Source organism: Primulina eburnea, chromosome 8 (genome assembly GCF_022965805.1).
Source record: "Primulina eburnea isolate SZY01 chromosome 8, ASM2296580v1, whole genome shotgun sequence".
In the NCBI taxonomy this organism is placed as follows: Eukaryota; Viridiplantae; Streptophyta; class Magnoliopsida; order Lamiales; family Gesneriaceae; genus Primulina; species Primulina eburnea.
The window spans coordinates 7,797,243-7,869,331 of record NC_133108.1 but is presented as its reverse complement, the minus strand read 5'-3'; the positions used below and the strand labels follow the sequence as shown (position 1 = coordinate 7,869,331).

At 38.4% G+C, this 72,089-nt stretch overlaps 4 protein-coding genes across 6 annotated transcripts; 3 read left to right on the top strand and 1 right to left on the bottom strand.

Moving 5' to 3' along the window:
• Nucleotides 1-78: 78 nt before the first annotated feature.
• LOC140838962 (uncharacterized) lies at nucleotides 79-5,004 on the top strand. Its single transcript, XM_073205592.1, has 5 exons — nucleotides 79-88; nucleotides 150-794; nucleotides 3,468-3,643; nucleotides 3,768-3,986; nucleotides 4,045-5,004. Exons 1-5 carry the CDS (start codon nucleotides 79-81, stop codon nucleotides 5,002-5,004), a joined length of 2,010 nt encoding a protein of 669 aa, XP_073061693.1.
• A 13,744-nt stretch (nucleotides 5,005-18,748) lies between these two features.
• Nucleotides 18,749-19,231, top strand: LOC140838961 (uncharacterized). Its single transcript, XM_073205591.1, has 2 exons — nucleotides 18,749-19,034; nucleotides 19,098-19,231. Exons 1-2 carry the CDS (start codon nucleotides 18,749-18,751, stop codon nucleotides 19,229-19,231), a joined length of 420 nt encoding a protein of 139 aa, XP_073061692.1.
• A 7,797-nt stretch (nucleotides 19,232-27,028) lies between these two features.
• On the top strand, nucleotides 27,029-27,959 carry LOC140838959 (secreted RxLR effector protein 161-like). Its single transcript, XM_073205590.1, has 2 exons — nucleotides 27,029-27,112; nucleotides 27,261-27,959. The coding sequence occupies exons 1-2, from the start codon at nucleotides 27,029-27,031 to the stop codon at nucleotides 27,957-27,959; spliced, it is 783 nt and encodes a 260-aa protein (XP_073061691.1).
• Nucleotides 27,960-43,827: 15,868 nt separating this feature from the next.
• On the bottom strand, nucleotides 43,828-49,513 carry LOC140838801 (receptor-like serine/threonine-protein kinase SD1-8). Of its 3 annotated transcripts, none has more exons than XM_073205364.1 (7): nucleotides 48,160-49,512; nucleotides 45,768-45,932; nucleotides 45,483-45,676; nucleotides 45,162-45,372; nucleotides 44,831-45,068; nucleotides 44,454-44,604; nucleotides 43,828-44,366 (listed from the first exon to the last, which is right to left on the bottom strand). In XM_073205364.1, exons 1-7 carry the CDS (start codon nucleotides 49,430-49,432, stop codon nucleotides 44,055-44,057), a joined length of 2,544 nt encoding a protein of 847 aa, XP_073061465.1. In that variant the 5' UTR covers nucleotides 49,433-49,512; the 3' UTR covers nucleotides 43,828-44,054. The 3 variants fall into 3 exon arrangements, 2 of the variants coding, with proteins under 2 accessions (XP_073061465.1, XP_073061466.1); XM_073205365.1 differs by having other exon boundaries at nucleotides 45,483-45,667; XR_012119659.1 differs by lacking the exon at nucleotides 44,831-45,068 and having other exon boundaries at nucleotides 44,131-44,366; nucleotides 48,160-49,513.
• Nucleotides 49,514-72,089: the final 22,576 nt, after the last annotated feature.

The following is a 72,089-nucleotide window of genomic DNA, read 5'->3' as shown; positions in this document are numbered from 1 at the left end:
CTCGTTTTTATTTAAAAGAGTAGGAATTAATTTGGTGGTCAACGACAGCACACCAAATTTTGGCGCCGTTGCCGGGGAATGGTGCAAGGTTAATTTCTTTTGAATTTTTTTTATTTTTATTTTTTTTATGCCTCGTTCTTCTCGTACAGGTAAACTCGAATACAATCCGAAAATCGAGAAGACAGCTAAAAGATTGAGAAAAGAAGCAAGATTAAGGCGTGAAAAGCAACCATCATCATCATCATCTCTTGATTCGAACGCATCATTTAACTCCAACGATACAGAAAGCGAATCGGACATTGATCTTGAAGTTGAAAGAATTGAAAGTGACAAAGAAGAAATGGCAGGACAAGCTCAAAGAACACTCAGGGAGTTGGCTAATCCTAATGTTATTCAACAACCATTATGCATTCAATTCCCTACTACTGATGCTACTTTTGAATTAAAATCTGGCTTGATTCATTTATTGCCTACTTTCCGTGGTCTTGCAGGTGAAGACCCCCATAAACATCTGAAAGAGTTTCATATTGGTTGCACAGCCATGAAACCGCAAGGAATCACAGAGGAACAGATTTCACTGCGAGCCTTTCCATTCTCTTTAGCCGACAAAGCTAAAGATTGGCTCTATTACTTGCCCTCTGGAACGATCACGACTTGGGATAATATGAAACAACAATTTTTGGAAAAGTTTTTCCCAGCTTCGCGAGCAGCAAACATCAGGAAAGACATTTGTGGGATTAGACAGTTACAAGGAGAGACATTATACGAATATTGGGAGAGATTTAAGCAATTATGTGCTAGTTGTCCCCGGCAACGGCGCCAAAATTTGGTGTGCTGTCGTTGACCACCAAATTAATTCCTACTCTTTTAAATAAAAACGAGTGTAATGGTGAGTAGGGTCGAATCCACAGGGAACAGTAGATTTATTTCTTTTGATAATAAAATAAAAAAGGGGGGATTTGTTTTGATAATTACTAAATAAAATAATCTAAACTAAAATTATAAAGCAAGAAAAGTAATGAATCTAGAATTGAAAATTAATCGACGAGAATAAATTGAAGAATTTAATACGAGAAAAATACTGATTCAAGGGGATTCTACTATTTAATTATCTCACTGTTCATCGGTTAACCAATCATTTATTCATGTTATTCCAAACAATTAACCTTAGAATAATAGGGATAGCCGCTAAAATTCTTGTGTTTTCCTAAATTAATTGACCGAACCCAGCATCCAGTCAAAACTTACCGATAATCAACTGGGCACGATAGCGTTCCATATTAATTAAAGATAGCATTTAGGTTTCGTGAAAACAGTTAATCCTAAAATCTAACAATCGAGATAGCTGCAATTGAAAAAATCTAGTTCCGTCGATTTATTTAGATTACACCTGTTATGATAGCACAACACATCTAACCTATTGCTACTCACGTACCAATCGTTCATGACAATTACGGATCACTGAATTCATGATTAGCATTAGAAAATCATACATCAAATTAAATTGTCAGATTAATTGATATATAACATTCATATAATTAAATCATAAATCAACGAATATTTGGGCAAACAAGAATAATAAATTAAAGCGCAAAAACCTCAAAGTGGTAAAATTAAACAGTAGAATATCCCTTGAATCAGACTAAGAAAATTAGCCTAGCATAATTTGATCTACAATATCCATGAAAATTAAATAAGAAAACATAAATAAATGCAAACTATTTTTTTGTTGGGAGAATTTGGAAATCCTGCGCCTTTTCTTTCCTTCACGAGGATGGAATATTTGGTGATTGGAGAGAAAAATTCAAAGCTGCCGCCTCCTTTTTCACGTGAGAGTGGGGAAGAGAATTTTTCTTGGGTCCAAAAAATCTTAAGCTAAAAGCCCACTACTTTTAATTAACCCTAATTAGTTCTTAAAATATAAAATAATAGATAATATTTTGTTTAGATTTTCCCTTCTTGCAATTTCTTTTTGGCAGCTGAAGTATCGTCATAAGGCGTGGCCACACCTTATTCCAGGACTTCTTCTGGTTGAGCCATTCTCTTTCAAACTCTATCTTGGAAGCTTCAAATGTGATAAACATCGCATTTTTTACTCAAATTTTGCTCCAAGACCGTAAAAGTTCCTCCTACAATAAAATTACACAAAAATGTGTCAATTAAACATATCGGAGGTTAAAAATAACGGGAAATATGAAAATAAAATATTAACTATTACTAGCCTATCAAAATCTCCCACACCTAAACGATGCTTGTCCTCAAGCATAAAATAGATCAACTCATTATCTCAATTTTCGTTCTCCTTCCGCTTCCTCTACTTATCCAAAACATTTTTCATGCAAGAAGACATTTTAATTCCAGAGCATCTCACAAAATAACATCATGAACAATTACTGCAATCAGAATGTGTAGAAAGTAAAATGCATGGGATTTAACAACTCCGCACAAGGTTCGCTCATTCCGCTCATTAGTGTCTAGGATATATATATCAACAAACTCTCATGTCAAATGCATTGAAAAGTTTTACCATAAGCTTGCAAATATATCACATCCTTCCACTAAATGAATGAATTAAAATACACAAACAAAAAGGGCTATAAATGGGTTGTAACGTGGCTAGGGGTAAGGTAGGGTAAAAGGGAACAATGAGCTATGAAATTAAAGAAATCATATGCACTTTTCACAAAATCAATTGAATCCAAATAATAACATCTTCAACCTCATTATAACATCAAGAGCCCTCTTTTTTTTTTCTATTTGTTACTCTTCTTTTCTTTTTCACTTCGTCTACTTCTCTTCTTTCTCTTTCTTTTTTTCTTTTTGTTTTTGTTTTTGTTTTTTTTTTTTGGAAGAAAAATTAAATCGAAATACTAAAGATCAAATAAAAAAAAAAACAAACATCCCACAAGGAAGTCAAACTTCTCACAGCACATCAAACACTCCCACACCTAAACTTGACATTGTCCTCAATGACAAAAAATAGATGCTCAACTATAACGATAAAATAGTATGAAGTTAGAGAACTCCCCTGAAAAATGTTGAGCATCGTGAAGAAACATCATCTATTGCTGCGGAGGGGGAAACGGTGGTTCGAATCCCATGTGTCTGTAGAATGCCAATTGATTCAGTTCCATTCTGGTCAACCGTTCCCTGTGGATTCGACCCTACTCACCATTACACTCGTTTTTATTTAAAAGAGTAGGAATTAATTTGGTGGTCAACGACCCTATTGGTGTTTTATATGCAGTCCGATAAGCCCAAAGTGCATCATCTAAACGGAGACTCCAATCTTTCCTTCCCGGATTGACTGTTTTTGACAGGATAGACTTGATCTCTCGATTAGAAACTTCGGCTTGGCCATTTGTTTGTGGATGATAGGCTGTGGCAACTCTATGATGCACCCCATATTTTTTCAACAACGCTTCAATTGTTCGATTGCAAAAGTGGGTTCCTTGATCACTGATTAGTCCAATATTTCTACGAGGGCCGCTCACTTTTTGATAGGAACATGATTGATGCTGCAAGTGGAGGTGCATTGGTGAACAAGACGCCTCAAGAGGCACGAGCTCTAATCTCCAACATGGCTGCCAACGCACAACAGTTCAGTACTAGACAAGACAACCCTCCACGACAAGTCAATGAGGTAAGTGTTACTCCTATCGACCAAAAGTTAGATTCTTTGACATCTCTTTTGGAAAAGTTGGTTGCAGGACAGGTGCAACAGGTAAAAGCTTGTGGTGTATGTGCTATGGTGGGACATCCTACAGATATGTGTCCGTCACTACAAGAGGAAGCCACGCAACAAGTCAATGCGATTGGTGGATTTCCTGGACAGCCCCAACGTCGATATGATCCATTTTCTAATAGCTACAATCCAGGATGGAGGGATCACCCAAATTTCAGCTATAAGAATCAAGGAGGCCAACAAGGATATCCACAGCAAAATTGGAACAAACAACACGTACCAGAACAAGCATCCAACTCAGGTATGTCTCTAGACGAAATTGTAAAGGCCTTAGCTGAAACACTCAAAAATTTCAACAGGAAACGAGGGCCAGTATTCAGAATCTAGGAACTCAGATCACTCAGATCGCTACATCAGTCAGCAAGTTGGAAGCTCAGAATTCTGGAAAACTACCGTCGCAAACGGTAGCTAATCCAAAAGAAAATGCAAGTGCCATGGTATTAAGGAGTGGGAAGCAGATCGACCAAAAGAACACTTCACCAACAAAAAATACTGAAGAAAAAAGCACAAATGAAGAGATCGAAGGAGAATCTGAGAAAGAACCAAAGGTAAATTCTAAGTCTTTCTCATCTACTATTTCTAATGCGGTTGTTCCTCCATTCCCTTCCAGGTTGGAAAAATCCAAAAAAATGGACTACGAGAAAGAAGTGTTGGAAACCTTTAGAAAGGTGGAGATCAATATTCCTCTTATAGATGCCATCAAACAAATTCCAAGGTATGCTAAATTTTTAAAAGATTTGTGCACTAACAAGAGGAGGTTTAAAAGTGATGAAAAAGTAAGCGTGGGGGAAAGTGTGTCTGCGGTTATTAAGAAGTCACTGCCAAACAAATGCAAGGATCCAGGTATGTTTACAATGCCTTGTGTTAATGGAAATCTGAAAATTGAGCGTGCCATGCTAGATTTAGGTGCATCCATTAATGTCATGCCCTATTCAATATATTGTGCTCTGAATTTGGGTCCTTTAAAAGAAACTAGAGTGGTGATTCAATTAGCTGACCGATCTAATGCTTACCCTGAAGGAGTTGTGGAGGATGTTCTGGTGCAGGTTAAAGAATTGATATTTCCTGCGGATTTCTACATATTGCGAATGGAAGAAGACTCCGCTGCGATTTCAGCTCCGATTCTATTGGGGAGACCTTTCATGAAAACAGCTAGAACCAAAATTGATGTGGAAGAGGGTACTCTTTCCGTCGAATTCGACGGGGAGATTGTGAAATTTAGTATTTTTGATGCTATGAAATACCCAAATGAAATGTAAAGGCCCTAAAACTTCTTGCTTTAAAATTTGCGGAAAATTAAAAATTTTCTTTTTAAAAGAATTTAAATGGCCTCATTCATAAAATCAACTGGTGAATCAAGTTCAATGTTTCAAAAAGGTTGCAGCGGAAGAAAATAATTGTTTGCCAACAATAACAATTTAAAAAAAATATCCAATGACTGATAAAAAATTTGTTTGCGGAATAAAATAAACACTGCTGCACTGAGGTCCTCGGGTGCCACTACTGCCGACCCAAGCTGGCTCACTGGTCCCCGCCCTCGGCCCTGACCTCATCAGTACCTACAACAATCAAGTCTAGTGAGTCTAAAGACTCAGCATGCTTATATCGCAGGTAACGAGTAAAAATCTGGAGTAAAATATGCATGGGATAAAATATCATGCCATGTGACATGCTGAAAATAATCTGTACTGAGCAATTATAATACGTGCATGCTGAACTGATAATCACAGTGAAAATAATTGCTCCTTGGAGCCTGCACTGAAATAACTGATAAAACTTTTCTGTTGAGATTATGTTTTACGCCTGTGGCCACTGCACTAAGCTGAACTGATCGGTAACTGACTACCGGGGAGCCTGGAACTGAGCTGGCGGTCACTGAAGACCCGATGGTACCAACCTGAACTGAGCGGTCACTGAAGACCCGATGGTACCAACCTGAACTGAGCGGTCACTGGCGACCGTATAAATAATAATAATGCTCCCACATAGTGAATGAACCACAAGCCATATCGCATAAATAAAAAAAATAATCATTTTTCTGTTTTCATGCACGTAAAATAATTAACTGACGATAATGAAAATATCCTGTAATTTTACCAACTGGAATGGATCGTCCCCAGGCTCGCTGCAACCTAAAAATTCCATGAAAATATGCAATGGATTTTTCTTAGGCAAATTTATGCAATTAAATTTCTAAAATGCGACAACTACGTCTAACGACCTCGTATTTAATCATGACTTTAAACCAACCCGAACCAACACTGAACCAACGTGACGTCATGATTAAAATACGTTTAAAATTATGAATTTATGCTCATAAAATTATGAGGGTCGAAATCTAGGTGAAATGGAGGCCAAAACATGAAACGCTCTTTCGAGAGTCAATTTGGCACATCGCACCGTAAATTCTCGAACGACCTCAAAAATGATCCGAATCACAAACGGTCGAAAACATGACCTTCCTAACTCAATGGGGCACTGTCCAGTCCAAGTCCATAGGCTAAAAGCCAACCAAGAACTCAAACAAGCCTCCTAATCGACACAACAAGTTGCTGTAATTTCCAGCAGCTGTGCAAGTGTAGTGTCTTGCTTTGATCGATGTCTTGCGTCGTTCCAGTGGCCATTTGGTTGACCATGGCACGATCTAGACATGTAGGGGCATGGTATGAACCGTGGCTATGGGCCATAGGCCAACCAAGATTCACACCAAGCAACCAAAACCGAAATGCATGTGCTGTACAATGAAGGGCCGAGAAGGGGAGTGTGGGCTGTTCTTGTTTCGTGGGTTATCTTGCGTCGTTCCAGTGGCCATTAATTTACCGTGGCACGACCTAGACATCTTGGGGTGTGGTATGGACCGTGGCTAAGGGCACAAGGCCGAACCAGATCCACACCAAGCCGCAAAAACGAAATGCAAACCTGCTGTCAAAACTCAAGAGCCAAGAAAGGGGAGGGGCTGTTGTGACGTTTTATTTACAAACCGCGGAGCCATGGACCAAGCCACCAAAAGGGCGACTTAGTCACGTCTTAGACGTGCTAGGGAAGTGATCTAACCATGGCTATAAGCCCCTGGGGCAGCCAAGATCAGATCTCTTCCTATGACAGCAAAACTGAAATTTTCGAAACTCATAAGATGCAAGGGGGAGGGTTGCTGTCATTTCTGAATTCTGACATGTATGGGGCTGGTTTTAATGGACCATCACGGTCTTGACACACCCTAGTATGTGTCTAGATGTAGCCTGGTGAGCCTGGAGTCGAGCCAACCACCTGAATGCACAAAAACAAGCCAAACCGTGAAGAGCACAAGGAATAAAACTGTGCAGAATTTTTTTAAGTGATGTTGCTGTCAAAAATCGGTTTCCTGCTGAAAAATCGAGACCATTTGATGCTATAAAATAATATAGGACTTTATTGAGGTTTAGAAAAGAATATAGACATGCCTTGGTTTCGTTTTAATGAACAACGAAATGAAGAGACGACGACACGGCACGGAGACGGAGTGGCTTCTCTTGCTCTCTTTAGTTCTCGGTTTTCTCTAGCCTTTCTTCCTAGCTATAAGTCACGATTTCTCTCTGGTTCTCCTCTGATTTTCGAAAAATGGAGAGGGGGAGAAATGGTTATGGGAGTGAGGGAGTGGTTGCCAAAATAAATGGGAGAATCAAGGACCAAGTCTACTAGTTTTTTTTGAATTTTGAATTTTGGTTTTCTAGAAATTTATTCTTGGATGCATCTAGACTAGAGGTGGCCGAAAATGCTTGGTTAATTAGTCTAGGATAAGCTCTAACATTGATTAATTAAGGTGGAACAAAATAATTAAAAAGTTTAACAACTCAAACTAATCAAGAATGAGTCAAAGATGAGTTGGCAAAGGATTTGTTGCATCTCCAAGGGGGGTGGCCGAAAAATGAAATAAAAATGAAGGGGAAAATTTGTTATCTAGTTGATAATTAATAACTCTACAAAGCCTCACTAATCCCTTAAATAATTTAGTAAATAAAACCTTTAATAAATGGAGCTTAATTGAATTAATTTCCTACTCACCTCAAGTTATTAAAATAAATCCTCAAACCTTATTTTTAACTTAAATTAACTTACTTGCTAGCTAAAGTAAGTCCTGGAAATATTTCTCGAATCTTAAATTCTATCTCAAAACTCCAACTCCGGTCCGGCTTCACTGAAATAACTGAAATGCTGAAAATCAACTACTGAACTGAATAAACAAATAATTAACTTCAAATAAATGCATAAAAAAAAATAATCATGCAATGAAGTTAATTAAATTTAAAAATCTAGAATTATGCATGGCTTATACGTCTACTGATTTACGGGTTCTACAATCCTCCCCCCCTTAAAAGAAATTTCGTCCTCGAAATTAGAACTCACCGAACAACTCGGGGTAACGCTCCCTCATCTCTGACTCAGATTCCCATGTAGCTTCCTCCTCTGAATGGTTGAGCCATTGGACTTTGACTCGCTTAACAAGCTTGTTCCGAAGCTTCTTCTCCTGTCTGTCTAGGATCTGCACGGGTCTCTCCTCATAAGATAGGTTCGGAGTAAGCTGCAACGGCTCAAAATTCAGCACATGCGAAGGGTTCGCCATGTACTTTCTCAGCATGGAGACGTGAAAGACATTGTGTACTCCGGCCAGATTCGGCGGAAGAGCCACACGATACGCTAGCGTCCCAACTCTGTCGAGGATCTCAAACGGTCCAATGAATCTCGGACCGAGCTTCCCTTTCTTCCCAAATCTCATGACACCCTTCATAGGTGCCACTTTCACGAAGATATGATCGCCCACTGCAAACTGTAAGTCTCTCCTCCGCTGATCGGCATAACTCTTCTGCCGGCTCTGAGCAGTCCTCATCCTATCACGGATCTTGGCTACTACCTCTGCTGCCTGCTGAACAATCTCTGGACCCAACTCTGCTCTCTCTCCTACTTCATCCCAATGAACAGGAGATCGACACTTACGGCCATACAAAGCTTCATACGGTGCCATACCAATGGAAGACTGGAAGCTGTTGTTATAGGTGAACTCTACCAATGGTAAGTTCGACTCCCAACTCCCAGAGAAATCAATGACGCAAGCGCGAAGAAGATCCTCCAAAATCTGAATAACTCGCTCCGACTGCCCATCTGTCTGCGGATGGAAAGCTGTGCTAAACAGCAACTTCGTACCCAAAGTCGAATGAAAACTCTTCCAAAATGAGGAAGTGAATCTGGGATCTCTGTCGGATACGATAGAAACTGGAATGCCATGGAGTCGGACTATCTCCCGGTTATACAACTCTGCATACTGAACCATGGTGAAAGTCGTCTTAATAGGCAAGAAGTGCGCTGATTTGGTAAGACGATCTACAATCACCCAAATGGCATTCGATCCTCTGGCTGACCTCGGCAATCCGGTCACAAAGTACATGGTAATGTTCTCCCACTTCCACTCGGGAATAGGAAGAGGCTTGAGCAAACCTGCTGGTCTCTGATGCTCGGCCTTCACTAACTGGCAAGTCAGGCACTCGGATACAAAACGCCTGATGTCCTTCTTCATCCCTGGCCACCAATACAATAGCTGCAGATCTTTGTACATCTTCGTACTCCCAGGGTGAATGGAGTACGGGGACATATGGGCCTCTGATAAGATGTCTGCTCGGATAGAATCACTGTTAGGAACCCATATCCTATCTCGGTATCTCACAATACCGTCGCTGACTGTATACAAGACACTGCCCTTGGATTCATCTCTCTTCTTCCACTGTGCCAACTGCTCATCTGCGGCCTGACCACTGCGAATACGGTCCAAAAGAGAAGACTGAATGGTCAAGGTAGATAGACGAGGAACTCTACCTCGAGGATAAGTCTCAAGACCGAACCTCTGCATCTCAATCTGAAGAGGTTTCTGCATAGTCAAATGAGCCATCACTGCGAATTTTCTGCTCAAAGCATCCGCAACTACATTAGCTTTACCCGGGTGGTAGCTAATGTCACAATCGTAGTCTTTCACAAGCTCCAACCAACGCCTCTGACGCATGTTCAGCTCCTTCTGCGTAAAGAAATACTTGAGGCTCTTGTGGTCGGTAAAGATCTGGCATTTCTCTCCATACAGATAGTGCCTCCAAATCTTCAAAGCAAAGACTACGGCCGCTAACTCCAGATCATGGGTGGGGTAGTTCTTCTTGTGGATTTTTAGCTGTCGAGAAGCATATGCTATCACTCTCCCATGCTGCATCAATACTGCGCCAAGACCGAGCTTCGAAGCATCGGTATAAAGAACGAACTCGCCGGGTCCTGACGGTGTGGCCAAAACTGGTGCTGAAATAAGAGCTTGCTTCAAAGTATCGAAGCTCTTCTGGCACTCATCACTCCACACAAACTTCACATTCTTCTTTGTCAGTGCTGTGAGTGGAACGGCAATGGATAAGAATCCCTGAATGAACTTCCTGTAATATCCTGCCAGCCCAAGAAAACTGCGGATCTCGGATGCATTCTGAGGCACAACCCAATCTCTGACTGCTGCAACTTTTGCGGGGTCTACCTCGATGCCACTGCTGGAGACGATGTGGCCTAGGAACGCCACCTTTTTTAACCAGAATTCGCATTTACTGAACTTCGCGAATAGTTTGTGCTTCTGCAATGTCTGCAACACTGTGGTCAGATGCCTGCTGTGCTCCTCCCGACTCTTGGAGTAGACGAGTATGTCATCTATGAACACTATCACAAACTGGTCGAGGTATGGCTGAAATACGCGATTCATGAGATCCATGAAGATCGCTGGCGCATTCGTCAGACCGAACGGCATCTCAAGGAACTCGTAGTGACCATAACGAGTCCTGAAAGCTGTCTTCGAGACATCAGCATCTCTCACTCTCAACTGATGATAACCAGAACGCAGATCAATCATGGAGAAAATCGAAGGTCCCTGCAACTGGTCAAACAGATCCTCAATCCTCGGTAGTGGGTACTTGTTCTTAACTGTAACCCTGTTCAACTCCCGATAGTCAATGCAAAGCCTCATCGAGCCATCCTTCTTCTTAACAAACAAGACCGGCGCGCCCCATGGTGAAAAGCTCGGGCGAATGAACTCCTTGTCGAGAAGTTCCTGAATCTGCTTCTTAAGCTCTGCCATCTCTGTCGGTGCTAAACGGTACGGCGCTTTGGAGATCGGAGCCGTACCTGGCATAAGCTCGATGGAAAACTCCACCTCTCTCTCGGGTGGCAAACCAGAGACGTCTTCGGGAAAAACGTCTAAGAAATCTCTGACAATCGGAACATCAGAGGCTGACTGGCTGGGTTCCTCGGGGACAGCTAAAAAGGTCGCTAGAAATGCTCGACACCCTCTATGCATGAGTTTCCTAGCCTGAACATATATAATAATGCGCGGTAACGAAAAGTACCTGTCCGGCTCAAATAAGAACTGCTCCATTCCAGGCGGTCGGACAAGAACAGATCTCCGCTGGAAGTCTATCAACACTCTGTTCTTCAGTAGCCAATCCATCCCTAGGATGATGTCGAATTCCGGCATCGGTAGCAAAATCAGATCCGCATATACAAGCTTACCGTGCAGCTCAAGGTCTATATCTCGGATAACATTGGTGGCTGCCATCTCCTCGCCTGACGGCAACACTACTGAAAAGGCTATGTCTAGCCCAATGGTCTTGATCTTCAGAAAGTTTGCAAAGACCTCCGATATAAACGAGTGAGTGGCCCCTGAATCTATCAAGGCCTTGGTAGCTTTGCCGGCTATGAAAATTCTCCCTGAAAGTTAGGAAATATAAGCAGAACCCAACGATCACAAGAGCTAAGCTTATAGACATGCAAAGGTCAAAGTTCTTCTAACTAAGTCCCGAAAATATCACTAAGTAAAGCATGCAATCCTATCGTGGTTCTATGTTCAAATCTTACTCCCGATAGTCAAAACACGGAATTTCAATGATAACTTAAAGCTTAAAGGTACCTGTCAATAACATGGTCTCAGGGTTGGTTTCCGCGGCATGGAGAGCGAAAACTCGGCCCTGAGTAGGCAGATTCCTCTGCGAGCAATGTGGCAACATGTGGTCTGGACTGCCACACTTAAAACACTTTCCTGAGCCAGCCATACATGCTCCAGGATGGCGGCGAGAGCACCTCGGACAGACTGGGTACTCCTGAGTCCTCGGGGCTGGGCGTCCCCGCTGCTGTTGCTGCTGCTGCAGGTGGTGACCTCTGTTTCTAGGCGGCCCATGGAATGGCCTCTTATGTTGCTGCTGATGCTGATGAGGAGGAGGGCGGTTTGGTGCCTGGACTGGGCGCTTGCCCTGTCGGTCCCTCTCAATATCCCGCTGATCCTGTTCTGCGGCTAAGGCCTTGGAGACGGCAATCTCATAAGTGGCAGGGTCAGATACCCTAACATCCCGGCGCAAGATCGGCCGTAGTCCCACCAGAAAATGCATCAACTTTGCTCTGGCATCATTTGCTATCAGGGGCACAAAGTGACAGCCCCTCTCGAACTTACGGATAAACTCCGTAACTGACATATCCCCTTGCCTCAGACTCATGAACTCTGTGGTCAGTCTGGTGCGAACCTCCTCACCAAAATACTTGGAGTAGAAAACCTCCGTGAATCGGGTCCAAGAAAGTGTAGCCAAAGTCAAGGCTACTGACGCTCCTTCCCACCATAAGCGGGCGTCTCCAGTAAATAAATAGGTCGCACATCGAACTCGGTCAGCGTCTCCCAGCTCCATGAAATCAAAGATAACCTCGAGGGACTTGATCCATCCCTCGGCAACCATGGGGTCAGATGTCCCGGAGAATTCCTTTGGGCGCATCTTCATAAATCGCTCATAGACGGCCTCGGGCCCTGTCGGCCTAGTCACCACAACATTGTTCCCCGCAAACTGTGCGAAGAACTGAGTCATCCCAGCTAACATCTGGGCATTCACGTCCGGTGGGGGTGGTGGAGGAGGAGGAGGAGGTGTCTGCCTCTCTTGTCTCTGATCATCGTCCTCGCGACAGTGCTCGCCACCACCTCTCGGGCGTCCAACTTGGCGTCTAGGGGGCATACTGTTCCATACATAACCCGTACGCAACTAACATGCATAATTCCATAATTTATTATAACTGAATACTGAAATACTGAATGTCTGGAAGCATGCTGACAAAATAAATTCATGCTTTAAATAATTGCTGAACAAAATGCTGAACTGAAAACTTACAGACCGAAGACGTGGCTTCGTGAGCTTCTCGCAGTCAGTAGTAGTGAAACCCTATACAGAACCACCGCTCTGATACCAATTGTAAAGGCCCTAAAACTTCTTGCTTTAAAATTTGCGGAAAATTAAAAATTTTCTTTTTAAAAGAACTTAAATGGCATCATTCATAAAATCAACTGGTGAATCAAGTTCAATGTTTCAAAAAGGTTGCAGCGGAAGAAAATAATTGTTTGCCAACAATAACAATTTAAAAAAAATATCCAATGACTGATAAAAAATTTGTTTGCGGAATAAAATAAACACTGCTGCACTGAGGTCCTCGGGTGCCACTACTGCCGACCCAAGCTGGCTCACTGGTCCCCGCCCTCGGCCCTGACCTCATCAGTACCTACAACAATCAAGTCTAGTGAGTCTAAAGACTCAGCATGCATATATCGCAGGTAACGAGTAAAAATCTGGAGTAAAATATGCATGGGATAAAATATCATACCATGTGACATGCTGAAAATAATCTGTACTGAGCAATTATAATACGTGCATGCTGAACTGATAATCACAGTGAAAATAATTGCTCCTTGGAGCCTGCACTGAAATAACTGATAAAACTTTTCTGTTGAGATTATGTTTTACGCCTGTGGCCACTGCACTAAGCTGAACTGATCGGTAACTGACTACCGGGGAGCCTGGAACTGAGCTGGCGGTCACTGAAGACCCGATGGTACCAACCTGAACTGAGCGGTCACTGAAGACCCGATGGTACCAACCTGAACTGAGCGGTCACTGGCGACCGTATAAATAATAATAATGCTCTCACATAGTGAATGAACCACAAACCATATCGCATAAATAAAAAAAATAATCATTTTTCTGTTTTCATGCACGTAAAATAATTAACTGACGATAATGAAAATATCCTGAAATTTTACCAACTGGAATGGATCGTCCCCAGGCTCGCTGCAACCTAAAAATTCCATGAAAATATGCAATGGATTTTTCTTAGGCAAATTTATGCAATTAAATTTCTAAAATGCAACAACTACGTCTAACGACCTCGTATTTAATCATGACTTTAAACCAACCCGAACCAACACTGAACCAACGTGACGTCATGATTAAAATACGTTTAAAATTATGAATTTATGCTCCTAAAATTATGAGGGTCGAAATCTAGGTGAAATGGAGGCCAAAACATGAAACGCTCTTTCGAGAGTCAATTTGGCACATCGCACCGTAAATTCTCGAACGACCTCAAAAATGATCCGAATCACAAACGGTCGAAAACATGACCTTCCTAACTCAATGGGGCACTGTCCAGTCCAAGTCCATAGGCTAAAAGCCAACCAAGAACTCAAACAAGCCTCCTAATCGACACAGCAAGTTGCTGTAATTTCCAGCAGCTGTGCAAGTGTAGTGTCTTGCTTTGATCGATGTCTTGCGTCGTTCCAGTGGCCATTTGGTTGACCATGGCACGATCTAGACATGTAGGGGCATGGTATGAACCGTGGCTATGGGCCATAGGCCAACCAAGATTCACACCAAGCAACCAAAACCGAAATGCATGTGCTGTACAATGAAGGGCCGAGAAGGGGAGTGTGGGCTGTTCTTGTTTCGTGGGTTATCTTGCGTCGTTCCAGTGGCCATTAATTTACCGTGGCACGACCTAGACATCTTGGGGTGTGGTATGGACCGTGGCTAAGGGCACAAGGCCGAACCAGATCCACACCAAGCCGCAAAAACGAAATGCAAACCTGCTGTCAAAACTCAAGAGCCGAGAAAGGGGAGGGGCTGTTGTGACGTTTTATTTACAAACCGCGGAGCCATGGACCAAGCCACCAAAAGGGCGACTTAGTCACGTCTTAGACGTGCTAGGGAAGTGATCTAACCATGGCTATAAGCCCCTGGGGCAGCCAAGATCAGATCTCTTCCTATGACAGCAAAACTGAAATTTTCGAAACTCATAAGATGCAAGGGGGAGGGTTGCTGTCATTTCTGAATTCTGACATGTATGGGGCTGGTTTTAATGGACCATCACGGTCTTGACACACCCTAGTATGTGTCTAGATGTAGCCTGGTGAGCCTGGAGTCGAGCCAACCACCTGAATGCACAAAAACAAGCCAAACCGTGAAGAGCACAAGGAATAAAACTGTGCAGAATTTTTTTAAGTGATGTTGCTGTCAAAAATCGGTTTCCTGCTGAAAAATCGAGACCATTTGATGCTATAAAATAATATAGGACTTGATTGAGGTTTAGAAAAGAATATAGACATGCCTTGGTTTCGTTTTAATGAACAACGAAATGAAGAGACGACGACGCGGCACGGAGACGGAGTGGCTTCTCTTGCTCTCTTTAGTTCTCGGTTTTCTCTAGCCTTTCTTCCTAGCTATAAGTCACGATTTCCTCTCTGGTTCTCCTCTGATTTTTGAAAAATGGAGAGGGGGAGAAATGGTTATGGGAGTGAGGGAGTGGTTGCCAAAATAAATGGGAGAATCAAGGACCAAGTCTACTAGTTTTTTTTGAATTTTGAATTTTGGTTTTCTAGAAATTTATTCTTGGATGCATCTAGACTAGAGGTGGCCGAAAATGCTTGGTTAATTAGTCTAGGATAAGCTCTAACATTGATTAATTAAGGTGGAACAAAATAATTAAAAAGTTTAACAACTCAAACTAATCAAGAATGAGTCAAAGATGAGTTGGCAAAGGATTTGTTGCATCTCCAAGGGGGGTGGCCGAAAAATGAAATAAAAATGAAGGGGAAAATTTGTTATCTAGTTGATAATTAATAACTCTACAAAGCCTCACTAATCCCTTAAATAATTTAGTAAATAAAATCCTTAATAAATGGAGCTTAATTGAATTAATTTCCTACTCACCTCAAGTTATTAAAATAAATCCTCAAACCTTCTTTTTAACTTAAATTAACTTACTTGCTAGCTAAAGTAAGTCCTGGAAATATTTCTCGAATCTTAAATTCTATCTCAAAACTCCAACTCCGGTCCGGCCTCACTGAAATAACTGAAATGCTGAAAATCAACTACTGAACTGAATAAACAAATAATTAACTTCAAATAAATGCATAAAAAAAAATAATCATGCAATGAAGTTAATTAAATTTAAAAATCTAGAATTATGCATGGCTTATACGTCTACTGATTTACGGGTTCTACATGAAAACCACTCTATATGTTCGATTGATATTGTTGATTCAATTGTGCAGGAATGTTTTGAGGAGACATATGAGATTGACAGTTTTCACATGCAGGCACAGTTGGAGGTGGAAGGAGAGATAGCTGAAGCTTGGGAAATTTCGGAAACTGATGAGGAATCACAAACTGTGGTCCCAAATTTAGAAACTGAAATATTGATCCCTCACAAGAAATTGCTACCCTCTGTTTTGCAGGCACCCAAATTGGAATTGAAAGATTTGCCAGATCATTTGAAGTATATCTATTTGGGAGACAATGAAACTTTGTCTTTGATCATCTCGAAGAGGTTAACTGAAGAGCAAGAAGAGAGATTAACCATAATTCTCAGTAAACATAAAACCGCAATTGGCTGGACATTGGCGGACATCAAAGGCATAAATCCTTCCATCTGCATGCATAGAATTCGTTTAGAGGATGATGCCAAATCGGTAAGAGAATTCCAAAGAAAACTGAATCCGGTAATGAAAGAAGTGGTAATGAAAGAGATTCTCAAGCTTTTAGATGAAGGCATAATCTATCCTATTTCGGATAGTAAATGGGTGAGTCCGATCCATGTCGTACCAAAGAAAACAGGTATCACTGTGGTAAGAAATCAAAATGATGAGTTGGTACCGACAAGAGTGCAAAATGGTTGGCGTATGGTTATTGATTTTCGAAAGCTTAATTTAGCTACTAGAAAGGATCATTTTCCTTTGCCCTTTATTGATCAAACATTGGAAAGATTAGCTGGAAAAACTTATTTTTGTTTTCTTGATGGATTTTCAGGTTATTACCAGATAGTCATTGCTCAGGAGGATCAGGAAAAGACAACCTTTACATGCCCCTTTGGAACATTTGCCTACAGACGTATGCCTTTTGGACTTTGTAATGCTCCAGGTACGTTTCAAAGGTGCATGCTTAGTATTTTTTCAGAGTATATTGAGAACTGTATTGAGGTATTTATGGATGATTTCACTGTCTATGGGGATTCATTTGACAATTGTTTGAGTCACTTGTCAAAGATTTTGAAAAGGTGCATGGAAACCAATCTGGTTTTGAATTATGAAAAGTGTCATTTTATGGTGACCGAAGGCATTGTGTTAGGACATGTGATTTCCTCTAGGGGTATTGAAGTTGATAAAGCAAAGGTTGATTTAATCACAAATTTACCCTACCCCACTAACGTTAAGGGAATTCGAGGTTTTCTTGGACATGCAGGTTTTTACCGCAGGTTTATTAAGGACTTCTCAAAGATTGCTCTACCGATGTCCAAGTTGCTCCAAAAAGATGTACCTTTCGAGTTTGGAGAAGATTGCAAGGAGGCTTTTAACAAGCTAAAAAACATGTTGACCATAGCGCCTATTATCCAACCACCTGACTGGAATTTGCCCTTTGAAATTATGTGTGATGCAAGCAATTATGCTGTGGGGACTGTTCTAGGCCAGAAAGTTGATAAGAAGAGTCACGTCATATACTATGCCTCGAGAACATTGGACTCTGCACAGTGCAATTACACCACTACAGAAAAGGAGCTTTTAGCAATTGTTTTTGCTTTAGAAAAATTTTGATCATATTTGCTAGGCTCTAAAGTAATTGTGTTTTCTGATCATGCAGCATTGAAATATCTGTTGACAAAAAAGGAGTCAAAACCGAGGTTGATACGGTGGATACTCTTACTCCAAGAATTCGACATCGAGATCAAGGATCGGAAAGGAATTGAGAATCCAGTAGCTGATCATCTGAGTAGATTGGTGAACGAAGATAATGTTTTGCCTGTTTCCGAATTTTTTCCTGATGAGCAACTATTTCAAGTGAAAGGTATGAATCCCTGGTATGCAGACATAGTTAATTATTTGGTTACCGGAATTTTACCTAATGATCTTAGTAAATCTCGTAAAGTGAAAATTCGTTGTGAGACAAAGTATTACGTGTGGGATGAACCTCATTTATGGAAATTTTGTGATGATCAAGTTATTAGGAGGTGTGTACCTGAAATTGAACATAAGTCGATCTTGACTTTCTGTCATAATTATGCATGTGGTGGCCACTTTGGACCAAAACGGACTGCTAGGAAAATTTTGGATTGTGGTTTATATTGGGAGACACTTTTTAAGGATGCCTATTTGTTTTGTAAAAACTGTGAACAATGTCAAAGAACGGGATCTTTGTCCCATAGAAATGAAATGCCCCAAAACCCAATTCTTGTATGTGATATTTTCGATATTTAGGGCATGGATTTCATGGGACCATTCCCTTCATCAGGAGGTTATCTTTACATATTGTTGGCAGTTGATTATGTCTCGAAGTGGGTGGAAGCAAAACCCACTAGGACTAACGATTCCAAAGTTGTTGCAGGTTTTATCAAATCTAACATTTTCAGCAGGTTTGGTATCCCAAGGGCACTAATCAGTGATCAAGGAACCCATTTTTGCAATCGAACAATTGAAGCGTTGTTGAAAAAATATGGGGTGCATCATAGAGTTGCCACAGCCTATCATCCACAAACAAATGGCCAAGCCGAAGTTTCTAATCGAGAGATCAAGTCTAAACAGTCAATCCGGGAAGGAAAGATTGGAGTCTCCGTTTAGATGATGCACTTTGGGCTTATCAGACTGCATATAAAACACCAATAGGGATGTCTCCCTACAGGTTAGTTTTTGGGAAATCGTGTCATTTGCCCGTGGAGATTGAACATAGGGCATATTGGGCAGTTAAAAACTGCAATATGAACTTGGAAGAGGCGAGTGCATCGAGAAAACTGCAACTACAAGAGTTAGAGGAGATAAGATTGGAGGCATATGAGAATTCGAGAATCTACAAGGAGAAAACGAAGTTGTTCCATGACAATGCGATTTTGCGAAAGCAATTTAGCGTTGGTCAAAAAGTACTACTGTACAATTCTCGGCTAAAACTTATGCCAGGTAAGCTTCGTTCCCAATGGATTGGTCCTTTTGTTGTTACTCATGTCTTCCCTTATGGTGCAGTGGAAATCAAGAGTTTGGATACTGATAAAACATTCAAAGTAAATGGACATCGAGTGAAGGTGTTACATGAAGATGAAAGCACGTCCCAAGCACTAGAAATCGAGTTGGAAAAACCCCAATATTCTGAAAGTTGATGGGACGAAGAATGTCGAGCATAACGACATTAAAAAATTGCGCTTTTGGGAGGCAACCCAAATTTTTAGTTCTTGTTAATTTTTTATTTTCTATTTTGTTCCAGCAGAGGTTTTTGCATAAGGCGTGGCCACGCCTTGTTGAAACACCTCTACTGAATTAATTTTTTAAAAAAAAAATTAAAATTTTTACAGAAGAGGTTTTAGAATAAGGCGTGGCCACGCCTTATTAAAACACCTCTACTGTTTAAAAAAAAAATAAAAAAAAAAGTTACATAAATTTTCCAGTAGAGGTATTCGAATAAGGCGTGGCCACGCCTTATTCACACACCTCTACTGCTGAGACTTGGGAGGTTCTCTATTTTTTTTATTTTTTTTAAAAAAAAAAATTAATAATAAAATAAGCATACTAACCTATTTCTTTTACACTCTTGCAGTACCACCTCGCTCCATCTCTCTCACAGCGCCGCAAACACCGCCGCTCGTCTCTCACTCGGCAAGCACAACAGCAGCTTCTCCCAACCGAGCACCACCTCCAAATCTAACCTCTCCCGCTCTCGCACCATCGCACCCACCTGCACACCAGCGCCTCTCGCCATATCTCTTTCAACCGAGACCCCACTTCGCGACACCGTCTCGCTCCTACACACACCCAATTCATCGTCCAGCACAGCAGCTTCGTGAGGCGCATCACTTTCCGTCCAGAACACCGCCGCTCGTGCTGCACACACACCGCTCCCCCTCTCGGCCCTGCACACAAAAGCTTCACTCGGTTTATCACTCATCTCCACTGCATCTCAACCAACAGCACAGCAGCTCGTCCCGCACTCTGCAACTCCAGCGACGTCCCGCACAGAACCAAACACAGCGATGCCCTGCACAGACACTCACCTTCGCCAACGCATCAGTCTGCAACCTTCCTCCGTCGACCTCCACCGCCGCTCGCCTGGCAGCCCACGACCACAGCCACCACAGCAAATTCGCACCGCAACTTCGCTCGGTCCATCACTGATCTCCACCGTATCTCCTCCTTCGCACAACCGCCACGCAAATTTCGGTGATATTTCTCCAACCCCTCTCTTATTTCGATTATATGTGTTTACATGGTGTTTTGTTAACTTATTCTTTTCACTCGCAATTGGATATCGTTGTGTGCGCCAATTATTACTGGGCTTAACTTGTGATTGTTTCCGTATTTATTGTTGGTTGTGGTATAATTGTGTGAAGTGTACAATTGGTAAATAGAATGCAACGGGATTCCCAAGCCTCGAATAAAAAAGTCGGTACCCCAAGTTCTTCGTCGGGCCGGAAAAGGGCTAGAATGGGAAAGGGGATGAATTCATTACCACCGTCTGAAGCAGATTTGAATGGTCATTTGACCTTCACAAAAAAGGTGGAAAAGGATAAATATAAGGCATTGTGTACCAAAAAAATCATCCCATGCAAGCATATTCACCACCCCACCATGGAATTATTGAATATTAAAACTGGTGTGCTTGATTTGATTAGTAACATTGGGTGGGACTCATACTTTTCTGTCTTATGTCCTGCTTATATAGAACTTGTGCGTGAGTTTTATGCCACTTTTGAATTGAGCAAACCTGATAATTTCACACTCTCCAGTCCAGGTGTAGTTCGTTTTAGGTTAATGGGACGCACTTTCAAATTTTCAATCACTGAATTTAACATTGCTTTTGGTTTTATTGACAAAGATTTTGCCAAAACTGATGAATATTTGCATAGTGCGTGTGATTTTCATGACCAATTTAATCCCATTGCCCTTTATCGAGCTATGTCCACAGAGGATGATTACGACCCGAGTAAATCCAAGGATTATTACTTGCACAACCCGGAGTGGAAATACATTCACCGTTTCCTTGCGTTTACTTTTTCGGGTCGAAAAGATTCTGCGGGTGTGTTAACTAAAGCCGAATTGTTTTTCTTGTGGTGCATGCAAAATAGAATAAGAGTTAATTTGGGTTTTTGGTTGGCCTCTCAATTTGCTGGTGTCGTTGCTCATAAACGCCATTTGATTCTTGGCTCATTGATTACTGCATTAGCTGTCAACCTGGACTTGATTGATCTTGATAATAATAACCTTCATGTTGCTTGTCCTATGCTTGATTTGCATTGTTTAGAGACTATGGGATTGATAGAACAAGTGCAGGGAGTATTTTCTTTTTGTCCACCAGGTCCAGTGACTGCACGACCAGGCCACCACAATTCTGAATCTGATGGTCCGGACGACCCTTTGGACTCACGTGCGCCTCCACCCACATCCGCTACTCCATCACGAAGGCGTATCGACGTGGAAGTGGATGAGATCAAGCAACGGTTGACCAGAATGGAACTGAATCAATTGGCATTCTACAGACACATGGGATTCGAACCACCGTTTCCCCCTCCGCAGCAATAGATGATGTTTCTTCACGATGCTCAACATTTTTCAGGGGAGTTCTCTAACTTCATACTATTTTATCGTTATAGTTGAGCATCTATTTTTTGTCATTGAGGACAATGTCAAGTTTAGGTGTGGGAGTGTTTGATGTGCTGTGAGAAGTTTGACTTCCTTGTGGGATGTTTGTTTTTTTTTTTATTTGATCTTTAGTATTTCGATTTAATTTTTCTTCCAAAAAAAAAAAAAAAATTTAAAAATAAAAAAAAAATAAAAAAAAAAAATTAGTGACGTTGTTAGTTCCAAGCATCTAGTTCATTTGTTATATCTTTCTTCTGAATCCTGATTGCTTCCGATGCGAATAAAAAAAAAATGATGTTTTCTTTGCGTGCAAATTGTTTTTGCATTCTCACTTTTGCAATATGAATAAGTTGCTCTTGATGATAGTTAGAGAGAACAAGTGTGTGGGATTTAACACAATTGCTATATTTTTTTTTTTCTTTGGTGAGCTTTGAGCCTATGAGCAATCATGAATTCTTGCTCTATTTTCTTTGATTGTGTGTTGTCATTGCATTGTTAATTTTTCTAGAACTTGCATTGTTATACATGTCTTTGTCAACACTTTGTGGTGAATTGGGTGCATAGACAACAGGATAAGGGCATTAGGTTTAAACCATTTTCTTTCGCATCATCTAAGCCGTTCTTTGAGCCTACCCTGATTCATAGACCCCTAGTGAACCAAGTTGAGCCTCAGTTTTTTTTCTTTAAATAAAAATAACCACATTACAAACCATGATAAATCCTTTTTGTTGGTTATCCCCCTTGTTTTGAACCCTGAATTGGAGAATCATGTAAACTTTTCACAAATAGCATCACTCAATCCAAAATAGCGTGAATTGTTGGAATTTAGTCAATCTCGAATCCTTATAGTAACCGTCTACAAAAAAAAAACAAAAAAAAACAAAAAAAACAAAAACAAAAACAAAAAGAAAAAAAGAAAGAGAAAGAAGAGAAGTAGACGAAGTGAAAAAGAAAAGAAGAGCAACAAATAGAAAAAAAAAGAGGGCTCTTGATGTTATAATGAGGTTGAAGATGTTATTATTTGGATTCAATTGATTTTGTGAAAAGTGCATATGATTTCTCTAATTTCATAGCTCATTGTTCCTTTTTACCCTACCTTACCCCTAGCCACGTTACAACCCATTTATAGCCCTTTTTGTTTGTGTATTTTAATTCATTCATTTAGTGGAAGGATGTGATATATTTGCAAGCTTATGGTAAAACTTTTCAATGCATTTGACATGAGAGTTTGTTGATATATATATCCTAGACACTAATGAGCGGAATGAGCGAACCTTGTGCGGAGTTGTTAAATCCCATGCATTTTACTTTCTACACATTCTGATTGCAGTAATTGTTCATGATGTTATTTTGTGAGATGCTCTGGAATTAAAATGTCTTCTTGCATGAAAAATGTTTTGGATAAGTAGAGGAAGCGGAAGGAGAACGAAAATTGAGATAATGAGTTGATCTATTTTATGCTTGAGGACAAGCATCGTTTAGGTGTGGGAGATTTTGATAGGCTAGTAATAGTTAATATTTTATTTTCATATTTCCCGTTATTTTTAACCTCCGATATGTTTAATTGACACATTTTTGTGTAATTTTATTGTAGGAGGAACTTTTACGGTCTTGGAGCAAAATTTGAGTAAAAAAGGCGATGTTTATCACATTTGAAGCTTCCAAGATAGAGTTTGAAAGAGAATGGCTCAACCAGAAGAAGTCCTGGAATAAGGCGTGGCCACGCCTTATGACGATACTTCAGCTGCCAAAAAGAAATTGCAAGAAGGGAAAATCTAAACAAAATATTATCTATTATTTTATATTTTAAGAACTAATTAGGGTTAATTAAAAGTAGTGGGCTTTTAGCTTAAGATTTTTTGGACCCAAGAAAAATTCTCTTCCCCACTCTCACGTGAAAAAGGAGGCGGCAGCTTTGAATTTTTCTCTCCAATCACCAAATATTCCATCCTCGTGAAGGAAAGAAAAGGCGCAGGATTTCCAAATTCTCCCAACAAAAAAATAGTTTGCATTTATTTATGTTTTCTTATTTAATTTTCATGGATATTGTAGATCAAATTATGCTAGGCTAATTTTCTTAGTCTGATTCAAGGGATATTCTACTGTTTAATTTTACCACTTTGAGGTTTTTGCGCTTTAATTTATTATTCTTGTTTGCCCAAATATTCGTTGATTTATGATTTAATTATATGAATGTTATATATCAATTAATCTGACAATTTAATTTGATGTATGATTTTCTAATGCTAATCATGAATTCAGTGATCCGTAATTGTCATGAACGATTGGTACGTGAGTAGCAATAGGTTAGATGTGTTGTGCTATCATAACAGGTGTAATCTAAATAAATCGACGGAACTAGATTTTTTCAACTGCAGCTATCTCGATTGTTAGATTTTAGGATTAACTGTTTTCACGAAACCTAAATGCTATCTTTAATTAATATGGAACGCTATCGTGCCCAGTTGATTATCGGTAAGTTTTGACTGGATGCTGGGTTCGGTCAATTAATTTAGGAAAACACAAGAATTTTAGCGGCTATCCCTATTATTCTAAGGTTAATTGTTTGGAATAACATGAATAAATGATTGGTTAACCGATGAACAGTGAGATAATTAAATAGTAGAATCCCCTTGAATCAGTATTTTTCTCGTATTAAATTCTTCAATTTATTCTCGTCGATTAATTTTCAATTCTAGATTCATTACTTTTCTTGCTTTATAATTTTAGTTTAGATTATTTTATTTAGTAATTATCAAAACAAATGCCCCCTTTTTTATTTTATTATCAAAAGAAATAAATCTACCGTTCCCTGTGGATTCGACCCTACTCACCATTACACTCGTTTTTATTTAAAAGAGTAGGAATTAATTTGGTGGTCAACGACAGCACACCAGATTGAGGATAGAAGAAGACAATAAGAGCACCGAAGCCAAGGCAAGTAAGATGGCACCAAGGGTGAACATTGTTGAATCAAGTGTCCAAGGGAAGAAAAGGAAGTTTGAGAAGCAACCACAACAAGGCCAACAACCACCAAACAAGAAGAAGTTTAAAGGCACTTGTTATAACTGCGGAAAACCGAATGACATGGCGAAGGATTGTAGGAAGCCAAAGAAGGGAAATCCTCAAGCCAACGTAGTTCAAGAAAGGTCGGTACCATTTGATTTTTCTGAACTTAATCTATCTGCAGTTATTTTGGAAGCCAATTTGGTGGAAAACTCCAATGAATGGTGGCTTGATACGGGAGCAACTCGACACATATGCTCCAACAAAGGGATGTTCTCCACATACACTCCATCGACCGAGAGAAAACTTTACATGAGGAACTCCGCTACATCTGAGGTGGTGGGCACCGGCAATGTCGTACTGAAGATGACATCGGGTTTGCAAGTAACACTTGTTGATGTACTTCATGTACCAGACATAAGAAAGAACCTCGTGTCGGGGTCCTTGTTGGTCAAACATGGGTTTAGACTAGTATTTGAGTCTAACAAGGTTGTATTGACAAAAAATGGTCATTTTATTGGAAAATGATATCTCGATGAGAACCTTTTCAAGTTGAATGTAGTGGCTATAAGCCAAAGTGTTGTTGAAAGTAATAAAGACAAGAGTTCTATTTACTTGTGAGTGTTCTTATTTATGGCATGTTCGTTTAGGACACGTAAATTTTAATACCTTGCAACGTTTAATGAAACTTGAATTATTGCCTAAACACAACGTCGATTCAACACACAAATGCGAGATATGTGTTGAAGCAAAAATGACCAAAGCGCCTTACCACTCGATTGAAAGATGTACAACTCCTCTAGAATTAATACACACCGATCTTGGTGATTTAAAATTTGTACAAACTAGAGGAGGGAAAAGATACTACGTGACATTCATTGATGATAATACAAGGTATTGTTACGTATATCTTTTGAGGTCGAAAGATGAAGCTCTTGAAGCATTCAAATGTTATAAGACCGAAGTTGAGAATCAACTAGGCAAACAAATAAAGAGAGTTCGAAGCGATAGAGGGGGCGAATACGGATCACCGTTTGATGAATTCTGCACATCTGTGGGTATAATTGATGAAACGACTGCTCCTTATTCACCACAATCGAATGGCATTGCCAAAAGAAAGAATCGAACTCTGAAAGATATGATGAATGCTATGTTAATAAGTTCAGGACTACCCCAAAACTTGTGGGGGGAAGCAATACTATCGGCTAATCACATCCTGAACAAGATACCCCACAAGAAAAATGACAAATCACCTTATGAATTGTGGAAAGGTCACAAACCTTCCTACAAGTATCTCAAAGTGTGGGGGTGTCTAGCTAAGGTAGAAATACCAAAGCCTAAACAAGAGCGAATTGGACCAAAGACGGTCGACTGCATATTCATCAGATATGCACATAACAGTAGTGCCTATAGGTTTATAGTGCACAAATTTGAAAATGCAGAAATGAATACGGGCATGACAATTGAGTCAAGAAATGCAGTATTTTTTGAAAATATATTTCCTTGTAAAGAAAGGAAAGAAAATGGTTCTAGCAAGAGGAAACTTGAGACGGAAAATGAAGGTCGAGTACCTACACGTGATCCAACTCTAAATGAAAATGCTATACCATTGGAAGACTCTTCAAAAGAGCAAGAGCCAAGAAGAAGCAAAAGGGCTAGAATCTCAAAGTCCTTTGGTCTAGACTTCCATACTTTTATGTTGGAGAATGAACCAAAGAACATACAAGATGCTCTTGCTAGCCCTGACGCTCCTTATTGGAAAGAAGCCATCAACTCTGAAATGGATTCCATTTTGCAAAACCATAGTTGGGAACTAGTGGATCTTCCACCAGGTACCAAGCCATTGGGATGCAAATGGATATTGAAAAAGAAAATGAGATTTGATGGAAGTATTGAAAAATACAAAGCCAGGCTTGTGGCCAAAGGCTATAGACAAAGAGAAGGTCATGATTTCTTCGACACGTTTTCACCAGTTTCAAGAATAACATCCATTCGTGTGCTCATTGCTATTGCAGCTTTGCATAACCTTGAGATACATCAAATGGATGTCAAAACAGCATTCTTAAATGGTGAACTTGAAGAAGAAATATATATGGAGCAACCTGAAGGCTTCATTGTTAAAGAACAAGAAAGAAAAGTCTGTCGTTTAATTAAGTCACTATACGGACTTAAACAAGCACCCAAGCAGTGGCACGAAAAATTTGACAAGGTGGTATTGTCAAATGGATTTAAGATTAATGAGTGACAAATGTGTTTACATTAAAGGCACTCGAGAATCTTATGTGATAGTATGTCTATATGTGGATGACATGCTAATAATGGGGAATAACCAAGAGTTGATTAAGGGTACAAAGAAAATGTTGACAAAACATTTTGATATGAAAGATATGGGTATTGCTGATGTAATTCTAGGGATTAAAATCTTTAGAACTCCAGAAGCAATAGTCCTATCTCAATCTCATTATGTAGAAACAGTGTTAAAGAAGTTTAATGCTTATGACTCTACCCCAGTAAAAACTGCCTTTAGACGTGACTGTCCATTTGGCGAAGAATCGTGGAGAACCAGTTTCTCAACTGGAATACTCCAAAATTATTGGAAGCCTTATGTACATCACTAATTGTACTAGACCTGATATCCCTTGTGCGGTTAACAAGTTAAGTCGGTTTACAAGTAATTCTAGTGATGCACATTGGAAGGCGTTGACAAGGGTGCTTAGATATTTAAAGCACACCTCAGAATATGGACTACATTTCACAAAGTATCCAGCAGTACTTGAAGGATACTGTGATGCAAATTGGATTTCTGATACCAATGACTCAAAATCCACCAGTGGCTATGTATTTAGCATTGGTGGAGGAGCAGTCTCTTGGAGGTCATCGAAACAAACTTGCATTGCGAGGTCTACTATGGAATCGGAGTTCATAGCTCTAGATAAAGCTGCAGAAGAAGCTGAGTGGCTTCGCAACTTTCTAGAAGACATTCCATGTTGGACAAATCCAGTGCCAGCAATCATGATACATTGTGACAGTCAGTCGACAATTGCAAGGGCACAAAACAGTATGTACAATGGCAAGTCTCGACACATACGTCGAAGACACAATACTGTGCGACAGTTGATCTCTAATGGAGTTATTTCTGTTGATTATATTAAATCAAAGGATAACTTAGCGGATCCGCTTACAAAAGCATTAAATAGAGATCAAATGTACTGTCTGTCAAGAGGAATGAGTTTAAAACCTACCAAATAAAGTTTTCATAGTGGCAACCCAACCTTGTAGATTGGAGATCCCAAGATCTTGGTTCAATGGGACAACTAAATTATGAAAACTTGAGGAATCACTCCTCATTCCTAAGACGATGAGTGAAGTTGCCTACAAAGGTAGTGAGGTTAAGTATTGTACTTTTAATGATTCCGTAGCTTGCAAAAGCGGGGTAAGTAGGATACCCTTTTACAAGGAGATCACCTATGTACGTGTGAGGACGGGCCGCCTCGATGAAACACGTATGAAGCCAAGATGTGTTCCATGGCCAAAACGGACACAACCGATAAAACAAAATGGAAATGGAAGAAAGGTTATCATGTGTGTACAGTTGTCTGGTTTTACATGAACCGCCAAGAAGTTCAAAACATCACGTTCACTTCGTGGCCTAGTAAATCCGATTGTATTCCACTAGGGCAGGTTCAAAGCCAAAAGCTACCTCTCCTGATGTGATAATTTTTCGTATATACTCTCTCTTATGCATCACGAGCATTTATGCATTAATTTCATTCATGTGGGGGATTGTTGGAATTTTGATGCTTAATGAATGAAAATTAAGCAAGTAAATCAATGTGTTTGATTTGGAAAAATTCGAAAAGAAAAACGAAGCTTAATGAACGAATATTAAGTTCGATTGTTCTGAATAAAACTCGAAAAAGTTCATCATATGTTGAAAGAACATAAATCGAGTAGTCGGAACATGTAAGGTACGGAAAAAAAAAAAAAAAACTCGGTGAACAGTGCCATGTGCGCGGCCGCACGGGCATGCACGCAGCCGCACGCGCGCCTGCCGAGGCAGTGGCAGGAGCGTGGCCGCGCGGGCATGCGCGCCAATGCGCGCGCGCCTGTCGAGACAGTGGCAGGCGCGCAGCCGCGCGTGTCTGCGCGCCTGCCGAGAGCTCTCGGCAGGCGCTGTCGAGCCGAGCGCTGCTCGGCAGCGTGCGCACGGACGCGTCCCTTCGAAATTTTCAGGCGTTTTTTTATTTCTTTGGCATTGTTTGATGTGTGTGATCAGTTACAATGGCCAAGAGACATCCCTATGAATGAAAGATCATGTCTTTTCATTTGAAAATCATTAAATGCATGATTATTCAAAATCAAAAACTTTTTTATAATAACATCATAAGCATATTCTCCTTCTTCCTTTTTCTTCAAGAGAGAGTTCATCCATTTCTTTGTGAAAGAACTTGAATATTTGAGTGCTCATTATTCAAGTGTTGTAGTTGTATCTTGGGAGAAGATTGCCACAAAACTCTAGCACATTGTGAGGGCTCTTAAGGAGAAAGTGTTCAACACTTGCCTCTACAAAGCCATTTTCATTGTTTTCTTCTTGTTTTCCCTCATTTTTGAATACCCCAAACAACAGGAATAATCCATCTCAGGGACTTGTAACAACACAATAAAGGAAGAATAATGACATTAAAATGGAATAAATTAATAGCCATGAAGGAAGGACCTTTCAGCTGGTTGCTTTAGCCTATGAATAATGGATGGAGCTTGAGGTAAATAACACCAAGAATCCTCTCCAAAATACTTCAAATTTTGGGCCACAATAGCTACAAGAAAGGGAGAATTTCTGCTACAATTACTACAATTTCTTCATCGTTTTTGAGCAAGAGAGCTGCCAAGATATTGAGCCAAGTTTCTGTCCAAGAACAAGAAAAGTAGGTCCAATTTGAAGAATTTTTCATGTCTTCTCTTGCAACATACAGTGCATCATTCGAATCACAGTTGGCAGCAAGGAACAGTCTTTCGTTCGAGGATCCCAACAAATATTTTCTCACATATTAATCCAAGAAAACAAGTCAATGGGTTTTTCGTTTTAAAACTCGATATGTATGATTGAAATTGATATATCATGATATGGCCCTTCTTCTTTCCAATCAACTTTGAACCATTGATATGATATCGAACCATTGGACTACTTTAATATCAAATCCGTTGTTTAGTTATGATTTGTTCATTGTAAGCATGATATAAAATATTTGTCACAGTCATTGAAAAGTCTACAACTCGTTTTTCTTTAAAATGTACTAAAAATTTTTTTTATCATCTTTCGGTCGGAATATGTACTTACATGTATATATATATATATATATATATATATAAGGAAAGTAATTCAAAACATAAAATCGTAAATATCAATCAAATCTAAACCAACATTTTTCAAAATAAAGGATAAACATTCTAATATCTTAAAATCTCTCAAAAGCATAAAAGTCACAAAATTTTTAACGTAAAATTAAATCATAAACTTAATTTTGCAGAAAACTAGCGACGGTCCTCGGCTTGTGTACACCTTCAGTCCAGCTAATTCAACCATCAAGTTTTCCATCAATATCAACATCATGCTCACCTGCATCGATCACACCTATTGAGTTTATTTACTCTCAGCAAACCTTAACCATGATAGCAAGTAATACATATACATTCACATGCAACAGTGAAAATACTTTTAAGAAAATAGCTTCTCATAAGCATGCATAAACTTAAACATTTTTCCTTTCATCATACCATATTTCCTTTCAAAAAATACATATATGTTTCCTTTTTATTGAATTTAGATCCTTAATAGTGACTTTCGTATTAACTGTAGGTCGATGGATCCATCTACGTATTACCACGGTATCGGGTGACGGGGACATCAGCGACACTCTCATCCGTAAACTGAGCATTGACCTTACATATCATCGTATCATCGTATTAGTCACAATCAATTCACCTCCTTCAATTTTTCATATTTCCACCACTTATAAAAATTCATCCACATATAAATCATTTTTCTTTTAAACTAAACATTCAACATGTTTTTTTAACGTTTTATCATAATATCTCATAAACATTTGAAATAAACATTTTAACATATATTACAGCATTTAGAGCCACGCTAGGACGTCTAACATTTTCAGTTGTAAAATGACCGTTTTGCGCTTGAAACCCTAACTTTCCCAATTTATCCTTAGACCTTAAAACGACGACCCAAATCATTCTAAACTTAACATGACACCTTAAAATACACTCATAAATTTCTTAGACTTAAAATTCCGCTTCTCAACTAGTTTCCCAACTCGTATTTAAACTTAGACGTACATCCCGATTTTGATCCGAATTGACTTGAAAATTAACCAAAACTTACCAAATTTGAACCATGACTTATTAACACATATCTAACCCTTTTGCATCCAAACCCAAGCCAATAAAATCCCATAGAACCAAAGCTAGGCACTTAGTGAATTGTTTTCTACAAAATTCGAAACCCTAGTCCCCTAGCCATGAAATCTTCGGCCTCAGCCCCTAACCAACAAGACCAGCCCCTGGACCACCGTTCTAGGACCATGACCATGTCCTGGGCAACCTACTGGACCAGCCCCATCGAGCTATACCCTTGCACCCCTCAAACCCATCGCCTAGGGGTCTCTCGCGTCCAAGCCTCATGCGATCACCCAAGCCTTCTAGCCAACCCTCATGCTAACATCATAGGACCATCTTGCAACCCCCTTAGGTTCCATGTTCATTCTCTAACAGCAACTAAGGCTGTGCCTTCTAAAGAAGCCCTAGCCGAAACCCTAGCCTCCATGGGTTCTATTTTCGTCCAACCCTTAACCCCTCGCGTCCAGACCTTACGTAGCATCACTTAAGCCTTCTAAACCCTCTGAAATTCATCCATTTTTGTGTCCCTATAATGGCAGCCCCTTCATGCATCATTATCAAGAGTTTCTGTCACGCCCCGAGACCGGGGTTAGTCGACACCGCAGTTATTTAACAATCACATAATTGCTAAACAACAAGCCTCGTAGTACAGTATAAACCAAAACCAGTTTATATCATAAATACCATATTAATGGAATCGTCTTTACAACAGTAACTCTGAAAACGACAAACATCTACGGAAGCGTTTATAACTTAAATTAAAACTCACAAGAACTTATTCTTAATTAAAATTCTTCATGCGTCCATTATCAGCCCAAAAACTGGCGTCTGATTCTTCTTTCTCTATTTCTTCTTCTGATTTATCTGGGGAAGGTTGTAAGGGGTGAGTATTTTGGGAAATACTCAGCAAGCGGGGGAATTTGAATACCACATAACATTTTATAACAATTTCGAATCATAACATAGCATGCTTTTCATAATCGTAACATCATATTCATAACATAACAACACTGTAACACTGCGATTTTTCACCTTTCATGGTTTACTGATATCAGTCCCTAAGTTTTGATCCTCTAAGGGGGCGAGGCCATAAAACAGTTCTATCCTACAGTTAAGGGTCATATGTTGGAATTCCACCCATTTTCAGAGAATCCTCACAGTACCAATCCAAAAACGTACCAACTTTCGTAAAAACGTATAGACAAAACGACCGAATTTTTAAAACCAAAACCGAAAATTTAATATGCATAAAACCGAAAGTTAAAACAGCCCACTTACCTTGAATTCTTGATGAAAAAACGTGAATAACTAGGATTGCTTGTACAGGAATTTCGAAATTCCTACTTCACTGGCTGGACGGCAGCAGCGCTTCGCTGTGCTAGAAAATTCCCAAGAAGACTAGGGGAGACTTTCGAAAATTTAGGTGTGATTTTTGAGCTTATAGGGTCCTCATATTTATAGGGGTTGGCTGCTATCGGGATCGAGTGATATCGCGTTGAAATCTGACTTAAATCTTTTATCTCAAATCGTGATATATCTATCCGTAATTTGTTCGAAATTTAAATCTTTTATCCATACAAATTTCGAAATTTGCATATATATATACACTGATTAATTTCGAATTCTATGGATTTTATTATCTCTTGCTTGATCTTTTTTTTATCCCGGTATCTCTATATCAACTCAAATCTTAGACATTTATCTGCGAAATCTTCGAAATTCCTTAATAAATCCTTAGATTGATAACCCAAAAATATATTATATTCTGACTGATTTAAATATTAATATCCAAGATTACACCATCAATTGATTAATCTAATATTATTCTGATGAGATCACGATACTTCAAAATCCCTGGTTTTACAGTTTCAAATCATGAAAACATAAGTTTTGGTTGTATAAAACCTCAAAAACGAAAATAAACAAAAAGGCAACATATTTTTCATGCAACTATGCATCCAACATATAATATGGAGTGATAATGAGAAAAAGGGAGATTAAGGCGTACCTTTGCGTATTTGACGTACGAAAAACAACTTACGATGTGAGGGACGTTGACGGAGAGACTGGGGAGAAGCTAGCTGTATTTCCTTCAAGTTTAACATGACTTTGCCTCTCCAACGCGTGTGTGTGTTGCTGATGGAGAAGAAGAGTCCTAGTATGATTTAGGGTGAGGGGGCGTGAGTTTAAAGTAAATAAAAGACTTTGAAGCATTGATTATTTTATATAAAATATATGGTGCAAGCTTAGGCCCATTACCCTTGTATATTAGGCCCAATAAGTAATATTAAAAAATATATTGTTTAGGAAAGTTTGTCAAAATATTAGCCGAGTTCTAAAAAAAATCTTGTTTTCATCGAAAATCGATTACCGGTTTAAAATACTACTCGGCATATAAAAGCACCTCATTTTCAAAATTCCATTTAAAATACACCACACATTAAAAATAGTTATTTAATAAAATATATTCTCTCATATGGTCCCCGTTCTCCGTTCCTCGATCGCATCTTGAATAACTTTTAAAACACAGTTTTATACAATCATGTAGAAGATTACATTTTAAACATGTAACATGCACATCATATTTAATTCAAATTAAAACCATTTAATTAAAATACATAAGAAATTTGATAACTTGCTTGCATGTGGTTCACGTGAACCTTCATATTTTCATGACGTTACAATCTACCTCCCTTAAATTGAATTTCGCCCCCGAAATTCAGTTATCATCGATAATTAAAAAGTTTAGACTTAATTCTAATATCCCAACAATCCACGCTTCCCCTACGCCTCTCTGATAAAATAAGTTTTAGGCTGTCTTTATGTCTTCTCAATCCTAATTAAATTTTCCTTCAAACTCCTCATTTGCGAATCGCGACTTAAAACGACTTATGATAACTTAGTTATATTTTAATATAATCTCGAATTTTTACTTTTCTCACAATTCCCAGTATTATAAATTGAGGTCCAAACTTATCGTATCTTATTTTCCTTATACTACACCCAAGATGTTCATCAACCTATTATATTTCAACAGTAAAATCACAAAAGCATCATTTCTTAAATTTATTGGACTCAAGATATGCTAAGGCTTTAAGCATTTATGTGTTTCAACTTAAGAGATCTTAGCACCAAAATTTACTAATCGACTTTTATCCTAGGAAATACACTTAATAGTTAAACATTATCTCAACATCATAATAATATTAGTATAAGCTTACGGCACCAACTAACGTAACTTAACTATTTACAGGTACATCCCAAATATAAAATTGCTTCAAATATTAAATTTCACCCATAATTTTCATATAAACACATATCTCATAAACTTGTAATTCAAACTTATACAACTCAAATAGTCTCCGATAAGACAATTCCAATACACATATCTATTTATAATATAACTTAACTGATTGATCAACTTTACCTTAAATTGTCTTTACTCTAAAAAAAATTAATTTTCCCCGACATTATTTCTCTAACGCTTAGAATTTTCAAGCTCAAAATTGATTCATTCAACAATGCCCTGGATTTCCATTCTTTATACATTATAACCAAGATATATTAAGGTTCTAAATATCCCTTCCAGCCTAAATCATCGACAATTTATATCATTTAAATCATTCAATTCTCACTTATTGCTAAAAAAAAGTCCCCAATTTTCTTAACAATTGCAAAATTAATTCCTAATTCCTCGAAAATTTTCCAATTCGTCCTAAATTTCTAAAATTCTACAATTAACCCATAAGATCTTGGCATTCTTAATTTCATTATATAGGTTTCCCGTAACATAAAGTTCAATAATTTCAAACTTATTAAATTCAAAGTTAATTCCCATAACCAATCTTACATTTCCATCACAACTTAAAATCCCAAATTATACATTTTTATACTTCTAACGACCGTCCCAGTCTTCGAATCATTATTCCTTTTATGTAATTCTTAAAAATTAACTCAATTAATAACCACGAATAATCAGTATTTTCTTATAAAATCTACATGACCCAAAAGCATTCATAATCTTCTTGATTAGCTTATGACTCAAAAAGTATAACATCAATACTAAAACTCAAAAATCAATATAGTCAAATCATTTTCAACATTTCCTAACGCAAGACCAAATTCTTAAATATTTACAATTCTACTACAAAGCCAGCATGCGTGAAAATCATATAATTTCTTATTTCATATTGCAACATACAAAAAAATTCTAAGGCGTCAACCATACAAGTTTTAATCATAAAAATCATTTATCATGCAAACTTAAACATAAATATTATTTAATTTCAAAAATTGTTTAAAAATATAGCTTAAACATATATATATCATATAAACACGCAGATGATAACATTTAAACTTACAGACTTGAGGCTTGACGACTAAGCTTTCTGGAACTGGCGGTGACAACCCTTTGCAAGAACATTGTTATGATACCAACTGAAACGTCTACTACTCGTTATTCTTTAAAATATACTGGAAAAAATTTTCTCACCTTTCGGCCAGAATGTGTACTTATATTTAAACTTACAGACTTCAGGCTTGACGAATGAGCTTTCTGGAACTGGCGGTGACAACCTTTTGCAAAAACATTGCTATAATACCAACTTAAATGTCTACTACTCGTTATTCTTTAAAATGTACTAGAAAAAAAATTTCTCACCTTTCGGTCGGAATATGTATATATATATAAGTAATTGCAAACATAAAATCATAAATGTCAACCAAACATAAACTAATTGTTGTGCCTAAAAAATAATCCAAAAGCCCATAAGCAAAAGCAACAGATGAAAGCCCAGGAGTGTTGCAGTTGGCCCTGGAAAAAGCACGACGCGACTAGTCAAAACCACTACCTAACATGGAAGATCGTGGAATACAGCCTAAACATGTGGAATGTGGCAAAAAGCAAGAAAAAGAATCAGAAGAGGGAACGACAAAAATCAACACAAAATGTGCAGCAAAGCTCTGCATAATTCTCTCAATCCCATGTCTGTTTATTTCAATTTCCAACGATCAAGTTTATTGATTTTTTTTACATATTCCTTCAACCTTCTTGTAAAAATGTCGTTCATGTTCATAACGTAGTTAAATTTGATGTTGTTCACAGATTTTCTCTACAATTTCATTAAATTACTCAGTTCATATTTTTCTCTTTGAAGCCATACTAAGGGAATTAGAACTAACGGTCGAATCGGGACAAACACGCTTGACAAATAAGTCGGATCATTTCTATATTTGGCACGATCACGTGTCAACGGCCCGCAATTTTCGTGATAAACACTAAATTTTTCAAAATAAAGCATAAACATTCTGATCTCTCAAAACCTCTCAAAAGTATAAAAGTCACAAAATCTAAACTTAAATCATAAACTTAATTTTGAGAAAAATAAGCGACGGTCCTCAGGTTGTGTGCACCTTCAGTCCAGCTAGTTAAACCATCAATTCCTTCATCAATATCAACATCATGCTCACCTACATCGATCACACCTAGTGAGTCTATTGAGTCAGTAAACTTTAACCATGATAGCAAGTAATACATATACATTCACGTGCAACATTGAAAATACTTTTAAAAAATAGTTTTTCATAAAAATGCATAAATTTAAACATTCCTTTCATCATATCATATTTTCTTTCATCATATACGTATAGGTTTCCTTTTTTATTTAATTCAGATCCTCAAGTGTGACTTTCGTATTAGCTGCAGGTTAATGGATCCATCTACGTATTACCACGGTACCTGGTAGCGGGGACATCAGCGACGTTCTCTCCCGTAAAATGAGCCTTGGACTTACATATCATTGTATTATAATATCATCATATTAGTCACAATTAATTCACATCTTTCCACTTTTCACATTTCCATCACTTATAAAAATGCATGCAAATATATAAATCATTTTTCTTTTAAACCAAGCATGCAAATGTCTTTTGGGAGTAATGTTTTATCATAAAAAAACCAAAAACATTTGAAATAAATATTTTAACATATATTACAGCATTCAGGGCACTAACAGGATGTCTAACATTTTTCAGGTGTAAGATGACTGTTTTGCTCTTCAAACCAGAACTTTCCCAATTATCATTAGACCTTAAAACGATGACCCAAAATCATTCTAAAATTAACATAACACCTTAAAATATAGTCAAAAATAATTATTAGATGTAAACTTATGTTTCTCGACTAGTTTCTCAACTCATATTTAAACTTAGACGTACATCCCGATTTTGACCCGAATGGACTCGAAACTTAACTAAAACTAACCAAATTTGAACCATGGCTTATTAACACTTATTTAAACCTTTTTCATCCCAACCAAGCCAATTAAAACCCATAGAACCAAACCTAGGCACCTACTGAATTTTTTTCCACAAAATTCAAAACCCTAGTCCCCTACCCATGAAACCTGAGGTCTCAACCCCTAACCAATAGGACCATCCCCTAGACCACCTTTCTAGGACCATGATAATGCCATAGGCAACTTTCTGGACTAGTGTAATCGAGCTATACCCTTTCAGCCCTAAAACCTGTCGCCTAGGGGTCTCTCGCGTCCAAGCCTCACACGATCACTCTAGCCTTCGAGCCAACCCGAATGCAAACACCCTAGGACCATCTTGCTGCCCCCTTAGGTCCCCTGGTCACACTCTAATAGCAGCTAAGGCCGTGCCCCTCTAAGGAAGCCCTAGCCGAAACCCTAGACTCCAAGGGTTCTATTTTCGTGCAACCCCTTAACCCCTCACGTCCAGCCCTTACGCAGAATCACTTAAGCCTCCTAAACCCTTTGAAATTCATCCCTTTTGGTGTCCCTACCATGGAAACCCCTTCATGAATAAATATCAAGAGTTTCAAATCATGCTTAAACTATTCTCTTCCCAATTACAATAAAGTTGATGCCTAAGACTCTGGACTTTCCTCATTGGAAAGAATATCGCATTCTTACGTATTCTTAATGCTTATTTAATTCTAGCGTATAAAACTTAATAATTTATCCCATGGTAGCCTTAAACTAATTATAATAAATCAACTTCGCTTATAACCTATTGAGTTCTAGAATTCCCATACAAGATTTTAGACTTCTTACCTGCTAAGAATCTTAATACTCGTTCGTTGGTAACTTATGTTGAGCCCAACTCGTTTCTTTTGCTTTTTTATTTCACCCAAAATTTTCGTACGAACACCTATTTCATAAACTTAAAATTCAAGCTTACGCAACCCAAATAGTATTAGATAAAATAATTCCAACACACATATTCACTTATAAGTTTTTTAATGACTTTCAAAAATTTCTTAAAACCAGGTGTCTACCTCAATTTTTATATGCGTCTATCAAGTAATCCAACCATAGACCATACCCAGTTTTTTAGAAAAATTAATTTCCAACAAGGGTATAATTTTAACTCTTAAGATCATGATTAAAATTTATGCTACCTCAAACCTTAAGCTTCCAAAAATAAGTTAACTTAATGTTGAATCTATAAATTAACTAATCGCTCAAATTTATCTTAAATTGTTGACACTCTAAATTCTTAATTTGCCACGACACTATTCCATTAACACTTAGATTTTCAAGTCCAAGATCGATTCATCCTACAATGTCCTTGATTACCATTCATTATAACATTATAACCCAGATACGTAAAGGTTCTAAATTTCCTTCAAGTCTAAATCACCGAAAATTTGTATCATTTAAACCATTCAATTCTCATTTACTGCTAAATAAGTTCCCAATTTTCTTAAAAATTTGTCCTTAATCTCGAAAATTCCACAATTACTCATAAGTTCTTGGTGTTCCTAATTCCATTTTATAGGTTTCTCGTAACATAAAGTCCAACGATTTTAAGCTTATTATCCCCAAAATCAATTCTCATAACCTCGAAAAATTACTGATTTAGCCCAACTGTTCCTCCAAGTTTGAATTTAATCCTCAAAATTTCGGAATTTGCAATTTGGCACTTAAAGTTCTCGAAAATTATCATTTTGTCCCTACAACCATACGAAATTTGCATTCTTGATCCCCAAAAATTTTTTATTTTTGCCTCATTAAACCTTAAAATTCTCAAAACTCAGAATTTAATCTCAAAATTCGGTAAATTCGAAAATAGTCCCTAAGAATTTTATTTTTTGCACTTAGGTCCTCAAATTATTGGTTATTACAATTAGATCCATAAAATTATCAATTCATTTAATTCAATCCTTAAATCCAACTAGGTAAAACATGCGTCCTAAATGAATTCTACATTTTTATACTTCCAAAGATCGTCGTAGTCTTCAAATCATTAATCCTTACAAGGAATCCTCAAAAATTAGCCCGCCTAGAAACCACGAACCATCAGTAATTACTTAGAAAATCTACAAGTTCCAAAGGCATTCATCATTTTTAAGTTTAACTTATGACTCACGAGTAAGACATCAGTACTACTAACCGAAATTAATATATTCAAATCATTTTCGACCACTCATAATGCTCAATTGCAAAATTCTTATTCATCTCCAAAATAGTTAAATCTAGGCGTTTCAATTAATTTTTTAATTAATGTTTCATGCGGCGATTAAATCTCAGATAAATCCAAAATTCATTATTTTGATCTGAAACTTACCAAACTCTTATAAATGTCCCAAAACATATTTAAAAGCATCCCTAGACATAAACTCGAGCCAAATTCAAAACTTAACCGATTCGTTCGAGGTCCCGATTTTAACCTGAATCGACTCGAAACTTAGCCGAATTTTACCAAACTTAAAACATGGCTTAACAACACCATACCAGACCTGAATCCACCCAATTCGAACCCCTTAGAACCTTAATAACCCAGCTGGTATGCTGCTGGAAATTACAGCACATGCACGCCTCATCCCTAGTGAGCTAGACCCCAATTGTTTCGCTCCTAGTCCACAACCAAGCGAACCAGCTCTTGACTCACCTCTCCTAGACCACCCTAGGACTCTACTAGACCCAAAAGAACATGGCTACACCCTCATGCAATAATCACAGCTCACCCGATCACCGATCACCTCAAGAGCACCATGATACCAAACCTCCTACCTGCAGCTCGATTGACTTCGTGGCTCGTTTCAGTAGGTCTTGAACCTCTCCAGGCCTTGACTCAGACCCTCAAGGGTCAAGTCCATGGCTCAGATCAGTCCTCGATTTGCTGGTTCAGCTCTTGCACTTAATCTACCCTAAAACCGAGCCCTTCCCTAGCCATCACTCCTCTCGGCTGCCATTAAAATCACCACCAATCCTCCTAACCAGAGGCGGAGAGAGAGTACTTTTTAAAGCCCTGATGGTCCAAAAAAATTTTAAAAAATTATATGTAAATTTTTGTATAATTTTGGATTAATCTGATATTAGCCCGAGTAGATCAATTTAAAATATTAAAAGATTTTAGAACTTAAAATTCCAGCCCGGGTAGAATCGGATTCCTGGCTCCGCCATTGCTCCTAAAAGTCTCATAACTCCAACTTACCACCAAGAACAGCCCCTTATCATCAACTACTGGCAGCCCTTCGCACAGATCAAAGAAATCGTGAGCAACACAACATAAAAATGTAATAACATAGTGCAAAACCGAATGATCTCTCATGTTCTTGGATAGACCGAAATATTTCAAGCACACATGCATATACAGCACTAATATCAACGTATGTGATGCAAAGATGAAGGTACACTGTGCCTGATGTGTTTGAAGATCAAGAACGATGCGAGAGAACCCGGATAAATTTTTCTTTACAAGATTAAGTGGCCACCGAAGCTTTCCTCGATGCAAAGCTCTGAACCCCATAGAAAATGCAGCTGGAGGATACTAAATACTTGATAGAATGGAGTGGTTGGAGAGGGGGTGTCGACAATTATGAGGTAGGGTAGGTTTAGGTTTAGTTTAAGTGTAGTTTAGGTTAATTAAAATGTGCACTAATGGGCCTCAATTAAAATAAAAAAGATTTTAAGCCCAAAAAGTTTAAAACTAGACCCATTAAATCCAAACACACTCTCGAAAAATATTTCTTGTTGGAAAGTTCTTGAAAATATTATCTGAACTCTCAAAAAGTTCACCGATTCGCTAAAATTTGCGTACCGTTAAAAATTAAAATTCTGCGGGTAAAAGTACTCAATAAATCTCAATTCTTGAAAAATACCTTTAAAACATCTTAAATTAATTAATTAGAATTAATCATGTAATAAAAATAATTTTCCTGAAATTCTCCGGTGTCCGATCCTTGTTCAAGCGTGAAATGCACCTAAAAACCCTAATGCATGAACTTTTAAATTTTCATGAATTAAATCATAGCATGCATTAATTATGCATAAAATGAATAAAAATAATTAAACACAAATTAATGAAATATACACACACCAAAGAAATTTAATAACTTGCATGCATGTGGTTCACGTGGACCTTCAAATTTTCGAGACGTTACAACTATATTGGGATGAAATATGGAAAAAGCCATCACTCGACCCGAGTTAATCTAAAAAATAGCGAATAAAGTTATTATGATCAAGGAGAGAATAAAGACTGCACAAGATTGACAAAAAAACTAGGCTAACCTAAGAGAAGATCGGTGGAATTTGCAGTGGGAGAGAAATTATAGGTGAAAGTTTCACCCATGAAAGGTGTCGTCTGATTCAATAAGCATGAGAAACTGAACCCCAGATACAGTGGACCTTTTAAAATTCTAGAGATAGTGGGAACACATGTTTCCAGATTAGTACTCTCACTTGATATGTCAATGATTAAAAATGTATTCCACGTTTTGCATCTAAGAATATATATTATGGATCCTAGTCACATTTTTGAAGCGAGACTACTCCTAATCGAGGGGAACTTAAACGAGAAATCAAAGTATCAGGAAGTTCCTATCCGAATCGTGGACACCAAGGACCAAATACTTAGGCAGCAAACCATTTCATATGTCAAAGTACAAAGGTCTAATCATATTGAAAGCGTAGCTACTTGGGAGCTAGAAGAGAAGATAAGAAAGCATTACCCTTAGCTCTTCGAGAATCAAGCCAATCCAAATTTCGAGAACAAAAAACTCTCAATAAGGAAGGAGGAATGTGAATAACCTAATTCATGGTATCCAAAGTGCATGGTCATAATAAAAAGAGGAAACCAAATAAGCACCATGGTGGACAAACAATTCATACACCTTAATGATGGGATTGAAAGACTTATAACAACCAAGTAAATGGTCATGAAAATCCATTCACGTCAACAAACATTTATAATTAACTACCCTGCAGAATATGGCACCCATTGCAAGCATATTTCGAAAAGTTGAAGGGGAGAAAGGTAAACCAATCCCAAGGACCTGTAACAACACAATAAAGGAGGAATAATGACATTAGAATAGAATGAATAGCCATCAATGGGGGACCTTTCAGCTGGTTGCTTCTAGCCTATAAATGATGGATGGAGGTTGAGGTAAATCACATTAAGAATCCTCTCCAAAACACTACAAATTTTCGGACATACTAGCTGAAAGAAAGGCAAATTTTCTGCTACAATTCCTTCATCATTTTTTAGCAAGGGACCTTCCAAGATATTGAGCCAAGGTTCTGTACAAGAACAAGCAAAGTTGGTCTAATTTTAAGAATTTGTCATATTTTATGTTGCACATACAGTGCATCATTCGAATTACGGTTCGGCGGCAAGGAATAGTCCTTCGTTCGAGCATCCCAACAAGTATTTTGTCATGTATTAATCCAAGAAAACAAATAAGTAGGCTTTTCGTTTCAAAACTCGATATATATGATTTAAATCGATCAATCATGACATGGCCCTTCTTCTTTCCAATCATAACTTTGAACTATTGATATGATATCAAATCATTGGACTATTTTATTATCAAAACTGTTGTTTGGTTATGATATTCGTGAGAAATTCGGTGGATAATATACGTATTTGTTCATTTCAAACATGATATCAAATATTTGGCAGTGTTACGACTTGATTTGAAATGGCAAAGGAATTTTCGATGTTTGATTTAAACCATGATGCAATGTGATATAATAACCATTTTTTTCTCAAAAGCCTCTTAGATGATTAACATACAAGGGACTGACAAGTAAGACAATGGATAATTAAAGGAAATAATAGTGCAATATGAATATTAATAAGCAATGAATATGATATATCTATGTTATCCTTATGATGCAATTTGATTTATGTTTTGCATTCTATCTATTCCTTGTCCTTAATGCCACTTTTGAGTCTTTACGATTATCTATACGATATGTTTAACCTACCTTTTTAGCCATGTTTTCCGTGTCGTGGCCCTTGTTGGGAGATGTTAGTGGGACGTGGTACCTTCGAATCTTTATGATTATATATATATATATATATATATATATATATATACCTACATGAGAATGAGAAGCAAGTAGAAGAAGAGGAGCAAGAAAACTTTTGGAGATGATGATAAAGCCACATGAAATCAAGACCAGTCATGTTATTTTGTTTTTATTTGTGTTATCATGTTTTAAGCTTTTGCATTTCGTTCAGGTTTTTATCGTGTTGTAAAGGTATTGATATGATTTATGATATAGACTGATTTTGACAAGATTTGTACTACGAGACTTGTTGTTTGCAATTTTGTGATTGTTAAACAATATCTGTGTCAACCAACTCCAGTCTCGGAGGCTGACAAATATGTAAAATAAGGTTCGATATGCTCATATAGGAAAAAAAATATCCACAGCTGAACAAATAAATAATGTAAAAATCCTGCAAACTTGTAAAATACCAGTCAGATATTACACATGTACCCAAAATTCTTTCAAACACAATTTCTTCAATGTATCTGGAAAGAATGCCAACAGTCTCATCTATAAAATTTTAAGACCAAGAGGACGAAAAAAAACCTGAGTATAAACAGCAAAATTCTTGGGAATATACAGTTAGATACACCAGCAGAGTCATTCTTTGATCCATTTACTATCGACCATCTATCATTGTAACAGTTGCTTGGTTTACCGTGCATGATTCATATTGTTTACTCGAGGATGAATCTGTTTCAACTGGCCGTCTTCCGAGGCAAAACCCGGGATTCTTAGGCTGTGGCATTGATGCAGATTCACTGTTCAACATCAAAACAACAGTCGACATGTTCGGTCTGTCCTCTGCGTGTTCTTGTACACACAACAATCCTACCTGTATGCATCTCATTGCTTCACTTGCTGAATATAATTTACCAGAATCTGAGTCTATTAGCTCCAAAGCTTTTCCTTCCCTGTATAATCCCCATGCCTGTCGAGTTTCGATTTTAATTTTTAGTTCGAATATTTGTTTTTAAACAAGAAATATTAGATAAAAGATGGTGTTCCTTGCACTTACGTAGGCCAGAAGATTTAGGTGGTGATTTGTTTGATAGAATCCTCGGTTCTTCTTGCCGCTCACGATCTCTAAGACTAGAACCCCGAAGCTGAAAACATCAGATTTCACAGAGAAGAGACCGTCCATCGCGTATTCGGGGGCCATGTAGCCACTGCAAAAGATAATGAAGTGAGTGACCATAATACTTCTGCATCATGGAATCCTTAATAATTTGGAATAATCATTTTCGCAAAATAGGATTGATATGAATAACTAATTAACAAAACCCATCTTGCGGATTTTTGTTTGTTCGAGGCCATGGGCTTCAGACCTCAGAGTGACCCTTGGTGGTGATTATAATTTGAAGCTTTCAGTTTAACGGTTCGTTTGGTGCTTACTATGTTCCTACAATTTTTTTTGTGTTTGCTTCTGTCTGATCCCCTCCGAAGATTCTTGCCATTCCGAAATCTGATATTTTCGGATTCATGTCTTTATCTAGGAGAATGTTGCTTGCTTTGAGATCTCTGTGGATGATTCGAAATCTTGAATCTTGGTGGAGATAGAGAAGCCCTCGTGCAACCCCACATATGATGTTGAACCTCCTTGGCCAGTCAAGTAATGAACTTTTATTTTTCTCTGGAATAGAAAAGGTTATGACTAAGTAAAAACCACCTGCAAATACTGTTAGATAATATTCTATAATCGGTCGAATAGTCGAAGAGTACTTACTGAATAGAATGGAATCAAGGCTTTTGTTTTCCATATACTCGTAAATCAACATCTTCTCCTCCATTTCGATACAGCAACCGAGTAAACGAACAAGATTTCTATGTTGAAGTCTAGCAATCAACTTAACCTCATTCTTGAACTCCTCTGTTCCTTGGCCAGAACTTTTGGAGAGCCTCTTCACTGCAATTTCCTGGCCTTCCACCAGCATACCCTGAATCCAAATATGTCTCAGATTTTAACTTTAGGACGTCTCCACTAAAACCACCTGGCCTCGTTTATCACTACCAAATTATATGAACAAATATTTTGATAGAACTTTACCCTGTAGACGCTACCAAAACCGCCTTGGCCCAGTTTATTCGCCTCAGAAAAATTTTTTGTCACGGCAACTATTGTGTCGAAGTCAAATAACGGCAATTCTATCTCATCTGCTGCAGTTTCTTTCGAGTAATCCCTTTTGCTAGGTATAGTTGGTGAACTCATGAGAAAATCTTGACTTCTAGGAACTGTACTTGCTATAAAGAAAAAAAGTTCATATGCATTCATAATTTCAGATTGTATTAATACGTCGTTATACAGAACACGAACTCGGCACATTTTCCTTACCTCTGTGCTTTAAACTGTTACTTTGTGAAGTTTTTGATTTCCCCTTATTCCACAAGAAGAAGATGACAAGTGCCACGAGCAGAATCACAATGCCGGTAGTAATGCCAGCAATCTTGAGGGCTCCTTTCTTGTCCGAGCTGTTTCCATGCGCTAATACGACTGGTTCTGAAACAAAAAGAGAGAGAGATAATGCTACTCTCAATGTGCATTGTTCATTACATGTTCTACTTTTCCGTTCTTAGAAAACAATAGCTAAAGTGTTAGTATCGAGCATTTACCATTAGGTTAAGAGCTATAGCTGTTAACCAAAACACAACTTTATTTCTTTGTCCCAGCAAAAACAGTATTACCTGTTAAGATCTGGTGTCACTCTTTTACGATCTACTTAGCCAACCAAATCAAGTGACAACATCAGCAGTTTGACGCATGAGAACTTATCAAGAGGTCACTCATTCCAATACCACTCTCACTCATACACACTTAACCTAACATTCCCTCCCCAAGAAGTATAGAAATATATTTCATGGGAGACTTACCATGACAAGGCTCTGATATCAATTGTTAAGATCAAATGCACCTACTTGTGTGCTAATAAGTTGGGCTGTTAGGCCCATGAGTCCGGGGAGGTAAGTCTATCTGTGGTGCTGTCTCGTATCTTTCAGAGATCAGTTTCACCATTCCTTACAGTCGGCTCTGTCCCCAGCAGAGACAGTATTACGCGTTAAAATCTGGTGTCACTCTTTTACGGCTCACTTAACCAACCAGATCAAGCGGCACAACATCAGCAGCTTGACGCATAAGAACTTCCCAAGAGGTCATCCATCCATGTACTACTCTCACTCATTTACGCTTAACCCAAAATTAAGAATTTGCTTAACCCAAAATTAAGAATTTGCACGCTTGAATCAATAATTTCAGCACCCGCTAATGTATTTCTAAACAAGATATTTTTACCCAAATGACATGTAAGGAGCGCACGTGAAACCCCTCCAGTTCATTGTGGTTACAAGAATTTAATGGTCCATGTGTACAATACTGAAGAAAATAATTGAGACATAATTTCACGCATAAAGACCATGATTTAAGAATTAAAATTAGGGGTCACAAGATAGTTTTTTTCAATCTATAAATAGCATTAGACCATCTCTTGAAAATTCGCACACAAAATCCAAATTCTCCTCTAAAATATTATCGGTTTGGGCCCTTTTGTGAAGAAAATGCTTAGATTATGGAGGCATTCTGATAAATAGATCTTATTCTCACACATCTACAAATCATTTGACAACTTTCATATAACTGATTTATGTTTTAAAATACATATTTTCCGTCACCACTGAAATTTTTATTTGGAGACAACATCGATTTCAACAGCTTCGGACACGGGACGTGGCATAGCAAAAGCCATCCAAAGAAAAGGAGAAACACTTTGAAAGCTCAAACTCAAAAAAAAAAACCAAGTTCGTGAATAAACTCTTCCAAATCTGTCATCTCAACACATTGTTCGTGTTGCTAACATAATTTGTAACGTAGTTCCAACAAATATTATAACCGGACTTGCTTAATGCTGTGGTCCCTACCCTGTCAATAGAGTAGGCCGGGTGGGTGGCTCTCGGTTTGGACCAAAATACCTCAATCTTTCGCCCAAACAATTGTCGCCGCCCACAATTATTTAACTACATTGAAATCGATGCTCTCTTCTCTCGTGTTTATATTTATTTATTCACAAAAACTCATGTGAAACCATTTTACGGGTCGTATTTTGTGAGACGGATCTTTTATTTGAGTAATCAATGAAAAATTATTATTTTTTATGCTAAAAATATTACTTGTTATTGTAAATATCGATAGGATTGACCCGTTCTCAGATAAAAATTCGTGAAACCGTCTCACAAGAGACATACTCTTTACTAATATGATAAGTTCAATCGCCGAACGTGATCCATCTTTGAAATCCACCTAACAGGAACTTCGAGTTGTCGTGTTGACTTAGTCCGCTAAATTGCCAAATGTCTTTGAAAATTATACCACCTCAATATGACAATATTTAAAATAATTAAGTAAAACAAAAAACAAAAAAATACTTCAATATTCTTCCAACCTACTCTGATTTCAAAACTGAGATTATTTATATTACAAAAATACCCTGATATTTATAATTGATAAAGTAGATTAGTATATTATTAACAAAAGTCGAATAAGAAATATTATTAATAAGAAATATTATTAATCATTCGCGGGGGATACTGAGAAGTAATTAATTAATTATATAAAAGTATTAAGTGGTTGCTAATTTGAGAAACATGCAAAAAAAATACTAATATAAGTCGATTAATTATTATTATTATTATTATTTTAAAATATAATTAACTGATAAAATAAAAACTTAGGTTACCTGAGTCAAAAGCAGCCACCCGAACATAGAAACTCTGGCCGCCTTCTGCTGCCGTGTATTGCCTCATATCGTACAAGCCCGTCGGCCATATGGCGCAGCCGGAGCCACCGTTAGTAATGTTAAAATTCGAATAACCCAGACACGAACAATTGCTCTTGCACAGTTGTTGACACTGATCCAAATGCATCGCTGGATCCACAAAAGCAGTCCCGCTATCAGGCAGCTTCATATTGTTCAACGTTAGAAATCCATCGTTTTTACAGTCCAAATCGTCGAACCGAACACATCCTTCGGACCCGTCCCTCAAATTCCACGCCTGAGGATTTTTAGGCTTGAACCCTTTAATGCACTTGCATATAGGCGACGAATTTGGGTCACAAATTCCGTAAGCCCCACATTCTTTGTAGTAATCACACTGATCCTTAGGGGCGTACCAGAATAAATTCCAGATTTTGCTGGTTGGGATCCAGGTGAAACGCTGCAGAATGCCGGAAGAACTTACTGTCAATCTTGAATAAACTGATTTGTTATATAAGTCGAAGGAATAGTACACTTCATCTGGATTCATCTTGAACAGAAAAGAGGCGACTGTACTAGGTTTCATTTCCGGGACCCCACTGAATCCGATCCCATTCCAGGGTCCGCTCCGGTACTTGATTACACCATCTTTATGTCTCAAGTATATTTCCGGGAACCCAATGACGTCCAGCTTGAAACTGTAGTCTCCTACAGATGGATCATCGGCGCTTTTCCACGAGTTGATGTATCGATTCAGCCCCGTTTTCGAGTCCCAGCCTAGTTTCATGCCCGGTAGCAAAGTGTCCGTCGGGTGATCGAAGCTTTGCCAGAGGTAATTTTCAGTGTTCGCATCATTTTCTAGGCGAAGAACAAGATTCCCTGAATCGAGCAATTCCGCAACCGTGTTCCCCCCTGAGGAATAATTCGCTGACCAAACCAACTGCCCCGAATCGTCCACGAGAACTAGGTCTCCATTACCGGCACTGATTTTCAAAACTCCAGATGAATTTCTGAGTGGTACATCTCTGTTACCTACCCAGACAAAAGTTGGCACTTCAATGTTCTTATACCAAATTCCGATGTACCAGTTGTTGGATCTACCTGGAGTGAAGAAACCCAGCTGGAATTCTCCTGTGGAAGAGACTAAAACTTGTTCATTGGTTAGAAATCGGGTTGTGGATATTAGATCAAGTGATACTGTGAGAAAAGGGAAGAAAACTAATGAAACCAAGAGGTGCTGAGTGGTGTTTCTCATTTTTCAGGCACTTTGGGCATCCTCTTCTGGTATTGGTGGTGGTTGGAGAAGACAGTATAATCGATATAATGTATTTTGAATATCCTATATATATATATATATATATATATATATATATATATATATATATATATATATACCTAAAAATAAAAATTTAAATTATTTTATTTGAAGTTACTCAGGTTTTCTTTATAAAAGTTAAAGCCAGTGATATATAATTTGTGTGTTTTCTAAAAATCTACATGGAAAATGTAATCACATGCACGTGAAAATATAGGAATTAATTTTTAGAAGGTTCAGTCTACGCTGTCATGAGTATTTGACTAATAACAATAATTTTTTGTCTAAAAATAAATAAAACATCCATTACTTTTTAATTTTAAAATCTTACTATTTTTTGTAACACTTAAAATCGAAAATCAATAAATTAAATAACTTAACATTTCCATAAATAACACTGATTTTACAATTCAAATCTCAAGTGCATAAAATCCATAAAATCATCGGTTACCAAAAATTACACTTATATCTTTAACATTATCAAAATTAATTTCAAAATAAAGCATAAAATCTCTAATAAATTTTTTAACAAAAATCTTTACATCTTTTAACTATCAAGCTAATGCGGAAAAAAGTGTCTCCCGAGAGACTGCCCAACTCGATCCACTCAAGCGTTAGCGTCTCCTTCAATATCATCAACATTTGCAGCATTCAAACATAGTGAGTCTAATGACTCATCAAGTTCGAAACATAAGTAGCAAATAATATATACAAACGCATGCATTAAAATCATATTTTTATTTAAGATAACTTTTAAGCATTAATAAATTATGAATCGTAAAATCATAAAATCGTAAAACTTTGTATCATTTATCATTTTGGGTGAAGTTTGATCATTGAAAGTGACTAGCCTTTTATGCTTTGGTGGACTGATCATTCTTAGCTCACCATTGTGCATGGGGACGAGCACTAGGCACCGCCATGAAAATACGATCGTCGGGCTCTCTCTGGGGACTTGTCTCGTAAACGGGCTTCCTCTGGACCTTTTCCCTCACGACATTCCAATAAAATTGTAAGTTCACTGTTCCTTCTTAAAATGGATCTCCCACATATCATCTATCCTTTTGTCACAGTTAATTCACATCCATCAAAATATTTTTTTTTCCTTTTTAAATCACAAAATATCGTGACTTTCCAAAAATAGCATTTTAACAGTTAAAATTGCACAGATTTACCATAAATCATAAAATTTCATTTTTTCATCAAAATCATCATTTTATATCATTTATCATGCGTTATGACCCTACGGGACGCTGCCAAGCCTTTTCGTACTACCCAGGTGTAAAATGATCGTTTTGCCCCTAGACGTAAATTTTTCGATTTTGACTTTTCTAACTTTTATTGACTTTATATCATCCCAAATAATTATTTAAGCTTAAATTTAATTTTTAGTATTTTATTTGAAGTAAATTCGAGGATTCAGATTTAGTTCTTTAATTACCAATTCTCGAAGCGTTTTATTCTCAAATTAATTCAAACTTTAATATTTTATTTCCAAATTTTAAACATAGACTTTTTATACCTAAATTACCCTCGTGGACATGAACTGTCCCCCGTGAACCACGGTTCGACCCTTTACTTTCCCTAGCCCTAAATTCGAACTCTAGCTAACCCACCGAGCCAACCCTCAATTTTTCTTGGACCATGGTCGAGCCACCTAGAGCCATCACCTGACCAGACCTCCTAGGGACAAACCAAACCCCCTTGAACCACTCATGAGCCCCCCAGCCCACGCTAGAATCCCTTTCCCACAAAACATGTCGCGCGAGTTCCCTCATGTTATGCTCGAGCCACCGTCGAGCTGGCCTGTACCAGCCCCTGACACAACCCTAGACCATCCTCCCTAGACTCTACTGGACTAGCTTAGGCCATTCCCTGACCCTCACGCAGCACAGATCGTGGCTCGCGATCCATGCGCATGGGAAGAGTCCATGCGATCATGGACTCTTCCGTAACAGCAAACCAGGGGTCCCAGCCCTGCTAGGACCCTCCCGGACTCTGAATCGTGACTCACACCAAGCCATAACCAGCCCTGGCCGAGACGCAAGCAGCCTCCCATCCCTTAGCCGTAGTCTCTTAGCTAGCCAAGCTCGACTCCAACCATCAATCCCACCTTAAATCATCCATGTTATATCCAATAAAACATCCTATGTTGGCAGCGTACTCGTTGGAAATCATAACATGTTCATATTTACGTAAAGACATTTGAAACTTTAAAAATAATCGTCAAACATTACGCAATTCAAACACCAATTTTTTCATGCAAAATAAACCAAACATGCATATTATGGATTGAATGTTGCGTCAAAGGGTTTAGAAAACAGGCCTTTGCGTTTTAAAACGCTCGAATATACGATTGTCGGCAAGGGGCGCGAAGAAGATTGAATGGGTGACGAAGACTCCTTGTTTTCTTCCTCTCCTAATTTTCGAAAATTGTGTGTGTGTTGTGTGTATTTCGGCTGATATGGTGTCAAAAAAACCTAGGTTTCTATTTTATAGTTTTTAATTTGCATGATAATTGGCTTTGGTTTTGGGTCTTTAAGTTTAGAAGTAATTAGGCCTACTCAACATAGTTAAATTGGGCACAATAACAGTTATTTAATATAAAAATTAGTTTTCAAAAATAATGCATTTAATATTTTAAAAGCCCCTCGTTTGTCCAAAAACCGGCTTCCCGAATAAAATCGGGTTTGTCTTGTAAAATAATTTGAATTTTATTATTTTTAGAAAAATATTAATCATTTTTAATCATATTAATAAGCCTTGAAAATATTTATTTTGTCTTGGTCGTCCCCGATCTCCTTTCCCTAGCCTATTATCGAATATTCGGGTAAAATATTTCAATTTAATTAAATCATGTCATATAATTATTTAATCATGCAATCATATCTTTAATCATATAATATGCGGCAAGTGAACATTAAAATCAATTAAATAAAACAATTATGCAATTTAATTGATTTGCATCCATTTGGTTTACATATATGTTGGTTTTTCGGACGCTACAATAAATGTTTTATCGTAACATATTTACATAAAAATATTTGTGAAAAAATATTGATGGAATGCTCACAAGAATTCACCCTTAAACAAATATTAATATTGTAATATAAAATCTTGCAATTACTCCATTCTTTCCGAATTCTAGAAGTGGAAAGCAGGAAAGCGAAAGGCATGTTAAAGTAGAAGTTTGATTATCTGTGTGGTCTCCTTTTTTCCTTATCAATCCCACATTCGAATTAATTATTTATTATCAAATATTTGTGCTTATTTGACGAGACTCACAATTTTTTTAAGTTTCATTCATGAACTTTAACAAAATTACAATTTAATTCGTAATATAAATTTATATATTATATTCGCCAGGTTTAAAATTTTTAAAAGAACAAACATTTTCTTTCTAATTTTAAATTTTAAAGGATTTTTTTTTTTTTTTTGCATTCAAATCAATATTTGTTCTGTTGTACAAATACATTTATCATTAATTTTTGGTAAATTTACTTTCCATATTTAATTTTTATTTTAAATTTTTTTTGCATTTAAAAAATCAATTTTAAGATATTTTGAAAATCAAAATTAGTGTTACTTGGCAGGGAAAATGCAACAATATTTGGTTCTAACTGATTTTTCCCCCTTTCGCTTTCTTTTGAAAACCAATATTTTTATTACATTTTCACTTTAATAAAGAAAAAAATAATCATTTTAACTACGAACTTAGAAGCTAGATAACTTTTTGAAAAATCGACCATGTATAAATGTCAAAAACATTCATTTTAAAACATACAAATTTTCAAGCACGCAACATTAGTCATATCTGGCGATATACTTGACCATTGTTTACTTCGGCGATTACTAATATCGAAATGATATATAGTTTTCAATTGCGGTTATAGAACTAACAAAGTAAAATACCTTTTAAAACTTCAACGATAGAAAAAAACGAGCTTCACTTATTTTTTGAAGTAATATTTTACTTTTAGAATATTTATTTCATGATGTAATAAGGTGAAAAATAAATTTTTTACGCTCTAAAAGCCCGTTTGGATTAAAAACCTCTTCCAATAAATTTTTTTTAAAAAAAACTTGCTTTATTATTTTATATGGAGTTTGTTAGACTTAATTTAATTGTGGCGATGAGATTCAAAACCAGTAGGCTGTGATAATTAAATCAGAAGACAATATAAAAGTAGAAGCACTCGTATCGCTTAAATAGAAGCAATAATTTTTGAGTACTTAATGACTTATAAAAGCAGAAGCAGAACTTAGCTTAAGCAAAAAGCAGAACTTAACGACTTTCGCCTGATAGTTACAAGTCTTAAATGTTACTGTTACTTTACCTAGTACTATACTAGTATTAATTACATCATTTAATTGTACGAAGTCATTTAAAGCGCCTTACTACTTTTGATATAAAACTAATACTGATTATTCTGAAACTTTTTTGCAGAACTCTTTTTCAGTGATATAACTCATTTACTCAGAAGTCAAAGAAGCCATTTTGTTTATAAGACGTTGAATTCAAGGTTTCTATATATTAAAGGATCAATCCAATATAGAAAACAATGCTTATCATTATCAAAGAACACATTACATATCCAACGCTGTTTTGAGCAATCAAGAACTACTACTTATCTTCAAGCTCAAACAAACAGAAAAACAGCACACTCTTAATAGCAATTATCTGATCTTCTGAGGTCATCTTATGCTGTTGTTTCGTTATCTTTTCACAAGCTATTCACTTTGCTATATCTTATTGAGAAAAGTTTGTAATCTGGAAAAGAGTCTTTTCCAGAACTTTGTTGTATCCGTTTTATTGTATTGAGAAACTAAGAGCTTCGGTAGGCTAAGGGTAAGTCCTATTGAAGTGTGTGTGTACAAGAGTTGTACTGTAAAAACCAAAGTCTTTTAGTGATACCTTCTGGAAAAAGAAGAGGAGGAGACATAGAAGATTTCATCTTCGAACTTCCAGAAACATCCATTGTCTACTGCCTACTGTTTTACTGTTTTCACCTCAAACCATCAGGTCGTTTCCGCGCAAGTTATTGTGACCTGCTGGAAATATATTTGAACAAGATAAGATATAATCTCTAACAGGATTCTAGCATCTTTGCAAAAAGATCAAAAGAAATGAACGAGTTTATCCACCCCTCTAAACTCTATATCGATCCCCAACAAGTGGTATCAGAGCGGGTTATTCTTGTTCTGAAAATCTACAACAGAAATGGCACATTTCAGCAAAGTCCCTATGTTCTCAAAAGAAGATTTCGATGATTGGAAGATCATGATGAAATCCCATCTTACAGCCCAAGACGATGACATGTGGTTTGTCATCACATATGGTCCCTTGAAAATTCTAAAGTTGTAATGCCCAAGATTTTATAACATGTTAGTTTGAGATTATCAAGTTTGAGTGACATGATTATAACCAGGTTATCTTAAGATTAAATTGAGATAAAAATAGTGTGGGGCGAAAGTGACTCGCCCGGGCGGACATTTTTGACCGCCCGAGCGAGACTGCCTCGGAGAAGAGGGTCGAGAGTCACTCGCCCGGGCGGATGTTTTTGACCGCCCGAGCGAGGCTGTTGGATTGGGCGAGGGCCGAGCATTACTCGCCTGGGCGGTAACTTTTGACCGCCCGAGCGAGAGGCGTGTATCTCAAAGAATTTGCCATGTGTCTTAAACCATGCAATGTATATATAGAAGTGGCACGAATTCTTCATTCAGCAACAGGAATCGACGAGAATTTCAGAAGAAAGCTTTCAACTCCTTTTCAACTTTCAAATTGTGATTTTGCAAGAATTACTTATCCAAATTCAAATCCGACTTCGGTTTTGAGCTCCTCTCGGTATTGGCTATAAAGTGATGTAAGTTTTATGTAATTTCAGTAAGTTTCGAAATTCAGATGTTTAGGAAATGAGAATATGATAATTATATTGTGTTCTTGGCATATTGAGCATGATATATTTGTAGACGGATCAAAGAAAGGATATCATATGCATTTCCTATGAATTTTAGTATGATTTATGAATTGTTGGGATAGAATCATTGTGTTTGGATGAATATTGTATTGGATTGTGATTGAGAATAAGATAGTGCTGATATCTGTTGAGAATTGAATTGCCTGGTATAGAAAATTACGTCGTTATGCCGTCAGATTTTATTGAGATCACGTAGTGACTTGGTTATGTGTTGATTTAGATTAGAAATTGATAGAGTGCGTATCCACATTTCCATTTCAGATTCGTATTGACGACCGTGACAGCGATTCTACGACGAAAGGTATAGTACATGTTTTGTTTGGGGAATCACGACTCAAATGAGATCACATTTGAGTTTCCCAACCAAAATCACATACTTGTTTTATTGTTCATACCTTGATATGATTATGATTGTTATAGATTGGTTTATAGAAGTTGTATGCAGATCTTGCTATGCTTTGTTTACAGATCATGTAGCATTGCATTATGCTTGTTTACAGATTTTGTATTCATGCATTAAGATAGGGCAGTCTGGAGATCAGGCAGACTACTAGATGTTCGGCGATATCTCAGCTTAGGGGAAGATCACCGCCCCTATTGTAGACGCGGATACAGATCAGGCCGAAGTCTAGGAATAAGACGTACAACACCTCGATTGGTAGGGTAGGTGACAGCCAGTGACGTCTTATTCACAACGGGATCCCTAGAGTTTTAGTCGAGTCGCATCTAGACATGATTAGACTCGCATTGCATGATTATATATGAATGACATTCATATTAGCATGTTTCATGTTTTAGATTGTTGTATTGCATGTATACATGTTTATACTGGGATTTGTTCTCACCGGTTTTCCGGCTGTTGTTATGTCTGTATGTGTGCATAACAACAGGTGGGGCAGGATCTGGGTCACGACAGAGATGAGCGATGGACATAGCGTGGTGATCACGGGCCTAGCAGATGGACTAGTAGAGTTACTTTTATCTTGTACTGTATTTCACTACTAGTTACAGAGGATGGATTAAAACAAGAAATGTTGTATCCTATGTTTGTATATTACGTTTGCATGTTGTAAAATAAATAAAGAACTGATGTTGTTTAGTTACATTTGAGTAATGTAAATAAAAGCGAAAATTTGACCCACTTTTATATTATTGATCCATTTAATCCCAAGAAAAAGAATTAGAGCCCGGGTCCCCACAACAGGTGGTATCAGAGCAGTAGGTTCTGTAGACTGAGATAGGATAGAATGAGCGGGGTAGATCGAGTCTTCTTCCTTGCTTGATGAGGTGCTAGCATGATTATTGCTTTCCTATTACATGTTGTTTGTGTTTGATTTCTTTCAGCATGTGATTGACTGAATCAGAACTGATTCTAGATCAGAGGTAACTGACTAGAAGATGGCTGAGACAGTGGTATATTTTGTATACTAATCCGTTGGTTTATTAGATATGCCTCCTAGAAGAGCAGCCGTACCTCTACGACCCGCAGCGCCAGAACAGGGGAGCACATCCGGAGATCCTATGGATGTTACGGCGACCCCTATGGAGACGTTGCTGAAGCGATTCCAATCCTTTCGAGCTCCCACTTTAAAAGGTACCGAGAATGCCATCGAGTGCGAAAGCTGGCTTGAGGATATCGAAAGGCTATTCGACTCTTTGGAGTACAGTGATGAGAAGAGGATCAAGCTAATTGGCCATCAATTGCAAGATATAGCCAAGAATTGGTGGTTGAACATTAGGAGAGCTTTAGAGCAGCGGGGTACCGAGATTACTTGGAAGGTATTTAAGACCGAGTTTTATCAGCGTTTCTTTCCCATATCCTACCGTAAAGATAAAGGTGCAGAATTTGCCAATCTGAGGCAAGAGCCACTGAACATTGAGGAGTACGTTGCCAAATTTTCCTCTTTGCTTCGTTTTGCACCCCATGTTTCAGGGAATGATGAGGCCATGGCAGATCAGTTTATAAACGGCCTGAATCCAGATATCTTTACGTTGGTCAATACTGGGAGACCCGATAATTTCTCGGATGCATTGAATCGTGCCAAAGGAGCTAAAGCAGGATTGCTTAGGCAACGGAGTGCTCCGTATGTTGCACCGAGTCCGAGACCGCCACTACCTCCATCCCAAGTTCCTCCTCCTCGATTTGAAAGTGGTGGTAGTAGTAGTGGACGCAAAGAACAGCTGAAGGCGAAAGGAAAACAGTTTAAGCGACCTGGGAGCAGTTCGTCGAGCTCCAGCGGATCAAGACAGAGTGGTTTTGATCAAAGTTCAAGGACTTCAGGTGTATATTGCAATAATTGTGGAGGTAGGCATGCAACTGAACAGTGCCAGGGAGTTACAGGCCGATGTAACATTTGTAGGCAACCGGGGCATTTTGCCAAAGTCTGTCCCCAGAGGAGTGTACAGCAAGGCCAGAGTGGAAGAGCATCCGGGCCAGTACCTCAGTTTGAGCGGCAGGCATCATCGGTTCACTCTTTTCAGCCTCCACCAGCACCGACTCAACCCAGAGGTCGTGGTAGTCAGACAGTGACTCAACCCCCGAGGCAACAGGCTCAAGTGTTTGCATTGACAGAAGAGCAAGCACAAGATGCACCAGATGATGTTATAGCAGGTAACTGCTCTCTTTATGGTTATCCTGCTTATATCTTGATAGATACAGGTGCATCGCATACATTCATTTCAGAGCGATTTGCATTGTTGCATTCTTTGCCTGTTGAGTCTTTGCTAGATGTTGTGTCTATTAATTCTCCGTTGGGAAGTGGATTGATATCTATAACTACGGTTAGACATTGCATTCTACAGTTTGAGGGGCATGAAATTGACCTAGATTGTATAGTATTGGGTCTAGCTGATTTTGATTGTATAGTCGGTATTGACATGCTAACAAAGTACAGAGCTACCGTGGATTGTTTCCACAAGATTGTCAGATTCAGACCCGAGATGACAGACGAGTGGAAATTCTACGGGAAGGGTTCCAGATCTCGGATTCCCTTGATTTCGGCTCTTACTATGAACAGATTATTGCAAAAAGGAGCAGATGGTTTCTTTATTTATGCTGTAGACATGCAGAAGTCGAGCCCGACATTGGCAGATATACCAGTAGTGCGGGAATTTGCTGATATTTTTCCAGACGAGATCCCAGGATTACCTCCGGTTCGTGAGGTAGACTTTAGTATTGATCTTACACCAGGTACCGTCCCTATTTCGAGAGCTCCGTATAGGATGGCACCCATTGAACTAAAAGAATTAAAAGCACAATTAGAAGATCTTCTGGCCAAGGGATATATCAGACCTAGTGTATCTCCTTGGGGCGCTCCGGTGCTGTTTGTGCGGAAGAAAGATGGTTCGATGCGATTGTGTATAGACTACCGGCAGCTGAACAAGGCAACGATCAAGAATAAATATCCTTTGCCTAGAATTGATGATTTATTTGATCAGTTGCAGGGATCCTCCGTGTATTCGAAGATTGATTTGCGTTCTGGATATCATCAGCTCAGAGTTCGAGATGTAGATATACCGAAGACAGCATTTCGAACCAGGTATGGACATTATGAATTTATTGTCATGCCTTTTGGTTTAACCAATGCTCCTGCGGTATTTATGGGCTTGATGAACCAAGTGTTTCAGAGGTATTTAGATGAATTTGTGATTGTCTTCATTGATGACATTTTGGTGTATTCGAAAAATAGAAATGAGCATGCAGAGCATCTCAGAATTGTTTTGCAGACGTTGAGAAACGAGCGACTATATGCTAAATTGTCAAAGTGTGAGTTTTGGTTGAATCGAGTTGTATTCTTGGGGCATATCATTTCTGGAGATGGTATTTCTGTAGATCCAAGTAAAGTGGAAGCTGTGATCAGTTGGTCGAGACCGACTTCTGTACCAGAAATCCGCAGTTTCATGGGCTTAGCCGGATACTACAGAAGATTTATCAAGGATTTCTCCAGTATTGCAAAGCCAATAACGCAATTGACGCAAAAGAATGCACCATTTGTTTGGTCAGAGGAGTGCGAGTCTAGCTTCATGGAATTGAAGAAAAGGCTGACTAGTGCTCCAGTACTGACGATACCTTCAGGTATAGGTGATTTCGTTGTATATTGTGATGCTTCTCATAGAGGTTTGGGATGTGTTCTTATGCAGCGAGGCCATGTGATCGCATACGCCTCGAGACAATTGAAGCCACATGAAGTTCGATACCCCATTCATGATCTGGAATTGGCGGCTATCGTATTTGCATTAAAGATTTGGCGTCATTATCTCTATGGCGAAAAATTTGAGATATTTTCCGATCACAAGAGCCTGAAGTACCTATTTTCTCAATCAGAACTGAACATGAGGCAGCGTAGATGGCTAGATCTTCTGAAAGATTTTGACTGTGAAATCAAATATTATCCAGGAAAGTCAAATGCAGCAGCAGATGCCTTGAGTCGGAAGGTATGTGCCTTGTCCTTATCGACGATAGGTGTTACAAAGTTAGTTGAAAGTTGCTGTTGTTCTGGATTAGCATTTGATACAGATAAGAAGCCACTACGACTTACTGCTGTTCAAGTTGAGCCGGACTTGATCAGGAGGATTAAAGAAGCTCAACGAACCGATCAAAATGTACAAAAATCGATCCAAATGGTCAGATCAGGGCATGTATCAGAATATCAGGTACGTGATCATGTGTTGTACGTCAATAACCGTCTTGTAGTGCCAGATGTTCCAGATTTGAAACATCAGATTATGTCCAAAGCACACTGCAGTCGGTTCAGCATTCATCCTGGTGGCAGGAAGATGTACAATGATTTAAAGACACAGTTCTGGTGGAAACAGATGAAGTCAGACATCGCAGAGTATGTGTCTAAATGTTTGAACTGCCAACAGGTGAAAGCCGAGAGGAAGAAGCCGGGAGGTTTACTTCAGGGCTTATCTATTCCAGAATGGAAATGGGACCACATTTCCATGGATTTTGTGACGAAGTTACCTCGAACATCCAGAGGCTGCGATGCGATTTGGGTTATTATTGACAGATTGACCAAATCTGCTTGTTTCATTCCATACAGAATGACGTATAGACAAGATCAGATGGCGGAGATTTATATTCGAGAGGTAGTCAGATTGCATGGAGTGCCGAAGTCTATTGTATCAGACCGTGATCCACGATTCACCTCACACTTCTGGCACAGTTTTACAGCAGGCCTTAGGTACGACATTACACCTGAGTACTGCTTATCATCCTCAGACAGACGGACAGTCAGAACGGACTATCCAGACATTAGAGGATATGTTGAGAGCCGTGGTGCTAGATTTTGGCACTAGTTGGCAAGATTCCCTACCTCTTTGCGAATTTTCTTACAATAATAGCTATCAGACGAGTATCGAGATGGCACCGTTTGAGGCTTTGTATGGCAAGAAGTGCAGATCTCCGCTATACTGGGATGACGTTTCAGAGGTACCAGAACTTGGGCCAGATATGATTCGTGACATGACAGAGAAGGTGAAACTCATTCAGAAGAGGATGAAGACCGCACAAGATCGACAAGCAAAGTACGCCAATATCAGACGTAGACCGTTAGTATTTGAGGCGGGAGATAGAGTATTCTTGAAGATTTCCCCATTCAGAGGCGTTGTTCGATTTGGCAAACGCGGGAAACTATCTCCTCGATACATTGGTCCTTACGAGATTCTTGAGAAGATTGGCGATCGAGCTTATCGACTTGCACTTCCTCCTTCTCTATCCGGGATACATGATGTCTTTCATGTATCGATGTTGCGTAAGTATATGCCAGATGTTTCTCATGTCATTCAACCTGACGAAGCTGAACTTGATCAGACATTGAGCTATGTGGAACAACCGATACAGATCCTTGATCGGAAAGAAAAGAGGCTCAGAACGAAGATTATTCCACTTGTGAAAGTTCAGTGGAGTCGTCATGGCATCGAAGAAGCGACGTGGGAGACGGAAGCAATTATGCGACAGAAACACCCTGAACTATTTATATGATGTAAGTAACTCTTCAGTATTGACTATATTACTTGTCATGGATATTTGATAATTTACCTGCGAGTTCGAGGACGAACTTATATCTTAGAGGGGGAGAAATGTAATGCCCAAGATTTTATAACATGTTAGTTTGAGATTATCAAGTTTGAGTGACATGATTATAACCAGGTTATCTTAAGATTAAATTGAGATAAAAATAGTGTGGGGCGAAAGTGACTCGCCCGGGCGGACATTTTTGACCGCCCGAGCGAGACTGCCTCGGAGAAGAGGGTCGAGAGTCACTCGCCCGGGCGGATGTTTTTGACCGCCCGAGCGAGGCTGTTGGATTGGGCGAGGGCCGAGCATTACTCGCCCGGGCGGTAACTTTTGACCGCCCGAGCGAGAGGCGTGTATCTCAAAGAATTTGCCATGTGTCTTAAACCATGCAATGTATATATAGAAGTGGCACGAATTCTTCATTCAGCAACAGGAATCGACGAGAATTTCAGAAGAAAGCTTTCAACTCCTTTTCAACTTTCAAATTGTGATTTTGCAAGAATTACTTATCCAAATTCAAATCCGACTTCGGTTTTGAGCTTCTCTCGGTATTGGCTATAAAGTGATGTAAGTTTTATGTAATTTCAGTAAGTTTCGAAATTCAGATGTTTAGGAAATGAGAATATGATAATTATATTGTGTTCTTGGCATATTGAGCATGATATATTTGTAGACGGATCAAAGAAAGGATATCATATGCATTTCCTATGAATTTTAGTATGATTTATGAATTGTTGGGATAGAATTATTGTGTTTGGATGAATATTGTATTGGATTGTGATTGAGAATAAGATAGTGCTGATATCTGTTGAGAATTGAATTGCCTGGTATAGAAAATTACGTCGTTATGCCGTCAGATTTTATTGAGATCACGTAGTGACTTGGTTATGTGTTGATTTAGATTAGAAATTGATAGAGTGCGTATCCACATTTCCATTTCAGATTCGTATTGACGACCGTGACAGCGATTCTACGACAAAAGGTATAGTACATGTTTTGTTTGGGGAATCACGACTCAAATGAGATCACATTTGAGTTTCCCAACCAAAATCACATACTTGTTTTATTGTTCATACCTTGATATGATTATGATTGTTATAGATTGGTTTATAGAAGTTGTATGCAGATCTTGCTATGCTTTGTTTACAGATCATGTAGCATTGCATTATGCTTGTTTACAGATTTTGTATTCATGCATTAAGATAGGGCAGTCTGGAGATCAGGCAGACTACTAGATGTTCGGCGATATCTCATGTAGTGACCCGTTCCAGAATCACCTACTAAACAAGAACTAAGCATGCAATTAACCTAATTAACAATAATCAGAGATAACAGCGGAAAATACCAACAAATGATAGCTATACAACCCAATCGAAGTCTAGAATAACTCAAAATAAAATATCCAGTACAACCATATCGAATCAAATGGAAAACACTGAAAACTAAACCAACCAGCTACTCAACGTCCTCCTCCTGCTCCTCCTGAGCTGTCCAACCTGAGGCCTGCCCCGTGGGAATGGGGTGTCCAAGAATAAACAAAACCGAGGACGTGAGCGATAAGAACGCCCAGTACAAAAGTATGAGTATACAAACCTATATGAAATGCACATGCTATGATCATGATACCGGGGTAGTCAAGAAACAGGAGTCACAAAAGGATCTCAACAATGCTCAGTCTAGAGGCGCCAAGTGGATAGTGCCGCGCGGTACACCTCTGGGTCACTGCATCCACTACAAGACAGACGTGGACCTAAAATGTCCCGGACCACCGAAGCCCTCCCGACCCGTCGGCCACTGTGTACTCTCGGTGTCCATGCGTCCACAAGACAGGGCTGAGCGGCCCCAAGATATAGCTTATCTCGAAAGAGATACAGCTCAACAGTAAAGGCTATCTCGAAGAAGATACGGCTCAACATGAAATGCAACGTGCAGTAATAAACGTGACATAATAGCATGCATCATATGACATATATCAATGCACCACATAATCATGCAACACATATAAGAATGTATACTCAACCAGGATATCTCGGATAGTACTTTCGTACCTCTATCACAGCAAGCCTATCCTTACGCAACACCGCTAAACAGGTCTAGCACAAGCCTACGCATCAAAAGCACCCAATGAACAATACTACCATGCTCAACTAGCAAAACCAGCACTCCCTAGTACTACCAAAGGTTTAGGGTTTACCTTCGTCCGTCGACAGCCCTTTGATGTCGATTGCCTCGTAACTCAAACGCCGCTACGCTACTACTCCTGGCAGCTCTTGGCTATCGCTCGACCAACAACTAACCCTAGAAACCTTCCAAACTCTCCAAAATGAGAGAAAACTCAAGAAATTGGCAAGTCAAAAATGAGAAATCCGAGCACTATTTATAGGCCATGTTCGGATCCTCCGAACAACACTTCGGAACGTCCGAACGCTACGTGTCCATTGGCTCTTGACAGCTCATGATCGGATCCTCCGATCATATACTTCGGACCGTCCGAACATGCACGTGTCCAGCTGCTCTTGACACCTCATGATCGGATCCATCGAACCTACACTTCGGAACGTCCGAACTCCCACGTGTCGATCAACTCTTGACACCTAATTATCGGATCCACCGAACTCACTTCGGACCTTACGAACTCTTCGGTGCTTCCGAACCATCTTCGGTCCGTCCGATCATGACTCGGTCAAAATTACACCTTAAACCTTCTTAATCACCAATACTCCGTTAATTACCCAATTTGGAATTCGGGCTACTACATTCTCCCCCCCTTAAAACGATTTCGTCCTCGAAATCAAGCTTAGAGAATGAACAAAACAAAACAACTCTCCATGCGCTCTAACCAATCTTCAGCATCATCGGGAGTCTCTCCACCAACTAGAGGCTTAGGCCCCATCTGAATGAAACGATGCAAATCAAAACGCCTAGGACCATCCCGACGATGACGATGCTCACGATGACGTCTATGATCGTCCTGGTCACCCCATCGACCTACACTCCCCTGACTACTCCCGTCATCAAAATGGTCAGCCATTGCTACAACATAGAATGGGGAAACTAGTAAATTGGTCAACGGAAATCCCAAAACAGAAATCTATATCCCAAAATCGTATGCATGCTCTGATACCATAAATGTAGTGACCCGTTCCAGAATCACCTACTAAACAAGAACTAAGCATGCAATTAACCTAATTAACAATAATCAGAGATAACAGCGGAAAATACCAACAAATGATAGCTATACAACCCAATCGAAGTCTAGAATAACTCAAAATAAAATATCCAGTACAACCATATCGAATCAAATGGAAAACACTGAAAACTAAACCAACCAGCTACTCAACGTCCTCCTCCTGCTCCTCCTGAGCTGTCCAACCTGAGGCCTGCCCCGTGGGAATGGGGTGTCCAAGAATAAACAAAACCGAGGACGTGAGCGATAAGAACGCCCAGTACAAAAGTATGAGTATACAAACCTATATGAAATGCACATGCTATGATCATGATACCGGGGTAGTCAAGAAACAGGAGTCACAAAAGGATCTCAACAATGCTCAGTCTAGAGGCGCCAAGTGGATAGTGCCGCGCGGTACACCTCTGGGTCACTGCATCCACTACAAGACAGACGTGGACCTAAAATGTCCCGGACCACCGAAGCCCTCCCGACCCGTCGGCCACTGTGTACTCTCGGTGTCCATGCATCCACAAGACAGGGCTGAGCGGCCCCAAGATATAGCTTATCTCGAAAGAGATACAGCTCAACAGTAAAGGCTATCTCGAAGAAGATACGGCTCAACATGAAATGCAACGTGCAGTAATAAACGTGACATAATAGCATGCATCATATGACATATATCAATGCACCACATAATCATGCAACACATATAAGAATGTATACTCAACCAGGATATCTCGGATAGTACTTTCGTACCTCTATCACAGCAAGCCTATCCTTACGCAACACCGCTAAACAGGTCTAGCACAAGCCTACGCATCAAAAGCACCCAATGAACAATACTACCATGCTCAACTAGCAAAACCAGCACTCCCTAGTACTACCAAAGGTTTAGGGTTTACCTTCGTCCGTCGACAGCCCTTTGATGTCGATTGCCTCGTAACTCAAACGCCGCTACGCTACTACTCCTGGCAGCTCTTGGCTATCGCTCGACCAACAACTAACCCTAGAAACCTTCCAAACTCTCCAAAATGAGAGAAAACTCAAGAAATTGGCAAGTCAAAAATGAGAAATCCGAGCACTATTTATAGGCCATGTTCGGATCCTCCGAACAACACTTCGGAACGTCCGAACGCTACGTGTCCATTGGCTCTTGACAGCTCATGATCGGATCCTCCGATCATATACTTCGGACCGTCCGAACATGCACGTGTCCAGCTGCTCTTGACACCTCATGATCGGATCCATCGAACCTACACTTCGGAACGTCCGAACTCCCACGTGTCGATCAACTCTTGACACCTAATTATCGGATCCACCGAACTCACTTCGGACCTTACGAACTCTTCGGTGCTTCCGAACCATCTTCGGTCCGTCCGATCATGACTCGGTCAAAATTACACCTTAAACCTTCTTAATCACCAATACTCCGTTAATTACCCAATTTGGAATTCGGGCTACTACATCTCAGCTTAGGGGAAGATCACCGCCCCTATTGTAGACGCGGATACAGATCAGGCCGAAGTCTAGGAATAAGACGTACAGCACCTCGATTGGTAGGGTAGGTGACAGCCAGTGACGTCTTATTCACAACGGGATCCCTAGAGTTTTAGTCGAGTCGCATCTAGACATGATTAGACTCGCATTGCATGATTATATATGAATGACATTCATATTAGCATGTTTCATGTTTTAGATTGTTGTATTGCATGTATACATGTTTATACTGGGATTTGTTCTCACCGGTTTTCCGGCTGTTGTTATGTCTGTATGTGTGCATAACAACAGGTGGGGCAGGATCTGGGTCACGACAGAGATGAGCGATGGACATAGCGTGGTGATCACGGGCCTAGCAGATGGACTAGTAGAGTTACTTTTATCTTGTACTGTATTTCACTACTAGTTACAGAGGATGGATTAAAACAAGAAATGTTATATCCTATGTTTGTATATTACGTTTGCATGTTGTAAAATAAATAAAGAACTGATGTTGTTTAGTTACATTTGAGTAATGTAAAAAGCGAAAATTTGACCCACTTTTATATTATTGATCCATTTAATCCCAAGAAAAAGAATTAGAGCCCGGGTCCCCACAAAAGTCTAATACAGTCATTGCTGTTAGTGATGGTGCACCACAAATTCTTGAAAGGGAAAGAAGTGAATGGACAAGCGAGGACAAGACAAAAGTAAATCTATATAATGTTGCGAAGGATATTCTCTACAAAACACATGACAAGAATACCTTCAGCAAAATCAAGATGTGTCCTATAGCAAAAGAGATTTGGGAGAAACTCGAACAAATTTGTGAAGGAAATGAACAGACAAAGGAAAATAAGTTGTATGTGGCAATGCAAAAGTTTGAAAATCTTAAGATGAAAGCTGGAGAGACTCTGAGTGAGTTTGATGAGCGATTCAACAGTTTGGTAAATGAACTAACAGCCTTGGGAAAGAACATGGCAATAGAAAAGTAGCACTCAAGGTGATGAGAGCTTTACCCATGAAATGGGATGTCAAGACAATTGCTATGAGAATTTCAAAAGATCTGAACAAGTTGGAAATACACGACTTGTTTGCAGAATTAAAAGCCTGTGAGTTTCAATTGGAATTAAGAAGTGGAGAAGAGCCCTTGTTGAATCCACCTACCAAGGCTCTTCCAGCTACTGCTTGTGCTACTGCCACAGTTGTTCCAAGTGTGTCACCTGTTGCTGCTATTGAAAGCAGATCTGACAAGACTGCTGAACAAATCAGCAATGATGCAATGTCTCTATTTGAGAAGAAATTTTCAAGATTCGTGAAGAAAAATCACCGAGCATACCAAAATCCTAACCGAAACTTTAAGAAGGATTCACCACCTGGTGATATGACATGTTTCAACTGTGGAAAAATTGGACATTTTATTGCTGATTACTCGAAACCTAAGAAAGATGATCAAAAGAAGAAGGAGTACAAGCGAATTGATAAGAAATCTAGAAGAGACCGCAAAGCAATGATTACTGAAGAAAGTAAATCTAAATGGGCGGATTCTAGCTCTGAGTCTTCTGACTCAGATGGTCATTGCAGTGCTACTGATGAAGAAAAAATCAAGTGTCTCATGGCGAACACTGAATCAGCCTCGACATCTGGAGAGGTATTTGATTTTGATTCTGATAAATTTACACGAAATGATTTAGTTAAAGCACTACATGATATGGTAGAAGAGTAGTACTCAAGACTTTCTCAGTTATTCGAGGAAGTTAAAGTTGAAAAACAAAACTTGAAAGATCAAATCAGTAAGTTCACTTGCTTGCAAGAAAACAGTTCCAATTATCTAAAAGTTGAGATAAGTAAATTGAGAACTAAGAATGACAGAGTAAATACAGATTACCAGACGATGATGTCTGAAATCCGAAAGCTATCGCTACTGGTGAATGCATGGAATAAGTCTTCTGTTTCATTAGAGAAGATGCCAGAATTGCAGAAGCAATCTGGAGACAGGAGAGGTCTTGGATTCATTAATAATGAAAGCACTTCTGAAACAAGTACGAAGCCAAAACTGGATATGTGCAAAGAGAAATACATTCACTTTGTTAAGTCCAATGTGGTACAAGAACCAGAATTACCAACTGTTCAAATTGAAAGGTTTGTAACCAGACAAACAGAATTAAACATTATGGTCTGGGTTATGTTGAACCTAAGAGTAGAGTCCATCAGAGTGCTAGATCTAGTAAAGGATTTAACTCAGGAGGACAACCCTCTATGAAGGTTAGAAACTACTAGTACTATAATTGTAGACCAGTTCAGAAGAGATACAGAGCGGACAACAAAGACAGAATGGAAGAGCAACATCCTAAAATGCATTCTTCTACTGCATGCACCTCTGGGGATACCCGAAGTACAAGATCACCTAAAATTGTACAAATGTGAGTTTTTAATGGACTGATCAGGCTTGGACCCAAATAGATTGGGTACCAGTCATTAAAATTTGTGCTTGCAGGAACAAGAGAGGAAAGCCAAGATAAGCAGCTCTACATGGTATCTAGATAGTGGATGTTCTAGACATATGATTGGACAAAAGAGTCTACTTTCAGAAATAATGAGTTGTAATGGACCAAAGATAACTTTGGGGACAAATTTAAAGGTAAACCCATGGGTAAGGGTAAGATTATCCATGGTAATATCACTATAAATGATGTACTCTTGGTTGAAAATCTCTGTTACAATTTAATTAATATTAGTCCACTGTGCGATAGTGGTTACTTAGTAGCTTTTCAGAAGCACACATGCACAGTTAAAGATGTTAATGAGTCTATAGTCTTAACGGGAAAAATAGAAAGCAACACTTACAAAGTCTCTGGGAACAAAGATCATGTTAATGTTCCTACATGTTTAGTTGCCTCCGTAAGTGATAAACATTGGCTATGGCACAAGAGATTGAATTATCTTAACTTCAAGTCAATCAATAATCTCAAGAAGCAGAACATAGTTGATGGTCTACCTGATATTAGTTTCGTAAAGAATCATGTATGTTCTGCATGTCAACTTGGCAAACAATTAAGATCTAGCTTTAAGAATAAAGGTAGTAAATCAACATCAAGATGTTTGGAATTATTGCATATGAACTTGTTTGATCCAATCCCTATCATGAGCTTAAGGGGAATGAAATACACTCTTGTTGTTGTTGATGACATTTCTAGATTTACTTGGGTAATCTTTCTTGCTGGAAAAGATCAAACCATTAGCCACCTGATCAAGCTTCTGAAAAAGATTCAAATGAAAAATCAGTTTCTGTCATTAAAATCAGAAATGATCGGGGCACTGAATTTACTAACAAAATTCTTGAGTTATATTTGGATGAACATAGTATTCATCATGAATATTCAGTTGCTAGAACGCCTCAACAAAATGGAGTAGCTGAGAGGAGAAATAGAACTCTTAAAGAATCTGCTAGAACAATGCTAGCGGATGCAGACATTTCTCAGCGCTTCTGGGCATAAGCAATCAACATAGCGTGTTATACACAAAACAGAATCACGATCAACAAGAGGAATAATCGGACTCCATATGAGATATGGAAAGGGACTAAGCCTAATGTATCATATTTTCAAGTGTTTGGTTTCGTTCATAATAATGGTAAAAATTATTTATCTGCATTTGATTCAAAATCAGATGCTGGACTATTTCTTGGATATTCAGCAGTAAGAAAAGCATATAGAATTTTCAATAGTAGAACTCTTAATGTTGAAGAATCTATTCATGTTGTCTTTGATGAAGATAACAGTGCTCCTGAAATTTCTAACATGTCAAATCTAAGTAAAAGATTAGACATAATTCATCTGGAACTGTATAGTGAAGATGATGCAAAACCAAGTGTCAAAGATGCTCAAAATCCAGAACCAGAACATGTTGTTCAGACACATGTTGTACCATAACCAGCAGCTGACATTCCAGAACCTACTACTGCTTTACCTGATTTTGATCCAAATACATTAAATCAGGAAGAAATCTCTCTAAACCATTTTGTTTGGAGAAAATCACACCCTCCGTCTTTGGTTATTGGAAATCCAGCAGCTCCATTAAGAACCAGAAGACAAATGATAAATGAATATATGCATGCTGCTTTTATCTCTCAGGATGAACCAAAGAAGATTGAAGAAGCTCTTATAGATCCGAGTTAGATTGAAGCTATGCAAGAAGAGTTGAACCAATTTAAAAGAAATGAAGCGTGGTTTCCAGTACCTAGACCATCTCATCAAGTAGTTATTGGAACTTGGTGGGTATTTTGAAACAAGCTAGATGAAGAATTGTTGTTAGAAATAAAGCAAGACTGGTGGCTCAAGGTTTCGGACAAGAAAAAGAAATAGATTATGATGATACCTATGCACCAGTAGCAAGGCTTGAAGCAAAAAATATTCTTAGCCTTTGATGTTTTCAAGAACTTCAAAGTTTATCAGATGGATGTAAAAAGTGTCTTCCGAAATGGTCTACTGCTAGAAGAAATTTACGTTGAACAACCTCCGGGTTTTATTGATCATTTCTTACCGCATCATGTCTTTAAATTACACAAAACCTTGTATGGTTTGAAACAGGAACCTAGGGCTTGGTATGACACTCTTTCACAATTTCTTGTCAATCAAGATTTTACAATCGGCACCGTGGATAAGATGTTATTCACATTATTTAAAAATAAGCACATTCTGTTAATACATATTTATGTTGATGATATTATCTTGGGTCAACTAACCTCAAATTGTGTGAAAAGTTTGCTAAAATAATGCAGGAACAATTCGAAATGAGCATTATGGGAGAATTGACATTCTTCCTAGTACTACAAATTAAATAACTCGATACAAAAATCTTCATCAATCAGGCTAAGTACACAAAAGAACTACTGAAAAAGTTTGGCATGGAAACATGCTCTATTGCTTCCACTCCAATGAGTTCATCTACTAATCTTGATAAAGATGAAAGTGAAATTTCAGTAGAGGTAACTCAGTATCGTGGTCTTATTGGATCATTGTTATATCTTACTGTCAGTAGACCTGATATTATGTTTGTTGTTTGTATTTGTGCAAGATTTCAATCTAACCCTAAGCAATCGCATTTTATTTCTGCCAAACGAATTCTGAAATATTTAAAAGGTAATCAAAATGTCGGCCTTTGGTATCCCAATGATTCCTCTTTCAATCTTCTTGGATATTCAGATGCTGATTATGCATGTTGCAAACTGGATAGAAAAAGCACCAGTGGTTTTTGTCAATTTCTTAGTGATAGGTTGATCTCCTGGTTCAGTAAAAATCAAACTTCCATAGCCACGTCTACTGCAGAAGCAGCATATCTTGCTGCTGGAAGTTGCTGCTCTCAATTACTTTGAATGCAACAACAACTTAAGGACTATGGGGTTCAAGCCTCTGAATCGCCTATATTCTGTGAAAATACCAGTTCTATAGAAATTACACACAATCCAATACTTAATTCTAGAACAAAGCACATTGACATCAGACATAATTTTATTAGAGATCATGTGCAGAAGAAGGACATTCGTCTGGAATATGTCCCTACTGATCAACAAGCAGCAGATATATTTACAAAACCTCTGCCTGAGCATAAGTTTTCTTATTTTTGTAATATTCTTAGTTTAATTGATTTATCGTAATAACTGTTTATTTTTTTATTTTTTTTGCATTAAGTAGAATCAGTAGATAACAAGAAGTATGACAAAATGAACTGATTCATTCATAAAATCAAATGTGTTACAATTGATAAGCAGTTACATTGTTGATTTCAGCAATATTGAGATTTACAGCAGAAACCCTAACTAGAACCCACTCAAATCACCCCCCCTCTCTTCGCATTATCGTGGTTTGTGAAAGGGATTATTTCGCAGCCCAAATCTGATAATATAGAATAATCTAACTGATTATTCAGCCAATAATCTAGAATTTGGCTCCA

Excerpts from the sequence above, each read along its gene's own strand:
- LOC140838962 (XM_073205592.1), top strand. Across the intron at positions 795-3,467 it reads GGAGAGATTTAAGCAATTAT|TCCAATATTTCTACGAGGGC; the intron begins GTGCTAGTTGTC and ends ATCACTGATTAG. Across the intron at positions 3,644-3,767 it reads CTCCACGACAAGTCAATGAG|ATATGTGTCCGTCACTACAA; the intron begins GTAAGTGTTACT and ends GACATCCTACAG.
- LOC140838961 (XM_073205591.1), top strand. The coding sequence starts at position 18,749 with ATGTCTCCCTACAGGTTAGTTTTTGGGAAATCGTGTCATTTGCCCGTG. Across the intron at positions 19,035-19,097 it reads TCGGCTAAAACTTATGCCAG|TGGAAATCAAGAGTTTGGAT; the intron begins GTAAGCTTCGTT and ends CTTATGGTGCAG.
- LOC140838959 (XM_073205590.1), top strand. The coding sequence starts at position 27,029 with ATGGGGAATAACCAAGAGTTGATTAAGGGTACAAAGAAAATGTTGACA. Across the intron at positions 27,113-27,260 it reads AAGATATGGGTATTGCTGAT|AATCGTGGAGAACCAGTTTC; the intron begins GTAATTCTAGGG and ends CATTTGGCGAAG.
- LOC140838801 (XM_073205364.1), bottom strand. The coding sequence starts at position 49,432 with ATGAGAAACACCACTCAGCACCTCTTGGTTTCATTAGTTTTCTTCCCT. Across the intron at positions 45,373-45,482 it reads GTTTTGGTAGCGTCTACAGG|GGTATGCTGGTGGAAGGCCA; the intron begins GTAAAGTTCTAT and ends ATTTGGATTCAG. Across the intron at positions 44,605-44,830 it reads AAAAAAATTGTAGGAACATA|TGGCTACATGGCCCCCGAAT; the intron begins GTAAGCACCAAA and ends TATCTTTTGCAG.